The 66,958-nt window shown below is 51.0% G+C and overlaps 8 protein-coding genes across 8 annotated transcripts; 5 read left to right on the forward strand and 3 right to left on the reverse strand.

Moving 5' to 3' along the window:
• The first annotated feature begins 2,417 nt into the window (after positions 1-2,417).
• Positions 2,418-11,976, forward strand: syd (JNK-interacting protein syd). Its single transcript, XM_029113368.1, has 25 exons — positions 2,418-2,498; positions 2,822-2,983; positions 3,083-3,226; positions 3,355-3,587; positions 3,709-3,841; positions 3,964-4,081; positions 4,172-4,207; positions 4,580-4,655; positions 4,787-4,946; positions 5,022-5,260; positions 5,433-5,438; positions 5,595-5,779; positions 5,879-6,024; positions 6,133-6,261; positions 6,350-6,455; positions 6,559-6,887; positions 6,987-7,241; positions 7,348-7,488; positions 7,599-8,210; positions 10,038-10,193; positions 10,280-10,457; positions 10,564-10,636; positions 10,769-11,159; positions 11,404-11,592; positions 11,701-11,976. The coding sequence occupies exons 1-25, from the start codon at positions 2,418-2,420 to the stop codon at positions 11,746-11,748; spliced, it is 4,326 nt and encodes a 1,441-aa protein (XP_028969201.1). The 3' UTR covers positions 11,749-11,976.
• Positions 11,977-12,113: 137 nt separating this feature from the next.
• On the reverse strand, positions 12,114-13,932 carry fl(2)d (Pre-mRNA-splicing regulator female-lethal(2)D). Its single transcript, XM_003739745.1, has 7 exons — positions 13,882-13,932; positions 13,599-13,754; positions 13,277-13,454; positions 13,111-13,183; positions 12,833-13,022; positions 12,502-12,744; positions 12,114-12,408 (listed from the first exon to the last, which is right to left on the reverse strand). Exons 1-7 carry the CDS (start codon positions 13,930-13,932, stop codon positions 12,187-12,189), a joined length of 1,113 nt encoding a protein of 370 aa, XP_003739793.1. The 3' UTR covers positions 12,114-12,186.
• An 838-nt stretch (positions 13,933-14,770) lies between these two features.
• Positions 14,771-17,256, reverse strand: abs (ATP-dependent RNA helicase abstrakt). Its single transcript, XM_003739683.1, has 4 exons — positions 16,870-17,256; positions 16,385-16,682; positions 16,145-16,257; positions 14,771-16,015 (listed from the first exon to the last, which is right to left on the reverse strand). Exons 1-4 carry the CDS (start codon positions 17,041-17,043, stop codon positions 14,771-14,773), a joined length of 1,830 nt encoding a protein of 609 aa, XP_003739731.1. The 5' UTR covers positions 17,044-17,256.
• A 4,681-nt stretch (positions 17,257-21,937) lies between these two features.
• On the forward strand, positions 21,938-28,369 carry LOC100901719 (uncharacterized). The gene is made up of 12 exons (XM_029113370.1): positions 21,938-23,249; positions 23,331-23,547; positions 23,636-23,804; positions 25,065-25,165; positions 25,278-25,946; positions 26,056-26,209; positions 26,294-26,858; positions 26,979-27,206; positions 27,322-27,583; positions 27,699-27,768; positions 27,871-28,106; positions 28,258-28,369. The coding sequence occupies exons 1-12, from the start codon at positions 21,938-21,940 to the stop codon at positions 28,367-28,369; spliced, it is 4,095 nt and encodes a 1,364-aa protein (XP_028969203.1).
• Positions 28,370-33,123: 4,754 nt separating this feature from the next.
• Positions 33,124-36,213, forward strand: LOC100901864 (FERM, ARHGEF and pleckstrin domain-containing protein 1-like). The gene is made up of 2 exons (XM_029113371.1): positions 33,124-35,595; positions 35,725-36,213. Exons 1-2 carry the CDS (start codon positions 33,124-33,126, stop codon positions 36,211-36,213), a joined length of 2,961 nt encoding a protein of 986 aa, XP_028969204.1.
• A 4,594-nt stretch (positions 36,214-40,807) lies between these two features.
• On the forward strand, positions 40,808-42,133 carry LOC100902008 (trypsin-1-like). The gene has a single exon (XM_003739748.1). It carries the CDS (start codon positions 40,808-40,810, stop codon positions 42,131-42,133), a length of 1,326 nt encoding a protein of 441 aa, XP_003739796.1.
• A 9,278-nt stretch (positions 42,134-51,411) lies between these two features.
• Positions 51,412-54,812, reverse strand: LOC100902157 (lens epithelium-derived growth factor). The gene is made up of 9 exons (XM_003739749.2): positions 54,624-54,812; positions 53,941-54,267; positions 53,688-53,847; positions 53,345-53,440; positions 52,617-52,805; positions 52,375-52,527; positions 52,175-52,279; positions 51,964-52,099; positions 51,412-51,828 (listed from the first exon to the last, which is right to left on the reverse strand). The coding sequence occupies exons 1-9, from the start codon at positions 54,725-54,727 to the stop codon at positions 51,611-51,613; spliced, it is 1,488 nt and encodes a 495-aa protein (XP_003739797.1). The 5' UTR covers positions 54,728-54,812; the 3' UTR covers positions 51,412-51,610.
• A 6,886-nt stretch (positions 54,813-61,698) lies between these two features.
• Jwa (PRA1 family protein Jwa) lies at positions 61,699-64,542 on the forward strand. The gene is made up of 5 exons (XM_003739684.2): positions 61,699-61,919; positions 63,233-63,439; positions 63,526-63,656; positions 63,757-63,871; positions 64,279-64,542. The coding sequence occupies exons 2-5, from the start codon at positions 63,242-63,244 to the stop codon at positions 64,372-64,374; spliced, it is 540 nt and encodes a 179-aa protein (XP_003739732.1). The 5' UTR covers positions 61,699-61,919; positions 63,233-63,241; the 3' UTR covers positions 64,375-64,542.
• Positions 64,543-66,958: the final 2,416 nt, after the last annotated feature.

Here is a 66,958-nt window from a genome sequence, read left to right on the forward strand (position 1 = left end):
CAAAGATATGGGGTGCGCCCCATTTTCGGGCATACCAGGGGCGCCGTATCGAGGTATCCCATCGAAAAGAAGTGAGAAAAAGCTGCCAGCCTGGGCGGCGCTCCAGATTGCTACGCCACAGGTCGGACTGTTTCCCTCACCTTAAGGATCTTGCGAAACCTCGAGTCTTCTTGCCTGGAGACGCAGAGGCCATAGCGGTTGAGACCTATTTCCAAGTATACCAGTGCCACGGCATCCTGCGATCAGGTCGGCTTTTTCGAGAGCGCGGAGTGCCCACGCCAAGCCATTGCTTGGGTTAAATGAGAGTTTAGTAACCTTGATCTTGAAGGCATGTCGGTGTCTGTCATGTCATGACGTCATGACTCATAAGAATCGGTGGAGAACTCCAACTTCGGCTGGTCACGGAGGCCCCACGAAGTGATCTTGGACCCGTGTTTTTGGCGGAGCGGAGCGACGCCGGTCCAGCGTCCTAGAGCCTAGACCTTTCTGGACTTCCGGTTGATCAATACTCTCTAGAAGAGGAGAGGCAGAAACTCTACTTCATAGAGAAACTCTATCAATAGGAATCTACGTCTCTAGAGTTCATAGAGTCAGCTCTCGCCGTCCTGCTGTGCCACCACGACTCTGGGAATACGGATACCTTATCTTCTTCTTCGGAGTCCGAGACCGGAATTCCGGTCCCTCAGATGGCTCCCGGGTCTTTCCCCGAACGTGTGACGTTCAAAAAGGAGGCGGCGATGATTAAGGTATCCATGAAACTCTAGCTCAGCGCACTTGTCCATGCTCGGAAAAAGGTGCTCTTCACGGAAAGGAGCTCACTCCATACAATAATTTGGAATTATACGCAAGCTCTCGAATATCGATGGAGAGCTGCGATCCGTTCCCGCCCAGACGAGAGTCAGATTTTCCTGACCAAGTTCTTGAGGGAGCATGAGAGAAACCGAATCCGAATTCATACTTCCAGCACCTTGTAATGGAAGCTATCACCGACATCGTCTCCATCGCGGCAGGAAGTGATCAGCCCATCTCCCCGAGAGCCTCGCGCAGCTAGGAATCAATCGCATTATAAGGAGCGAAAACTTGAACGGAAGCGTATCGGCGGAAAGAAAAGAACAAATTCAGATGAAGGAGCTCGTTTCTGCCAAAAGAGGGCCAACTCGAGGGAAGCCGGAGGCCGAAACCATCAGACTTGAGTGGCAAAGCAGTTTTCAAGCCGACTGTATTGAACCTGGTGTATGCTTGAACATGTTTCTGCGCTCCATCAGAGAGTGGCGTCGCGCGGATTTGGTAACAAATAGAGAGTACGGAGAAATTGTTAAAATCATCCGTAGGAGCCCGTGACGATGAGTTTGAGGGAGCGGCAAAGCTTCGTTCGTCGCCGAGAATTTCCCCGACATAGAATCTATGGCGAACGAACTTCGGAGGGCTGGGAATACCCCCCGTCGGTATCCTATCCCTACTAAAACGAGCGGGATTGATTCGAAATGGCTCAAAAGGCAAGAAGTAGTGGATGTGCTGCCCGATGCTTAGCGTCCGCCTCGGAAGTTTTCCCAGTAGCGCATCTGTTTGTCAAGAAAAAAACTAGGACTCGGTGGAACGAGTCCTGGTCCAGGATTTTGGACACGGGTCTAAGGGTCTGGACTCAGTTTTTGCGAGCCCTACTCGAGGTTGAGTAATCTAAATCGATGGGATGGAAGTCCCGACGAAACTGTGGGATTTTAAAGTCTAATAAATATCGTCAGTGCCCCGGCAAATGTTCTGGAGGCCGGAAGTTTTCCAAAATGTATCCGCGGGCCGGGGCTCGAGCCGAAAGTTCCCCGGCAGGCCGAATTTCTTGCCGGAATTTTCCCTCATGTCCTTGGATCTTCGGAAACTCGCTTTTTCTGGCGTGAAGATGAAAATTCCGAGAATCGACGGAGGCCAAACTAATATTTCTGGATGATTACCAATTTTTCAGTGAATCCTCAGTGACAAACAAAAATAATTTCCATCGAGACATGGGCAGCTACCAGAGACAGTTCTCGTGCATACCCGGAGACACAGAGTCGGATGGATTCTCGATTGCTGATGGGATCTCCAGGACGCGGAGTTTTCAGAGATGTCTAGCGCTCGACGACGACAACCCGCTGCGATGATAATGATGATCCGTGTGTGTATTCTCCACCGCTGACGACGAACAAGAAGGAAGGTGTGCCAACTCCGATGTAAACAACACATTGATGGCCCGAACAGTATCGGGGGAGAAAGTCGAAACTTCTCAGTGAGCATCGCTGTTCTGAAATCGGGGCAGTCAGCGTCTCGGAACGGCCGCAGTCCCGTGAGACGATGTTTCGTGAAGTTTCGCGTTCAGTGTTCAAGAACGTCCTCTGCGGCTAGTCTCGTCGAGATTGAAATTGCGACTTCTCCAATTGTCAAGTATGGAGAGCTCTCAGGAAGAAGTCGTGTATGGAAGCGATGCCGCGGAAACCACGAATGAGGAATCTACGGGAAATCAGGATGTAAGTTCACCTGATCGAGTCCCTCACGCGGGTATTGAGACCGCATCTCTCCCCAGTATGTCGGAGCCGCTCGCAAGCTGTTCGGACCTCTAGGAGCTCATGGTTGAAAACAGCTGACGTCTCGACACCGAGCGTCCTGACCGAGGCTCCATAAGGAACTAATGCTTGTGCTCGTAGCGCAATGAGCCCTTTCCGACGCTCAACCTGAAGCTTCACACGTCTCGAGGACGCAACATACGCTGCACTTGCGCGATGTCATGCCGGAGACGATTCCGAATTCCAGTGATTGCGCTTCCCCGAATACGAGGTTTCTTCCTCCGCAGGTCATGTCCGAAAAAGTGGGGACGTTGGCTCAAGATATCTATGCCGAGTTCCAACGGCTTATGGGACTGCACGGCCAGGATGTTGTAAAAAATTTGATGCCGCTCGTTGTGAATGTCCTGGAGAGTTTGGATCTGTCCAGCATTGAGAATCAAGAACATCAGGTTAGCGACAGCACTGCTCCCGGGGCTTCCTCGTTTCTCATGGAATATAGAATTCTTTCTTCGGTGATAAGTTACGGGAGAACATGGAAATCCCATTAGGTTGAATTGGAATTAGTCAAAGAAGACAACGAGCAATTGGCGACTCAGTACGAACGCGAAAAGTGTCTCCGGAAAGCGTCCGAACAAAAGCTCTTGGAGGTCGAATACACGTCCGAAGAAGACAGGAATGAGCTCCTGTCGAAGGTGAGTTTTCGATTTTCTAGCCGATTCCGGATCGACATCGCGAAAGAGATGTGAACGATTTTGTAGCCGCCCTGCGATCGGTCCTGGGAGAAAAGGCTTGAAGAGAATCCTGTACATATTTCCAACAGGTCGAGAGCCTCGCAAGTATTGTGAGGATGCTCGAGATGAAAGCGAAGAGCTCAGCAGACCACGCAGCCCGTCTTGAAGAGAAGGAGACTGAAATGAAGAAGGAGTACGCGAAACTCCATGATCGCTACACGGAGCTGTTCAAAACGCATTTCGACTACGTCGAGAAGACCAAGATACTATTCGGGGCGAGTCAAAATCAGAAACAAGCAACCACACCGGTGGAGGCCGCCAGGTTTGTGTCTTGAACCTCAACCGTTGGAACTGCGGAGGCTCAAGCTCCGGAACTGTGAACGATGGTACACGTATACTGCTGATCGCGTGGGAACTAAATCATCCCGAATCCGAAATTACAGCAGGTTAGCAGCAGTGACCGCCGACATCAGGTCTCCAGAGGAGCTACAGACTGGCTGGAAGCTCGAGCAGTTTTCCCCGGATAAAGACCTGTCGATGAGTGAAGCGCTCAGTCCGACCAGCAATTCGACTGTGGTGAGTACGAGCTCATTGACTAGCAGCAGCGAACTAGAATTGCTTAGCCTACGAAATTTGAACGAGAAGAAGCGATGCGAATTGTCACCAATTGACGCTCGGGGTGATCTTACGAATTTCAGGTGGAGCCCATGGTTGATAACACCAAAGTTCGTAGACCGAATACCCTCTATCAAGAGTGCAAGTTCACCGAAAACGAGGAGCGTGTCAAGGACGAGGATGCTTACGACGTCGGGGCAGGTGAGCGGTTATTCTATTTCTCTGTTCGAAAAACATTTTTGTACTATTGTCACGACTTCATCGATTGTCTCGTACAAACGCTGCGTATAGGAGGCATGGTGGATCCGGCTGAGTTTGCCTCATCAGGTGAGCCTGCTAGGATCGAACATTCCTTCCTTTCATCGGTCTTCTCTCCTAGAGAGGAATCGAGGTAGCGACACCGCATATCTTCGATCAGAAGCTCGAGTGATGAATTCCTTGATCGCTGATCGTACTCGAACCGGAGGCTGTGACCCCGCTGTCGTTACCAGGCGCTTTTTTTTTCCGTATCGTGCTGTTTTCGGTCGAGTTCAATGATGAACTCGATCCTCTCCTGGATCGCTCCAAGAAGGCCATCCTTCTCGCCTTAATCTCCAACATGAATTATTTATGATGATTAGGATGAGATGATGATTCTCGATGTCCGGCTTGCTTCCCGGGCCACGAACTCATTGAAAAATCTTACCTTCCCTGTTTCAGTCAGCGACAATTTGTTCGGAATGGGGAAAGAGGTCGAGAATATCATCTTGGAGAACATCGAGCTATTGGCCACGAAGTATGTCTCGTGGATCACGGAATTAAGGAAACGCAATCAAAGTATCTCTGGCCACCATCGGGTCTGACACATCCTCTCGGATTTTGGTTGAGTCAGAGTGTCTAATCAGAAGCCTCGAATTTTCCTCCCAGGAACGCCCTCAATATTGTCAAGGATGACTTGATAGCTCGCGTCGACCTTCTGACTTCTGAGAAAGAGATCGTCGAAAGCCAGCTCCACCAATCCGAGCTGCAACGGGAAGCCGGTAGAGAGAAGATCGAGATGTTGGAAGCAGAAATCAAGAAGCTCAAGGCGAGTTGTCCTCTCTTCCGGCTTTTGACTCGACCGCTTCCGACGGAAACTCAACTAATCGGCCTCCCTCCACAGGATAATATGGAACAGCTCCAGTCCGAAAGGGAACAGCAAGACAACGCTATTCCGCTGGCTCACAGGAAACGTTTCACTAGATTTGAAATGGCTAGGGTCATCATGGAGAAGAATCAATACAAAGATCGTTTGTTGGAGCTTCAAGAGGCTGTCAGATGGTCGGAGACCCTCCGAGCCACGAAACTCACAGAATCCTCTTTCGACAAACCCGGAGCTGGCGGAGGCGGTATTTTCAAATTGTGAGTCGATGATGTTGGGAGGTGATTCTAGAGTGGAATAGCCTGGGGCTTCAAACCTCTGGAAGCTAGGAGCGTGCAAAAAAAAGTAGAATCACGATATGAGTGTAGCCAGGTATGATTTTCCGATTCGTAACTGGAGAAACTTTATCCATGCTTCCATTCGGATCTTTAGCCCGAAGTAAGTGAAAAGCTATGAGCAGGAAGAGCTGTATCGAACGCGATTATCTATTGGAGACTTTCGTTCTTCCCCCGACTGTCGCTAACTGAGTATCGTCGGGAATCTGCGCTCGAAGAGATTCGAAGCATTTCGATTGATTCGACTATGGGCTTACAGCTTCAGCAACCTCTTTGCGTCAGACAAGAACAAAGTGCCGTCAACGTCATCGTCAGGTGTCGCCGGTGGAATCCAGAACGAGAAAGAGCCTCAGACCAAAGCCTCTCTACACAATATTCAGCTTCGCGATGGAATCTCCGAGAGGAAAGCCAAGGAACGCAGAGACCAGCTGAAGAAAGTCAAAGGTGAGGAGTCCTTCCTGGTGTGTACTGACTTGAATTCTTCCTCTCGGCCCACTCCCCGGAATTCAGCGCTTTCCATACCGAATATGCACTGCATTCCAGCTCACGTAGCAAAAGATGACATCGGACGCGTTCAAGCCTACGGTTGGTCTTTGCCAACCGCCAACGGTCAGAACTCGCTGCAGAGCGTTCCCGTGCCAGTATTCTGCCGACCCTTGGATCAGTCAGATCCGAATCCTCAGCTCAAGGTGCGTTGCTTCGACCCAGTTCATTCATTTCTTTGCTTTGGCCCAAGAAGAGGATCTTGCAATTCCGAAGGCGAATCCGTCGTTCAATTCTCGACTTCTCTCATGAAGGTTTGGTGCGCTTCGGGGGTTCACTTACCGCCCTACTCCTCAACACGGGAAATCAATGATCCGACGGCGGAGATGGCGATGTCCTCCCTGGTGTGGATTTGCTCCAACGTTCAGAATCGTTTCTCTCAGGTCGGTTCTGCTCGAGACTCGCCGCAGTTTTTCCTGCGTGGTACTCGGCTGATTTCGAAGTGTTGAGACAACTCTCTTTTCGATGTAGGTCTCTGTGATAGATGCCAACAATCCGGCGGAAGTTCTTGACACATTCAAGATCGGATCTAGTCTCATACTCTGCATTCAGAGTGTACCCGGAACGAAAAATGACGGTGAGCCTTACTCTTCTACGCGCAATCTGAAATTTTCGCGTCCATGACATCCCAAACGGAATGCGATCATTGTCTCAGAGCGTTTTCTTCGTCGTCGAATTAGATTTTGTGAGCGACGACGCGTACTTGGCGGCGTGCATCCGGGCCCTAAACCCGTCCGAGACCTCTTCTGGTATCGTCACAAAAGCCGAACCTGGGCTCAACGCTGTATCGGAAATGCTCCCGGAAGAGTTGAAGCCCGAAGACGAGCAAGCCGAAGGCTCGGCTGACGTATCTGCAGATGCAACGGAAAACGTCGAAACGCCAGAAAGTCAGGACACTGATGCTTCAGAGAAAATGTCCACGCAGCTGCCAACTATGTGGCTGGGTGCTCAGAACGGTCAGGTGTTCGTTCACAGCTCAAAAGCCGATTGGAGTTCGTGTATCATGAAGGTACCGTGTACTGGATGAATTATTCCCCTTGAATACATTCTTTTGAACAAAAACATCGGGATACGAATGTCTCACGTTCGTATTGAAATTGCGCTGCAGGTGCGGCTGTCGGACTCCGTCGTCGCGATCGCGCATCATCGCGGTCGGGTATTTTGTTCGTTAGCCAACGGTCGCATGGCGGTTTTCCATCGAGACCCGCAGACGAAGGAATTCTGCGGGAACAAATATCGCGAAATTGTGATCTCACCGAGTCCTGACAGCCATTCCATTCGATGTGTCGCCGTAGTCCTGGAGGAGTTCATCTGGTGCGGTTACAGGAATTGCATGGCTGTGATCAACGCTGAGACTCTCGAGGTCAGTGACATGACGGAAGCCACGGCTACCGATCGGAGTTCGGCAGAATTCCCATACCCCTGCGTAGGTTGATTCATATCTCATCCGAACGAAAAAAAAATTTCAGGTCCAGACGAAATTCAGCGTTCATCCTCGGAAGGAAAGTCAAGTTCGTCAGATGGCCACGGCAGGGGAAGGGGTTTGGATTACCATCCGAACTGACTCCACTTTCCGACTGTACCATGCAAAGACTCATCAACACCTCCAGGTTCGACGAGTCCCGAATCACTCACAAGTGGACCGTGATTTTCCGCAAAACGATTTCTTCTGCGGATACGAATTTCCCGCTCTGACCTGACAACTGACCATTGTTTCCAGGATGTCGACATCGAGCCTCTCATAAGCCGTATGATTGGTACAGGGAAGCTTGGATTCTCCTTCGTGCGCATCACCTGCATCGGCATAACATGCAATCGACTATGGATCGGTACGGGAAACGGAGTGATTCTGAGCCTTCCCTTGTTCTGCACGGGGCGAAACGCAGCCTTGGGATCGTCCCCGCAAGCGACTGTTCAAGCGAAAAAATCCAAGGAGGCCGACGATGGCGTGGCTGTTAATGAAACGACCGATCTTCCGCTATCGCCGGTTGTCGAACAGCCATTGCCCGCACCTCAGACGCCGCTTCCCGTGCCGGGATCCTGTGTTCGAATCGACGATCAAAACATACCATACTGCAACCTTAGCCAGGCTCAGCTCTCTTTCCATGGTCACAAGGACAGCGTCCGATTCATAATCGGAGTGCCTGGCACTGGGGGAATGATATCCACCACATCGCCGGTCGCCCAGACCGAGGGCGGAACAACCCCGCCGGCCAGGTGCATGTTCGTGCTTAGCGGTGGCGAAGGTTACGTGGATTTGCGGATCGGCGACGAGGCAAGCGCGAGTGAAACAACGCATATGACCGATAAATCCGACCTCAGTCACTTAATCGTTTGGGAAGTTGCTCTATAACTTTCAAAGAGTCAATCAGAGTCATTGAGAAGATAAGACTTCGCAGGAGCGGAAAATGCCCCGATGAGGCGATTCGGCGAGCACCGAGTCTGTTTGTTCGAGAGAGGATCCTGCGAAGGAGAAAAGATACATAATATAAAATATATTTATTACGGAGTAGGTTCAATCGAAATAGAGGAAAGCCCTCGCAGATTTTATCAAGCAGACGCACATGAAATCGTGGCGTCGATTGTGGATCAACCGAAAGACCTTTCCCCGAGAAGTCTGGTAGATGAACGGGAGCGAATATCGAATCCCTTTCCGGTGGTCCCGTGAAATTAACCTCCGTTTGTTCAATAGTTCCAATGTCGCGAAGTAGAAGCACGCGATAGAGAATGGCGTGTGGCATTTTTTCTGCTGGGTTCTTAACCTTGAAACTTCCCTTTCCGTACCGTGATCGATGCTGAGGCGAGACATGATAAATAAAAGCTTCCCACGGTAGATTTTGTGAAGGACTCCGGAATTTTTCACTCGCCAGTCCGACGAAGAAGACCAGTAGCGTCGGGGCGTAGAGTGTTGAGCAACTCAAGATAGTGAGAATTTGCACGTCGCGATCTTTTTCGAAGGAGAAAGGCTATAGGAAAGAGTTCGGCGAGAATGGAGCTGAGCACTTCGGGGGTTGCGGAAGTTTCGGGAACCCCGATAGAGGTGCGCAATCAAAGGCAGCTACAATACATCATGGCGAGCTTCCTTAAGGAAAACATGGGCGAGCGAAGATGCCACAGCTTCTCTGTTCTGGTCATTGAAGATAGATGGGCTATCGCGACCCTCGATCTCAGATTCTGGACACGATTTACCCGGCTCAAATGATGATGATTCAGGATATTATCTTGATTACGCGCTTATGTATTAGAGCAATGAGTACTACACACGCAGCTTCCACTTGCGGTTCCCAATAGCGATCCCGGGGGGAGCGACACGTCAGAATCGAGGAGATTCGCGACTGTCAGGCGATGCAAGAAATCCCCTCGAATCCGATGGCGCCTCCCTTCCCTTCGAGAGCTTATTTTGACAACATAGCAGACGCCACTGAAATCCTCCTGAGAGATGTCGAGAAGAAAGCCTAATCAGATCCTTCCGAAGGAACTTCTTCGAGATAGCTTGCTCTCTAAATCTCAGGTACAACAGAGGTCATTTCTACTGGAGGGACGGTTCGATGATGATGAGGGCCGGGATTGATCGCTCTGTTCACAATAACAACACCTCCCCCTCTCCCGAGATCTCCGGTGTTTTGGTGCGGTCAGATGTCGAAGAACTACTCCGATCTCCGATCATAGTGTGAACATTTCAAAAGAATTCTCGTACGAATCCACGTGAGGCTTATCTGAAAAGAAGTGAGTCCAATTTCTGTCTGAGTGTGCACTCAGAGGAATCGGTGGAAGGTGACTCCTCACGATGCCCAACCGTTCGGATGGTTAATCACTTCACGTATTTGTGTTTTGTGTTGCCGGAATGCATATATTGGTATTTATATAGGGGAGTGCTGTATGCTTCATCGCTCCGCGGGCCACGGAAGCCTCAAGGGGGGAGTAAGGATAGGGCGTAGGAAGGATCTTGAACGGATCGAAGCGCCGTCCGGAGCCCTCGAACAGGACCGATAGGCTCCTCGAGGGGACTATGCAGCACCGGGACGAAGATTCATTTCATGGCGCGAGACCTGCGAAGCCGGTAGGTTCGTTCGCGGTCATTTATTCTCTCAAGTTGCATTGTATAGATTCTGGATGAATTGGAGTGATGCAGAAATTCCAGAGCTATTTTTTGCCGCAGAGGAGGCTCAGCAGATCTCAGCTCGAAACTATGGGGAGGGACACCGTCATCGATTTGTATTTCGAAAGCGATGAGTATATCAGACACATGGAGTCGTCCGTATCGCATAGCATCTCTAACGAAGAGAGACAGAAGCTGAAACAGCAAATCACCGACGTATGTTGTCACCTTTCTGCGCCTGTCGTCGCGAGTCATGACTCAATAGCTGGGATGAAATTCTAATTCCTAGGTTTTTCCTTCAGCTGACTCAGCGGGAGAATTTGCTGGTGTTGAAGATGACTCTGAAAGAGCAGCAAGTCCGAGAGCTTCAGTGCGAGGCAGACACTCTGAGGAAAAGGGTGATCCCTCAGAACAGCACCCGTCTCAGAGCGAACTTGATGGATCCCACCGTCGATCTGCTCTTCAAGAAGATGAAGAAAGGTGAGTCTCGTCCGGGACGCCGACCTGATCTCAATCCTGACTAAATACTCTTTCGGATTCCAATCTTCGATGCCTGAATCCCTAAGAATTGTTCTCGCACTTCTAGAACTCGATCAGACGAATAAGAAACTGAAGGAGACGCAGGAAGAACTCTCTGCTTGGAAGTTTACGCCCGAATCGTTAGTAGATCATGGAGCTCCCTCTCCGCCCTTCCTTCCCAGTTTTCCCGGATCATCCAATCAGAGACCGATCAGCTTCCCGGCTGGGTCCTCGAAGACGTTTTCCAGATCAAAAACTTAATTTCCTTGCAGGAACGCCGGTAAGCGTTTGATGGCCCAGTGTCGCCAGTTGTACCAAGAGAACGAAGAACTTGGCAAAAGGGTGGCGTCCGGCAAAGTCGCAAAACTCGAGGGTGATCTTGCTCTGTATCGTAGTTTCGCTCAAGAAATGAAGCAAAACCAGAAAGAGCAAGACGAATTGCTTTTAGAACTAGATGAAGAGGTCGAGGGGATGCAGAGCACCATTTACCTCCTGGAACAACAGCTGAGTGAAGCCAAGGAGCTCATAAAGAATCTTAACGAAGGCACCGACCCGGCTATCGCTAGCAAGGGAGGCGACGTGCAGCCTTCAACCGAACAAAGTTTCCCCTCTGCATCCTCCGTCGCCCACTCGGTCACTAACGGCATAGAACTGCACGAACAGGTAATGATTGAATTTTATGATGTTCCCGCTTGTACTCGAGACATGAGCGGAAGCAATGAAGCGACTCTCGCATCTGAGTCGAAAGGTTCGAGAGGAAGGCTCACGCGGATTGCGAATCGCGATCATTATTCAAGTTTCACAAGGCACTGTGATCCGCGATGGCGTCGTTTGCAAATGAGGTTGACGCGGTGAATGGAAACGTAGGATAGTATCAAGATATAATCTCCTCCACTCTCGTCCTCAGCGCGAATCACAATCGAGGGAGCAAGGCCCGGACAGTCCGAAGAAAGCAAAGATTGTCAGCGAGAGGCACTCCTCAAACGAGTCCGACACCGCTCAGAACACGACTCACACAGAACAGCAAGCGGCGATTCGATGCGACGAGAATCAACCGGAGGATCGAGACGAGAGTCAGATGTCCGAAGTTCCCGAGGTTGGCAGTGACCACGATGACTCAGGCGATCGATTGCTTACCCATTCACCTCCAGAATTCGATTGTTCGGAGATATTGCCATAACTCCTTGTAATATTGTCATTCCAGCCCCCTGTGTTCGAGGATAAGGATTCTGTCGTTCTTTCGGAATCTTGAGGTGGGCATCGCGAGGGGCAAAGAGTCGAGGGCACGAGTCAGCGAATTTCGCTCCCTACATTCGTGTACAAAAAACACCGTTCTCCCAAAGGAGCGATTCATGTCGGTTGTGTGGTTCATTGTATAACTTCATTAGCTCACTGCGGGGTCCGCGTTGTGGCTTGAAATGCTCTCTGAGCGAGACGATGGATCGTCGATGGCAGGCTCCCGTAGAGTTGATAACATTTATAGGAGCTATGATATTTAATTCAGAGAATCGGAATAAACGAATCTGATCTTCTTTCGATGGATCGTCTTCTCGGTGCTTCAGATTCTCCCTGGGTGGGTTGTGTCTTGGGGAATTCAAAGAATCATTGACTCTGCTGTGAATCTTTTTATCATTCCTTTAAGAGATATGATACAGTGAATGATTTCAGCTAGCTCAGAAGGCGCCTAGAGTCAGTTTTCAGCGTCATTCTCGTTTGACTGATCCGTTCCCTTCTCCTGATCCGATGGCTCCTCACCACTGCTGATGTTGTTCTCTCCTTCTTTAATGGCCTCGTCGATTTCCTGGGGCTTCGAGGAATTTGTGGGATCCTCTGAGCCCGTCGCTTTCGAAATTTCCGCTGCGGGTATTTCTGCGGCAACCTCTTCAGGAGAATCGTCTTCCGTGGTTGCTTTCTACAAAGAGTGGAATAACAATCAAATTCAAGAGCTTCCCCCCGATCAAGCAATGCTTTTCGCTTCTGATGAACGAGCTTCCGCGGTCCATACCTCTTCTGCAGACGGGATGTTCGGGGTGGAGATCTTGAGCGCTGATGGCCCGCCACTCACTCTTGAATTTGACCAATATTGATGCCCCCGCGAGGTGGACGGTGTATCTATTTCCATGGTCGAGATCTCATCGTCATCTTGACCTCCAGACGGTGCCGGCTCCCCTCGGAGGTCAGCTATGGCTTTATTCGACTCCTTCAGCTGTTTCTGTAGGCTACACACGATGCCCTGCATGTTTTCCAGCTGGAAAGGGGCGGTCCGAGTCAATCGAAAAGCCATTTGGAGGTCGCTTTTTGCTTATGTAGTGCCGAGCGAGCTTCATGTGACTCACCTCGCTATCAAGTTCAACTAGCATGGCATCCTGCTGCGTCTGACTGTTCTTCATATCTTTGGCGAAGGAACGATGTAGGGCGAGATCGCCTTCCAGTTTCGCGATTTTGCCCGAAGACACCGACTCCCTGAGATCCTCGTTCTCCTGATGTAATTGGCGGCATTTCGAAAGCAGTCGTTTACCGGTGTGCCTGGGAATTTCGAAAATTCGCTTATGGTAGATCAAGCGAGGATTCCTGCACTCTCTGAACCGGGGATGGTGGTCATTCGGGTACTCACGAATCCGGAGTGAACTTATAGGAAGATATTTCATTTTGTGTTTCTTCGAGCTTCTTTTTCGATTCTTCTAGCTCTGAAAACAAGCGTTTGTCACCATCTGGCGCCAAGTCTCGATTTTCTCTCCAATCTTCGACCCATATAGGATCCAAACAACTCCGAAACAAACCTTTCTTCATCTTTAGAAACAGGATGTGCACCGATGGGTCCACGAGGGTCGCCCTGAGTTGAGCACTGTTTTGAGGGATGAGCCTCCGTTTCAGCGTATCGATTTCGCACTCGATGTCACGGATTTGCTGCTCCTTCATGGCCATTTTCAAGACCAACAGATTCTCCCGTCGATTGAGCTTGGATATCAGAAGTGTGTATCAATTTGTTGAATGGGACCACGGCGCTCCGGCGACATTACATCCTCGGAATTCAGTCATCAGTCAATGAATGCACACTTCGGCTCTCTTAGATCATTGAACCAGCGCAATATGACAACTTACATCTAGAATCCTGTTCTTCAACTGTTGCCTCTCCTCGTTCGATATCTTGTTCGACATCGACGATTCCAGATGTCTTATGTACTCATCGCTTTCGAAGTACAGTTCGATGATCGTATCTCGACTCATGGATTCCAGTTGCGATCTGCTCAGGCGTCTCTGCGAAGACAAGATGATCTACACTCGTCAGGAGCAATCTCCGGAAAGACATGGGAACTCCTTCGATTGGATTGCAACACTCGATTCAAAAGATCTTCGCAGGTTCGAATGGACGGATATTACTTACCGGTTTCGATGCGTGTGCGCCTTGTGGAGAGTCGTCGTCCCGGCTCTGCATTTCGCCCGCGGGCGTTCTCGTCAACATGAATTTCTTCATCGGATGTTTTATCAGCGCCGTTCCTCAAAAACTTCCCTCCTCGCTCCTAAACTTTGTTTCTCCGACGTTCGAAGCTCATAGGACACCGGTGTCTCCGCTCCGATCTCTGCACTGACTCGGGAGATGACAATTCTTCGACCCCGGTTCAATAAGTGAATACCCTCAACTCAGTGAATTGGAGGCTCGACAAGTCTTCAGGAATCTCAGGGGTCTCGAACATCGCGCTCCGATTTTTCGCATTAGCACCACTTCTCCGCCTCCGGATCAGCTTGTTGAAATTCGAGTTTACAGCAGATGATGACTGTGATCCCGCTCGGAAGCGACCAATCATCATCTCTCCTTTGCCGGGCCGTCGTCGCTGAAGCAGGAACTATCGAAACTTCTGCCGCTGCTTGTATTCTCTGTGGAGGGTTGAATTTCTCGGCAGGCCCCCTCTGATAGGAATGTTGAGGAGATAAGTCATGAATAAGTTCATCGACGGTACCGGCTCCGACGTTGGAAATTATTGCGCCAGGAGAGAGCGGCGTCCTCGATTCCTCAAGTGGCGCAATTAGCCGCCGAAATTCCATCCCAGCCCGGACGTTCCGCGAGACTCATCAGTGGTGGAAGAGTTTGGTCACAAGGGCTGCTTTGACGAACGGTGCCAGGAACGCCAAGAAATATCATTCTTCTGTGTATCAGATCTTTCGAAATTCGACGGACCCAAGCGGATCCCGGTCATTTCACGATCTCCTGCAGAGACACACTCATCGAGGGGGTCATATATACAATTTATTTCACACACAATTCTTACATCTCTTCACCAGTCTTTCGCGTTGCTGGCCAAGAAGTCTTTTCTCCCGACCGCGGACGCTTGCTTGTTCTGAATAGCTTCTAGTTTGGGACAGTCCGTTATCCTGTGACCCAAACCAGCACAATAACTACAGCCTCTCTCGTCGCCCAGAGATAGATATCTCTCAGTGTCCGACTCCAGTTGAGCGAGGAAATCGGGCAGTTTCTGTTTCGCTTCCAGGAGAAGGTGCTTCAGATCGAGGAGGACTGGCAGTTCTACGCTCCGATTGATGAAGGTCGTTGCGAGACCTTTCTGACTTGATCGACCGGTACGACCGATCCTGTGGACGTAATTCTCGATATCATCCGGCATGTCGAAATTAATGACATGTTGGATGTCTTTGAAGTCTAAACCCTTGGACGCGACGTCTGTGGCCACTAGAACATCTTTCTTTCCTGCGCGGAAAGCCTCTACAGCTTTGCTCCTCTCCTCCTGATCTTTACCGCCGTGGATCGCGACAGCGATGACGCCTCTCTCCAGGAGATATTCGTGTATCGCGTCGACATCTTGTTTTTTCTCAGCGAAAATTAGCGCGGGTGGCGGAGTTTTCTGCAGGGAGTCTAGTATGTAGGCGAACTTCGCCTCCTGTTTCACGTATTCCACTTCTTGGGTGACGTTCATCGAGGCCGCTCCCGCTCGTCCGACGTTCACTGTGACGGGCTTCACAAGTGCCGATCTAGCGAAGTTTTGGATTTTTTTCGGCATTGTCGCCGAAAATAGCAGGGTCTGGCGTTGGCCACTGAAATACGAGAATATTGTTCGGACGTCCTCCTCGAAGCCCATGTCGATCATCCGGTCGGCTTCGTCCAAACATAGATAGCGGCATATGTCCAGCGTGACTTGTTTCTTGTTTAGCATATCCATCAGTCTCCCGGGAGTGGCGATCATGATGTGCACTCCTCTACGAACAGTCTCCAGCTGATCCTTCAGAGCCGTACCTCCGATGCACAAGCATGAGCGTAATTTCGGGAAGCGATTAGGCTCGCGGCCCAATTGGTTGATGAAATGCTCCACGATATCGTGGGTCTGCTTAGCGAGCTCGCGCGACGGGCATACGATCAGGCCGTAGGGGCCCTCTTTTGTACCGAATGGAATTTTCCTCTCCTGCTCGACACAGAACATGATGAGCGGCAGGACGAATACGAGCGTCTTCCCAGATCCGGTGAAAGCGATGCCGATAATATCACGTCCAGAGAGAACTGCAGGCAAGCCCTGGGGTACCGGAAGAAAAATTGTTAGTACATAAGCGGGACCAGAGGCAAAAAGGGCGGCGGATCATCGGGCGCCGAATAGAAAGTCTGCGAGGGTAGCTCTAGCTCGGGGGAATCTCAAAATACAAACCTGTATTTGAATGGGAGACGGCTTGACGATGTCTCGTTTCTTCAAAGCTGAACGGATAATTCGCGGGAACTTCATTTCCTTGAAAGTGCGGATCGGAGGCGGTATGTCTTCGCCTGGAAGAAGGATGAAAGATTCTTGGAATAAGGATCCTTGTTCGACGACTTCGATGACTCGTCAGCTCCGAAAAGCTCGGACAGCATCGGACGCCGACAGCGTTCTTGTCGCAAGGGTGGAACTTACCCTCGACAAGGATTCGATACTTTTCTCGGATCTTATCGCATTTCTTCTCGTCCCAATCGCAGATGTAAGAAGGCGGTTTCCAGGATGTTCGTATGGATTCCGTGTACTGAACTCCCTTTGCCAACTCAGCAACACCCATAAGCGCGCGCTTCTCCGCGACAGCGTCAAGGATGTTCTCCTCTTCTTTCAGCTGCCTCTCCATTGCGCTCTCTTTCCGGAGCTCTGCTTTTTTCTTCAGCTCCTGCGCCTGATCCAGCAAACTCACGTTCGGCCGGTGGGGTATAGGTCCGAGCTCGTTCTGAAAAGGCGTGAAACAAAGTGAAATCGATTCAAGCGCACCCTCGGACTCCAACAATTATCGTCCTTGCCAATTAATCGGACTCCGGGCCTCCCTGCAGAGCTTGTCAATCAGACTCCTGAATATGGGAGGAGAACTTCCTCCGATGCACCTCCTCTCAGAAATGTCTCGGATCACCAGGACTTACCGAGACTTCATCTTCCTCGCTTTCCTTCCTCGCAGCCGTCTGATCCTTCTTGACACCCAACCGTGCAAGCTTCTCTAGACGTCGGTGTTTGAGAGGAACGTAGGGCTGATAATTCTCGTCCTCACCCGAGCTTTTCTCCCCGTCGTCTCGATGATTTCGTTTTTCACCCGTCATGTCAGCTGAGTCTGAAAGTTCCTGCCGCTTGTTCCGTGCCGACGAGGAAGCTATCAGTTGGAGCCTATTCGACCCCGAATCGGCACCTCTTGTAGAGCTATTTGACGAGAACCGTTCACTGGAGTTTCGGATCAAACGAAAGTTCGGGCTATGCTCTTGAATCGCCGGCTTCACCACACTCAGCCGGAATTCGGGCCACAAGGTAGAATTCAAGATGGCGGCACTCCGAGCGCGCGCTCTCTCCAAGACTCAGCTGGTTTAGTTAGCGTGGTGACCCGCCATCTTGAAACCGACCTAATGGCCGGCTTGTCGGGCGGCTGTCGGACTGTCGGAGCTCCTTTGAGGAGGGACGAGCGTTGGTGGCGAGGAAGGGCGCGCGATTTGAAACTGCGACTGATAGCTGTGCAAAAAAAATATATTTCTGCGGGTGAGGGCGCCGCGACTCTGAACTTAGGACCCTGATTCCAGTTGAACCGAATATTTCGAATAAATACGAGATCTTCCGGATAACGTGACACGGTTCGCGCGAAATGATTAGCAGTTCTTGCCTTCTCTATCTGACTCGCGTCATTTTCTATCCGCCAATTTCACAATCCTTATCGTCAGTCCCGCCTACAATCAGAGCCTCCCCGCTCGTAATCCCGCTGAATTTCATTCAAGGAGTCATTTTCTGACGGGTTTGATTGGGGTCTCGATTTGGTGATGAATTAGTGCTCCGAGAGAAAATTCTGAGAGACCCTCGCCTTCTGCCGGCCAATCTCGGGGCACCGCCGCCGGATTGACGTAAAACCCTCTTTATCCGGAAAATGCGGCCGAGAGAGTCTCAACTCTTCCTGTGCTGTAGATACTTCCTATCGGGCTGTCGTTCCTCAACTGATTCTCGGAGAGGCGTACGCCCTTCTCGAATCCTGACTCCCGAACTAGGCCGAATGAGATCTGCCGGGTGACGACGAGGATCGGGAGCAGATTTGCGGCCGCTCTCGTCAGCGTCGTCAATTGACGAGCCCGAAGCCTCGGCACGATCCTCCGGAGCCCGATCGTCCGCATTGGAACTCGAGCCCCAGCGTCCAAGAGCCATCCCGTCCTGCTCGTATGATTCTTCCAGATTCGGCACCATGCCGGCAATCGAATCAGTTCTGATATCCGAGCGGAGACTCGCGAAGATCTCTCCGAGAGAATTAAATTAAAGGGGAGAATTCGGTACCTCTCCAGAACAGTGCCGAGATTTTGACGTCGATGCGATCATATCGGTCACGTCGTCAAGGCACGCACCGCAAATAATCTCGGAAACGTATCCGATTCCATCTCCGGAGCCTTTCCCGGCTCCTACGGAGCTTGACTTCGGCACCATGCTGGACAATTTTGGCTCCGTCACGTGTCCGCCCAATTCTATATAAAAGTTTCGTCTCGAGGGCTTTTCATCATTACACAACAACTGAGGGGTTGACGTATCTTTCAGGAAAGAGTGCTCGCGAGAGGATTCTGAGACTTGTTCTCGACCAAAACACGATATGGGACTATCTTCCAGGGCGAGATCAGTTGAATCGCGATTGAGTCCAGAAAGTCGATGTCTCTTGCAACTCGGAGAGAGACAAGGGGGCTGGGGCTGGGGGGAAGTGGACGCCGAAAAATATCAGTCTAACGTTCGACCTTCACGGAGCCGGCTCCGGGAGATTTCAGCACCTTGAGTCTAACGTTGGGAAATCGAGACCTCTTCTTCCTTCCTCTCTGGGAAAGTCTGCTGGCTCCAGTTCTCTTGTCAGAACACCACGTCTCTGAGGGAAAGGATGACGTCGGACCGTGTCAGAGAGAGAAGAATAGCTCTTTCGCTTCACACACTAATTCTGCAGGCAGACAAACGGAAACGCAGGCTGGCTGGCTGGCGGGCACTCAGACGGACAGATCGACGGGCTATCCGGCGGGCTCAGCATATGTTCGGGGGCAGCGGCGGGCAGTTCCCCGCCCCCCTCCGAGCGTAGAGGGAGACGGCTGGCTGTCTGCCCGGTGTGTGGGAGGCGTACTCTCGGAGGCGCAAGTGTCTCTCTTTCGGTCTATGAGTGTGTGAGTCTCTGTGTGTGTGTGTCGGTGTGTATGTATGTGTGCCCTGGTAGCAGCTCACCATTGAACCCGCCCGCCCGCTCGCTTGCCCGACAGCCTGCCTGTTTGCCTGCCTTCCTACCCAACCGACCGCCCGTCCATCCGCTCTACGAGCCTAACGGTTTGTTGTGCCCTGTGGAACTGAGGGTCCTCATAGACTGGGTGCAATCATTGTTCATTCGTCAGCATGTTGCATAGTTGGCACCGTGCGGCATCAACTGTAGAAACCAAATGCAGGGTTTGCCGTCTGGGTAAGTTCCGGCGCACTTCCAGCTAGGAGCTCGGGTTTTGAACCAGTGAGTCGGGGCCCTTCTCACACTCTCAAAATGGCGGGCCCTCTGTCTTCAATCAGCTGTATTCTCAAACGACCTGTTCCTCGAAGTTACGTTCTTCATTACACGACGGGAGACTATATTCTAATGGGGAGAGACACCTGGCACCCGAACTTCCATCTCAGATCTACGTACTGAGCTCAGTTTCACGTCTATTGTTAATCAGGAGCGCTAAGTCTTTACAACGAAATCGGCGTAGCGATTCGGTCCGCGGTTGGTGTTGGAGAAAAACTCTTGGAGAAAAACGAGACTTCCTCGATCTGAAAAGTTCCACTGAAGACGCTTTCCTTCTCGATTGGCTCTTCAGAGACCCAGATCGGATTTCGACATGGAATTTCCCGTCTGCGAGAAAATTTCCTGAATCTTTTCTGCTTGAGTCGAGAAAAGCTCTTCCGGACGGAATGGCTACGCTCTCCTCGGGATGGAATCGTCCTATTGCTCAGAGGAGCTAGAATCGATGGAAACGCGTCTTTTTTCGAATTATTCTCCCGAGGTCCGCATTGATTCCGATCCGCGGGTAATTGCAAACTCCACCCATATATATTCTTTGTTCCACCAGTTCCTTATCCTCGCTCTGTTGTCTTATAGACCCGTCTCCTCCGTCTTCTTTCCGACTGGCAAACGGATGCTCGAGCCCGAATTCCTCGGGAGGTCTAGGAACGACTGTCTTCAGGGGCGCCGATTTGTCTCCGATTGGAAGAGCAAACTCCAGAATCCTTCCTTCCTCCCGAATTGAGATTCGTTTGGCGTAGAAGACTTCCCACGCTAGAACGCCTATTCGAAAGCTCGCGACCAAAAGGTTGTTATCGATGAAATCAAACTCCGGTTTTCTCTTCTGCAAGTTCATCGGGGAAGCCGGCTGGATTGCATTCAGATTCAGCCCTCTGGGAATACCAGCGTAACCCCGTTTTTGCTGACCTTGCTCCCGGGTGCGTAAGAGTGATCCTTCGGGATTACCCAGCATTGCAATATCAGCTCGGGGAAGAGTGATTTTTGCCGGTGGATAAGTCCGTCAAGCCGGTACCCCGATGCCTTTGCTCCGCCTCTACCTGAGCTAGGGCTAAATCGTGAGTCTCGTCGTGGAGGCGAGGTCGGAGCTGAGCTCGACAAACTCACTCATCGAATCGCCTAGAGGGAAATTCGGTCCGTTCCGTACGGATACGTTTCCTCACTGAGGCCAATGTGGCGAGTCCAGAGCATTGGCCGACTTTCAGGAAGATTACCCCTGAGACTCGGGATGGCAGTCGACGAAACACAGAACGGACGAGTTTCCATGAGCATGTTGCTCGAGATGCGAGGCAATTCAGGAAGGAGTGCTCCGGCACTCCCTTTTCATTCGCTGTCGCGACTCGCTTGTGAATTCGCCGGCTTCCGGCGTTGCTTTCGAATTCCGCTCGGATAAGGACAGAACTCGCCATCAGCAAAGCAGATAGCAATCGTCGAGAGTTTTATTTCTGCTCCTGCTCTCGGGAGGGTATATACCCGAAGGCTGAAGGATTGCGGAGCCGTGGAGTTTTTCCCAGACCATTACGTGATCCCACCGGATCTCCACATCGTCTCACCGTGGATGAAGATCTGCAGGTGGGAAACTTTCCGTCAGATCACGATAGTTTCCCATCACGCAACGAGGAGATTCGCTCCGCGAGCCTGCCAGTTTTCTCGCTGGAAGCGAGTATGAGAATTCCGAGATTTCATGCGCCTGGGAAGATCTTACAACTATGCCTAAAGTGGGACTCTTCCCCTCTAAGGCTCAGGCGATAGTGACCGTTAGAGCTCTTTGGCATATCAAGGGCAACAACTTAGGGAATATTCCAAATCCACAGAAGCCCCGATTGGGAGAGTATGCGAACAACACGATGTATCTCGCTGGGTCGGATCGATACGAGCTCCGTGTCTCGATTCCTATGAGTATCCGCGATAGAGAGCAGCGACTTGTGTTCGCGGGAGCTCGTCTGATAGCTGACTCGATCGACAAAGTGGAGGAAGAAGAGCTTTCCGAGAATGACCTAGAGTCCTAGAAAACTTCGTTGACCAATTGCGATCGGATAGTCCTTGTCAACTCTTGCTCTGGGAATCGCCACTTGGCTGGAAATCTGGCTCCCTCTTCAATTACTGCTCCTTCCACATGCTACGCAAGCGAAGAACTGGCCGTAACTCATTTCCACTATTCCCAGAGGTGCTGGAGTCATCCGGGCAAGTCTCTATATATATATTCTTATTCCCTTCGGATACTCACAGCAAATTCTTGAAGCTCGGAAACCCCTGTCCTGCACGTTTCGATCGCGGAAGAGGACAGGATGGAGACCCCTGCCCCGACAGTCGACGCGAAAGCAATGAGCACGATTTCCTCGATGAGCGTCCGCGGAAACTCGGAACTTACCGGAATTCGCTCTTTCCCAGGGAACTTCCGGCCATTTCCATAACAACTCCACATGCAGTTGGACGCAACGTCATCGATAGCTTGAATGGAGAACATTCATGATCAATTGAGTGTTGTAGAGAACATCTGCACACAAAAACAGCCGTCGCAACAGTCTAATCAGACTGGCGGCGACATTTTCATCTCAACTGACGACCTTGATCCACTCACTCATCAGCAACATGTGACACGAGATACGCGAGCTGGTGAAGCCGATCATAGCGGCACCTTTAGCAAGGATTCGAACCTCGTCGATAAATCACAACAGTCACAGCTCGAATACTGCTTGAAGAAATCCAATGGCAAAACAGTGATGACGGGGGGTAAAATCTCTGTGAGGACTGGCGAGCTGGCGGAAACATCCCAAGTGATAAGGATTCAACAGGTACACTACGTCGGAAAAGTGATAAATTCGGAAAATCAGGATGTCATCAACAACCAGGCCGCAAACAACAGCAACAACAACAATAATCATAGCATCAGCAGCTGCTCCAGCACTTTGGCCGATGGCTGCAGCGGCAGTAACAGCAGCGGCAGCAGCACAAGCATCAACAATATCGGACTAGCTCTCGCCGGGAGCGACGGCAGCACGGCCATCTGTACCACGAATGGAAATGGACACGATAAGCAGCAGAACATAGTCGCAAAAGTGACTATTCTGCCAAGCGCGTTCGATCAACTTCTGATGTCAAGTCCCGAGCCGCAGCAGCAGCAACAACAACAACAGCAGCAGAAACAACCGCACCAGGAGCAGCTCCCCATGGAGAGCCCAACGTCGTCGACAGACCAGATCGAGTCGCAGAACACGGTGTATTTCGAAGGAATTCTCGACGTCGACGCTCTCGGCGGCAACGCGAAGATCTTGCGCGCCGCCGACGGTATGATTCCCGCGAAAATCATCCAAACCAAACCAGCCCGAGTCCGTACTTTCCAGAACGCCTCGGTTCTCCTGGACGCCGAGCCTTCTGAAGCCGGTGTGGGTTCCCAGACTATAAGCAGCATACGACCGGTCTGTATCGTGAATAAGCCCGATCAGCACAGCGGCGACGTTGTTCGCGGAATCGATGCTCTCCGGCCGGGATTCAATTTGCAGCTCCGACCAGACGCAACATTTTCGGTGAAAGTCGCAAACTCAGCCCAACGTCTCGATTTGACGCCTACGATCATCAAACCCGAAGCTGGGCTCGTCGACGTGACCAGCTGTTTGACGTTCGGGTCCGTCTCCGAGGATTCAGCGGCCGCTCACGCGACGGCGACTTCTACAGCAACTCCCAAATCATCGGAGATCGCTGAAAGTGACCTCAAGGAAAAAGCCGCCGTCACTGACGACAACATCGGGAACAACAGCGGAAGCTGCAGTAGCAGCTGCGGCGGCGGCGGCGGCAATAGCAACAATAACAACAACAACAACGGTGACAGTAAAGATTTACCAACGGAAGCCATCCTGAAGGCGGCCAGACAGTTGCTACTCCATAGACCGATTCACAATCCAATCGACAGCAGAGCGACTCGTTCCCCGGACGCGTTACGCTGTGCGGTGTGCAACAAGCAGTTTTCAACAACGTCGGCTTTGACGAAGCACAAACTCACGCACTCAAACGAAAGAAAGTTCGTATGTCAGCTCTGCTCAAAGGCGTTTAAGCGACAAGATCACTTGTGAGTACAGTCGGTTTTTTATTCGTTTTCGCCCCGGGAGTATCATGCTCATTCGATGAGTTTCTTAGTCAGGGTTTGAATCTTTCAGAAATGGACATTTGTTGACTCATAGAGAGAAGAAGCCATTCGCCTGTGATACGGATGGTTGCGACAAGTCGTATTGCGATGCACGCTCACTTCGTCGTCACAAGGATCACCACCACAACCCTTTGACTGTATCGACGAGCCAGGCGAACTCGTTCAATGACAGCTCCAAAGTAAGGTTTCCGTAGGCTCGACCTTACCATTATTTCCTCCTCATCACGGTGAAGTTTTCCGCGGAAGAACCCTTCCTCTTTCGGTAGCTGGCCAATCGAGGCGGAAAGACGGAGAGCAAATAAGTATTTTCCTCCACTGCGACAAGTCACTAAGGGGATTATAATCTTCGGAGCGAGCCTAGAGATTCTATTCCTCCCCTTCTCCTCGTTATGATCGCCAGCAAACAGCGCGGATTAGAGCGAAACCCTTGGCTGCCCCACCAGGCTCGTCGTGGGGACTCGCGACGGATTTGAAGAGAGAAAGAGAGCATCAAAGATACCACTCCATCCAGACGAACGTATCCGAACAAAAGAATTCTTCCGAAGATATTGCTCGGATAGAGCCAGAGACTCTAGTTTATACCGAGAAGTTCAAGCCTTCAATTGCACGCTTACCAGCCGCATTCCCTTGTGCTCTTTGTTTCCTCTCTGCTTGCCTACTGTCCCGCGGCGCAAGGACGAGAGACCGGGATCCGGCGTGGCATCAGAAATCTATCCCGACATCACCCGATAGGAGATGTCAGTTCCTATGGAAATCCGACAGAAAAGCCATTTTCCAACGGAAAATTTTCCAATGGAAACCCGATGAAGTCACTCACCTCGAGCGAGTCGGCTGCCGGGTTCCAACCGATCAACCTCCCGCGTTACACAGCATAGATTCACGGAATGAGAGCGGTCACGGCGAATCTACGTTTGACGTCCAGACCGCTCTGACCACTCCGCCATCCGTCGGTTCCTTGGCAGGACTTCGTTAGTGATCGCCGTCCCACGAGCGAGATGCCGCGCCTTTCCAATCGGGCTCCGATGCTGCTGTGACGCCCTCAAGAGCGTACCCCAAAGGTGGAGACAGCTCCTGAATACGCACAGTAGAACGTCGTTATAGACATCGAGGGACCTGCCGAAAGGGTCGTATCCGAGGTCCGTTACGTCAGAACATGGGCTCGGGGGCGGAATGTATTCGAAGACCCATTATGACTGCTTCGATCAGCTTGGGATCAATGACTTAGGTACATCCTAAGTCCGTCATCGGCCCCGCTTAATCCGAGACTGTGGTACGGGGAGCCCCTTGGGCTCGGCTGGAGCCGAGCCATCGGTCTTCATTTCTTCCGCGTCCGATTTTGCGGGATTTTCTGCTCGGGGTCATTATTTGTGGTCAGGATTTTTATTCTCAATATTATTTACGAGTCGATACTAATGGATGCGATCTGAAAATCTCAGCAGGTCCTCAAGGACAACGCTTCGAAGAAATCCCCGAAACCATGCAGCAACGGAAACAGTGTTCTACTAGATTTACTTCAATCTAAAACTCAGAAGGACAAAAAGTGAGTTCAAAATTCAAACTGAGTCGTGAAACGTGTTCTCTCGCCCGAGGATGTATCGAGTCTGTTCGGCTCATCTATGGATTCGGCTGATTTCAATTGTTCTGATTCGCAGTGAGGATCGCGTAGAATGCACTCTGTGCGATCGATCGTTCAAAAACGTTGCCGCTCTGAACGGACACATGCGATTGCATGGTGGATACTTGAAGAAAAGCGATGACGCGTCGTTTGCTGCTGCCACTAAAGGAGCTCGTACGCAACGGTTACGTTGTGCAATCGTGAAACCAGCCGACACACAAGCTCTGATGCCTCCAACAACTCCGGAGCAAATGTCCAACGGCCAAGTGATTCGTGCACTGCTCGGTGAAGTCATCTCTCAGAGGAGTCGCTCAAAACAGATTGGACAGTTCTCGTTGAAGAATGACAGTGATGTATTTGCGAGCCAGAACGATAACGTCGAATTGCCGCCCACCATCGAGATCCGAAGCCCGCCACCAGGCTTCATCGATTCGGTTCCATCACCGAACATCACGGTCGTGCCCGACGAGCCGGACAACGCCGGCGATTCCATGCTCCGGAGCGAGTCCGCCCTTGCAGAAAGCGAGAACCCTCCCAACGTCAACGTCTCCACGCTGGGATCTGCGGCGCGTGCGAACTCTCCATTCCTACTGTCTCCCGCCGGGGCGAATTCACGTTCGCCCCTAAACAATTTCCGAAGGCATTCCGAGAGCGATTCCATGCCAACGAAGAAAAACCGCGAGTGCCGCATCGCTTCAGACCCGGGGTAGGTCGAAATGACTAGATCCTCGTTCAGTCCGGGACTCTTGGTCCCTCATGGAGGAATTTCCGTAAGGCTCTCCCCTCGAACCACTCTAATTTGCTTCCCCTTCCAGATTCAACCTCGAGCCTCTCTTTGCCGACCTGGGGAGCCTGGCGGCTCACCGCGAGGATGACGAAGACTTCGGTGAACTTTTCGTTGATAATCCAGAGTTTTTCGTCGACTTCGCGGAGGACCCCTTCGAGGATGTTCCATCGACATCAGAAGGCGTTGACCACTCGGGCCAGGACCCCGGGAATTCGTTTGTTTTCGATCCGAAAATCAATTCCGATGATCTGGACTTCGTCGACGAGGATGGCGAGGACTGCGACGACGGCGACGGAGACGAGCAGAAGCCATCGAAGAACGATCTGGATCTGGCGGCCCACGTAATGTCTCTCAAGAACGCAGAGTGCGGGAGCACGATGCTCGAATCGCCGCAGGATCTTCTCTGCCGGGCGGTCAACTTCAAGCCGATCCAGGGTGATCGGAACGAGCCACTCGAGGAAGAAGTGAAGGTGGAGCGAGATGGGGAAGACGAGCGATCGACGTGCGCTCCAGGGGCTAACGAAGAAGACGAAGAGGAAGACGACGAGGAGCACGGATCTCGGCGTAACTCCTGTGCCGAGGACGCTCCACCGAGAAAGAAGCTCAAACCAAAACCTTCACCGCTGTGCATAACACAGTCGTCTTTGGTGGCAGCTCCGGCAATCAACTCACCGACTCCATATCAGTCGTTGCTCCGATCACCTCTTCTGAACACCACGCCGTACTCTCCGCCTCCGTACACCCCACCCCCGATGCTATCTCCCTGCAGGAAAGCAACGGGTCTCTTCTCGAACCTCGAGCACTCGATGTCGGTGGCGTCGACCTCTAAAGGTACACCGAATTCGGAACTTGGCAATGCCCGGGAGAAACAACCACCTCCCAGTGTAGACGGACTAGACGGAGACCAGCGTGCGGATATGTTTTCATCGATTTGTCCGTCTATTTTCGCAGCACCCGCATGGTCGTTCGTACCGGTCGCGGAGTCGATCGCTTCGGATGTGGTTCCGCATGTCAACATCGGGCCCCAATTCCAAGCCGCGATTCCTTCTGCTCAAAGCGGTGCTGTAGAGATACCTAGCACTTCGATCGCAAAACCAACAGAAGACTATGCAGATAGAGATGAAATGGCGGATCTTGTCTGGAAACCAGAGTACGCGCTAAACGTCACCGACGCACAGCGTAAGTTCCTCCTGGGCCTTGATCGTCGATGGCGCGGTTGCTGTCTAGTTTTCCGTCGGTGAATATCGCGATCCTCGAAGAAATAATTGTAATGCGTACGTGTTTCCGATTCTAGTGCAACTGTATCTGCGGATCGCCTCGAGCGGTTTGATCCAGCACGGTGGGGGTCGCAACATTGAATTGGCTTTCCATGTCTTAGCTCTCTGCCGAGGAGATCTAGACGCTGCGGTTCGGGCATTCGTGCAGAGCACACGGGGCTTTGCCTTGCCTCCCGACCACCATCTGCTATCATACAACTATCAAGAAAGTGAGATCTGGAGTCAGAAACAGATCGATGCATTTCATCACGCACTCATCTCTCACGACAAGGATTTCAGGTACGAGATTTTCGGAAGCCCTTTGTCCGGATCAGGAACGCATGTCACCCTATCCGGTGTATGATTACCGAGGAAATTCGCGACTAAAAATCCCATCTTTCCCTTCGGATTTCAGTGCAATAGCTGCGAGGGTTCGCGGAAAGGATATCAAAGCTTGTGTTGAAATGTATTACTTCTGGAAGAAGGTATCCGAGAATTCATGGATCGGCATTCGCCATAGAGCAATAGATCGGGAGAGCGACTGCTCTGCGTCGAGCCCGCATGACGGAGACCGAATTTCTTTGCAGTTTTGTGTTGACGAGTACCGTCGTTTACGTCAGTCCCGAAAGCGCAAAAGTATTCCCACCACGTACGAAGTCACCGCTGATTGCAATGCATGTGCTCGATGCCCGTGCAAAGGAGTCGGATGCTCCATTTGCCAGGATTGTTGCGCCGTGCGAGAGATACCCGGCCGCTCACTCAGCAACTTCAAAGAGGGTTCTTGTTCGTCCGAACAGTATTTCCCGTGCAAAGTTTGCGGCAGGTAATTATCGCCCGGAGGATACTTCAAGGAGACCCTGCTTCGCCTAATCTTTCCGGATATCGGCCCCCGGCTTATTCCCTCTCCACGCCGCGACCCGGGTGGCTCAAAACTCCTTGTGAACGGAGGCCTAATTAGGGAACTTTTTTTGCAGAGTTTTCGAGAAGATCAAGAGCCGCAACGCACACATGAAGCGACATAGCTCTCCAGTTCGCCATACTTTGAATCAATACGACTCAGAATCAGGATTTTCGTTCACGTTTTGAAGTTCAGCTCCAGCGCTTGGGCACAACTTTCTGATAGTCAGAAACTTGTCCCATTACATAACCTGGTGGTTTTCGTAGACATGCCGTTTGTCTTTATCGTAAACACTTCCCTGTTGTCTTTGACAAATCGTTGAGATCCCAGTGTTCGATCCATTATTCGGTGGCGTAGCTCAGCCTGTGGGAGGCGAAATGCCTCTCTCCCGGCGTAGGAACCATTGTTTCAAGAAGATCTCAGAAGTTGTTGAATTTTCAACTTGCCATTATTGTGCAACCATTGATGTTGATACGAGACGCGGCTTCGTTTCATGAACAGCACAATCGATACGATGGAACGCGTGTATTCGAGCTCCTTATACCGCGGGAGTGCAGACATTTTCTCTGCGATAACACGCCGGTACCGTGAAAGACTTATGGCAAGGCGAATCGTTTGAATTACTCTCCGAGGGGAACTTCTCATCATGTGGGGACGCTAGGATACGAGTCCGACGTGCCAAATTCGCCAAGCCAAAAACAATCTAATTGTGAGGAGGAGGGAATGAATTCCATACGCTCATTAGAGGGTTCAGGGTACAACAACTCTGAAAGAGGCTGCTTTCGTGTTGGGAAAAGAGTTGTCGTACACTGCTCCGGCGGGAAGACGACTCTGATTGCGGGGATCAGGCGGGGGCAATCGCGATTCTTCCCTCAGCGTCGGAGGAGCCGTCGTCATTTCAACTGATTTGCGGTGCCAAAAGTCTTGCAGAGCCCACCACATTCTAGGTTCGAAGCTCCGTATCCCCCCCTGTCGGAGGAAAACGCTCCAGTAACCCATTCGTTCTGAAGTGTTGTAGATTGAATATCCATGATCTACCTCATTGAGAGCTGTAAACTTTTGAAGCTCTCCGAAATTCCGGATCCGCTTGGGTCGAAATATGAAACATTCAGAGCCGGAGCGAAACCGCAGCTCTCAAGTCCAGTCGCCGCGCTCGGGCAGGGCGGAGCCAGTTCTCGCTCCCTGGAAGGCTCGGGGAGGAATATAGGTTTTGGTAATCTCCAAGAATGTCATCAGGGTGCTCAAACCGTAATGACCGCGGACGATACGTTGGTGACGGGGCTGGAGCGCGGAACGGTGCCGTTTGTAAACATGTAAACCCTATGCTGCTAGTGTTCGTTCAACTTATAATGGTCGTAGTTTCATTAACGATACTAGTCCCGTACCAGTGTGCGCCGTTCCTACCGTTGTCCGACCAGAAGTTTGCTCCAAGCCATTCACTCGTGCACCAAGTTCTCTTCTTTCGAAACGATTGCGTAACTGGTATACATACACTAACTGGGCAACTGCAAACGTACTCTTAAAAGAAGGGTATATGACGACCCATGATAATTCAACAATGATAATGATCCTGACAACAACAACAATAATAATAATAATGATAATAATATTGATGATAATGATAATATATCGATGTATTGAAACTTATTCTTCAAGATGAGCGAGGCCCGTTTCCGATTCCCAAGATGTGATAGAGTTCAAGACAGATGATTTCTCAATTCGTATCCTTCCTCTTTCATTGTTCACATCGCATCCGAACCCGCAGGATATTAAATCCGTGCCGCTCGAAGCTCGCGAGATCTCTCGATCCCATGGGGAAATTTCCCCGGCGCTGTATGATGGTGGAACAGAAAACACGCAGTTACCGATTCCGAGCCTTCGAGAAGCACGGACAACCTGTCGTCTATCTGATTTGAATCTCAACTATGATCATGTGTCAAACTTAGACGAGGTTGTATCCAGCGAGGGCGAACTGATCAGCCCTTCCCCCGAAGCACCCGAGTTCTTTTATCGATGCACAAGGTTGATAAAGATTTCGACGAGTTTAATATTAGGACCGCGGAGTTCCGCCAAGCAAAACAAGGAGCTCGAAATTACATTTGTATCAAGATTTCTCGTATGTCTTTTACTATATCTTTCAGTATCACGTCCATCAAGACCTTTTTTTCGCACTAAACAGGAACACTAGCGCAGGTCAGATCTCACCAACGTATACATTGATATTTATACGACTGACCTCGAGAACTTTGATTGTAAAGTGGATGATCCCTGTCGAACATTGGAATAAAACGTATTAGCTGTTAACAATCAGATTCAATCAAAAACGATTTCTGCTCGCCTACGCGCTCTTTTGATGATTTGCCGGAGCTCACGAAGCTTCCCGAATCTGCTGGAGACAGATCTCTCTAACTGAACGAAGCAGAAAGAATAGGCATAATACTGTGGCCCCGCACACATATGTGTATTAAATTCCGGGGACTCGTTCTGGTTGTCGATACCCGACACATCTCCGCCAATTTGCGTCATGCAATCTTCGAGAAAGAGAGATGCTGCTCGATCGAAGCGAAACCGTTCCGGGGTTTGGAAGCCGAGAACATCACAGATCATCACATCGTATGCCGTGGCTGTGTTGATTGGACTGGGAGGGATGTGTTGAAGGTGCTGTCGGCAAAGTTCGGAGTAGTAAGTCGCCATCGAGTCATTCCTCGAAGCTTTCCGCGAAGCTCCGGAATTCCTGACCTTCGAGGGACGAAACAGAAGGATGCGCTGTCACTCGATTTATGCATCGAGCCAGTTCTATCGAGAGGGGCTGCTCTCTTATCCATTCGGGGTTCGACTTCGCCGATTTTCAAATTTTCAATGGACTAGGAGCTGTCCAGCTGGACTCTTCAGTATAACCTCGGAATATGCCGGAAAGGGGCCATCGTGTGTCCCTAGATGGTTCTTACAGCGAACTCGCCCTCTCTGGCGGCTGCCGGTTTGATCTCCGAGGAGCCCGTAAACATATTCCAGGGGCTTTGGCACTGAACCCCCCAGAGGAAGTTTCTTCTTGATTTTTCCCCCCTCGAAGGAGCATTCCCCTTTCCTCGCGGGAATTCAAAACGTCACTATGGGGTCCCGAGGGAAGGACCCTTGCATAGCGGTACGTCATTCGGCTCGGAGCTATGTCTGTCTCCACTTTCTCATGTCGGTCAGTTCGCCCGTCAGTTCGTATCTTCCTATCGATTGCACACGCTGCACAAGGACACATCTCGGTGCCTCATCAGAAAACTCGGCGGTATATCAGCGGAGAGCGGAGAGAGACATCCGATGCCCGACAGTCCTCTGCATGTGAATGGAGTCGGCTGGACGCGGCTGAGAGCCTTTGAAAGCAGGAAGTCTTCACGAAGTGATACTGCTGTAGGATTCAATCATTGAATGTTATTCTACGGTTTTATCCGAGGCGACTTACAGGTGAATTCGCAAAATGATGGCTAGAGGAGCACATCATCAGTGGTGAGGTTCAAGGTGGCAGAAGGCGTTTAGATTGGATTCGTTTCGACCCCTCATGCGCACATATGATTCCCCTCATCCCTTCATCCCCGTCACACATAGCTGATTCCCGGGACGTCGATATCGTTGGATTCGAGACTCCCTGAGTCAATAATTTTGATTTTCCGAAGCTCTCTACTGCTGTCGCCTTAGCATCGGTCCTCTCTATGGCAGTCAGGACAAGTTTGGCAGAAGATCCGCTCGGGGCTTGCCGGACTCAATGCTGACCGTGGTGATACTTCTCAACTGCTTCGGTCTTTGGAATGGCTCGAGTGAAGCGGACTCCGAGACGACTAGACGAGCGACTGGGGCGGTTTCGAGGTTAGGCGTGTCCTTAGCACGCCCTCCCTCTTCCGCAACACGAACAAGAAAGGCGAGCTCGGATCGAATCTTAAAATCGGAAGGATTTTCGAACATAACATGTAAGAACATGGCATAGAGAAGTAGCGCCCCGGACTCCGATTCTGATTGTCGCCGTGTGTTGGAAGAGCATCGAATTCTGAAGCTTGAAGACACTGGTTAGCTGAAGCTATCCGTTTACGCTAGAAATATTCTTCCAGCAAAGAATGATCCTTCTGGTATGCATTTCGCGGTCTGCAAGCGACCTTCTCAATTGATTGCCTCCTCCCCATGATATAGGCTAGGTTCCAGAGTTCAGTCTCCACTCTTTCCCTTCCCTGAAAACTTCGAAAATCCATGGGGGATGCGGAGGCGCCCATGGAATGGAGATCGGAGCGCGTATGTGCGTTCTTATCTGTTCATTGTCGGGTCAGTATCTCCGCAGAGCTCGTCTACATAGAAGCCCGAGTGTCGTCGAGATCACTTTCGTGATATCGAGTCTTCGCAGCTCGCAGCAGCTACTTTTCAGGGTTCGACTAGGTGAACTAAGGCTCCGACGCCAGATCTTCATGATCGCCGATTAGCCATCTGGGGGTTCCGATCACCCCCCGAAGTCGAATCGCGCATCATGCGGCGCTCTCGTAAAGTACCAAGATTCTATGCGGTCGTTCCTCCCGAACTAGCGGAGCACGACGAGCAACCATCGCTGCTGCTGCCGCGGTAGTACTGCTCCTGTCGGTGGTGGTGTGTGTTAGTGAGCGGTGGAACGCCGCTCGTAGAGCCGTCGGGTTGTGTGTGGGTTTCTGCAAGAGCCAAACGAAGATGGCGTTCCCCAAAGGATGGCCAATGTTTCGGGAATTCAGCGAAACGACATAGTTCCAAATGTGCTCCAGCTGATTGTGCGCAAGCGAATCATCCCCATGAACTCAAATGGTGGAGTTCGGCAACGTTCTGACGGAAGCCGGTGACAGCGTGCGGCAGCGCCGACAATCTGCAAACACAGGAAGCAACAAGTGACATCAGTTTGTCGGAATCTCTTGTCAAATCTTTAGCTTAAATCTTGCCCGCAACAATGGAGCTCACGGTACCGCCGGAGCCAGAATCGGAAGCAGGCAAACCAGACGGCAAGAATGATTTCGCTGTTGACGTGAAATTCTTGGACGATTCCGTGAAAACGTTCCAATTGTCGCTCAAGGAAGAGGGTCAGATCCTATTCGACCAAGTCTGCCACTACCTCAATTTGGCCGAAAAAGACTATTTCGGCCTCGGCTACCAGGACACGCAAGGAGTCCGCTACTGGCTCGACTACGGTAAACGAATGGGCGATCAGCTCGGACTAGCCAATAGGAATCAGCCCCTGATGGAGTTCGAAGTGAAGTTCTACGTGCCCGATCCCACTCAACTCGAAGAGGAGTACACCCGGTACCTGTTCGCTCTACAAATCAAAAAGGATCTCGCTCTGGGAGATCTCGTCGCGGAATCTGAAAACGTCATCGCTCTCCTCTGTTCGTACGTTGTTCAAGCTACATTCGGTGATTACGTTCACAGCGAATGCGGTGACGGCGAATATCTGTCGAAAACGAAATTCACACCCAAACAAACGCGGCGTTTCGAAGAGCTCGTGATGAGCTATCACAAAAAGCACGTCGGCCAGTCACCGTTCGATGCCGACTTGAACCTTTTGGACCACGTCCGAAAATGTGAGCTCTACGGCGTCAAGATAGTGAGCGCACGAGACAACGGACAGGTCGTTCTCAACCTTGCCGTGGCGCACATGGGCATTCTCGTTCTGCAGAGTTCGACGCGAATCAACACGTTCTCATGGTCGACGATACGGAAATTGAGCTTCAAACGCAAGAGGTTCCTCATCAAGTTCCATCCCACCGAAGGTTACGGCTACTACAAGAAAGTCGAGGAGTTCACGTTCGATTCGAGGAACGCAGCAAAGAGCTTCTGGAAGCGCTGCGTTGAAAACTACTGTTTCTTCAGATTGAGCGAACTGCCGAAGGCTCCCGTCAGACGAAACACAACGAAAATCTTCTCCAAAGGTTCCTCGTTCCGCTACTCGGGTCGCACCCAACAGCAAGTGCTCGAGTTCGCACGCGACGCATGCGAGCCGTCGCGGGGCGCAGCGTTCCGTAGGACTCTGACCCTCCGCCAAGGCTGGCCATCGATCGGGAAGCACTCCGTAGACGCTCCGAGTCGGGGTAGCGCCTACATCACCGCGACCCCACCCCCCGCGTCTACGTCGTCACCGATCGTGGAAGAAAAACGATTAGCTCGAGAAGATCAACACCGGAGATCGCTGACCTCGAGGAGTGACCACGGGAATTCCCGTCCACAGAGCTTGCGGCTAATCGCAGAGACGAACCGAGTCGGGAACTTCTTGGCCGACGACGGCCCGGCCAGGAACCTGTTCCTGGAACTGCACTCGTCGCCAACGCAAACCCCGTCGAACAACAGCAGACCGAATTCATTGCAAGTCGAGGAGACTAGCTACTACGTGTCTAAAGAATTGCTCATGACCGAACGCACGTATAAACGCGACCTGGAGATCATAACTTTTTGGTTCCGTAATCATTTCGACAAGACAATCGGGTGTCAGCAATCGGAGGACGAGAACTCGGTCGCGGACGTAGCTTTCATTCAACAGCTTTTCGCCAATTTAGAACCGATGTTCAAACATCACTGTCATCTCTTGAGGGACTTAGAACATCGGATAGCTGCCATGGAGGGGCGACCAGTGACCGGAGTCAACCCGGTGAGCCTGGAGGATGTCGGGAGTCTTCTCTGGGAATACTGCGACCTTCTCGTTCCGATTTATCAAGAGTACGCGAGCAAACTGCTCAGCTTACTGGAAGCGTACGAGGAAGCGTTCAACTCAAGCGCCAGCTTCCGTTGTAGCATCGAGAGTTTCGAGATGCATAAATCGTGTTACGTGCCCCTCACGCTACTCTTCACCAGACCGCTCCACAGACTGTCTCACTACGCGCGCACTTGCTCGAAATTGGCCAAGTGTTACCACGCCAACCATCCGGACAGCATACACTGTCGGAATGTCATCCAAAAACTGAAACCGGTCATCACGCCGATGAACAGCGAAGCTCAGAAAACGAAGAACCGGGTGAAGCTCATGGAGCTCGAGCGCGATCTCAAGGACGTGGACGGAATTCGCAAGAAGCAGTTCCTGCTCGAAGGCTGCCTACTGAAGCTCTCGAAAAAGGGGTTCCAGCAGCGGATGTTCTTCCTGTTCGACGATTGCCTCGTGTTCGCTGACCGATGTCCCGACAGTCCAGGTTTAAAGTTCAAAGCTCGCGGCCAAGTACAGCTGAGAGGCGTTGTGGTGGAGGCCAGTGAAGCGCGAATGGGAAACGAATACTGCTTCACACTTTACGCCCCTCAGCGCGCACTGACGTTGGCCGCACCTTCGGAAGATCAACGACGCCGCTGGCTGACTGCTATCCAGCGAGCCGTGGACGCGTGCTCTTTCCCTGATGAAGAAATTCACGTGTACAGCACGCTTCGTTCCTGTTCTTCGTCGGATGCATCTCTTGACACGGCTAATAACAACCACATTAACAACGGTAAAACCAACGGCGCTGGTGGCCGCCACGAAGACAATGACGTTGACGCTGAGCTCCGGAACAATGAGCGTAACATAATGAGCGATCAGAACATCGTGGTCAACGGCAGCACCGTCAACAACAACAACAGTATCAACAACAAGAACAATAATAATAATCAATATCTCCATCTTAACAAGAGCAACCAATACCCTCGTTGTAACACAACCCTTCATGTTTGCTGGCTTCGTCAAGTGAGCGCCGCCCGGGACGATTACGAGAAGGCCGGTCTCACCCAGTGCATGTCCGGATACCTTCTGCGTAAATTCAAGCATTCGACCGGCTGGCAGAAATTGTGGATAGTTTTCAGCGACTTCAGCTTGTTCTTCTATAAGTCATACCAGGACACGACGCCGCTCGCTTGCTTGCCACTGCTTGGTTATAGTGTTGGTTTTCCGGATGCGGCAGATAACATTGACAAGTCCTTTGTAATTAAGCTACAGTTCAAGTCGCACACGTATTTCTTCCGAGCCGAGAGCGAGTACACTTTCCAGCGATGGCTCGAAACCATTAGGACGGTCATACACGATCCTAACTGAAGATTTAGATCTGTTAGGCTCATCGGGTAACCCTTGGAATATGACACGATAGGCTCGGAACTCGCGGCGAACGAGTGACATTAGTGCCGATGTGTATGAGAAGCAAGGTGTCGTACAGCCAGCTCTGCTCTTATGCTGCCCAGTCTGCTCATGAAGCTTTTTTACAATTTTGTACCAATCCACGTATCACGTTATGATATGGCTGCATCATTTTCGAATTTCTACAGAGTATGTCCTTCCTTCAGAGTATGGGACTTGAGGGTATAACCCCGTATCGATGACGCTCCCACATCTCAAACGGGGCAGAGCGGCCGTTCGCTGTTCAGTCAAGAAGCAACTTCATTATTGAAGCCTTTTTACACAAGCAGATCTAATGGAAGGTGGAGCACAATGGGAATCGGTGGACTATAGATAAGGCTCCACTGACCTCAGTGTCGAAAGGTTTATATTGAGCGTCATATGCTTTGCCCTATCACGGTATGGATCGTTGAATAAACAGAATTTCTATGCAAACCTTCATTTTCCCAGAATCGATTCCGCAGCAAATGGATGAGGACGCGGACGATAGGTCCCGGGGCGCATGGATAAGAAAGCGGGCGGACGAGGGGACAGCGAGATCGAACAGATAGAGGTAGCATTTTTGGGGCGAGAAAAACGTGACACATTTCCGGAATTTCTTGTACGATTCAGTCTTCGATTCATGAAAAATTACCGAGCTCTGCTGTCGATTGGACAACATTCCTGCATGCGGCTGAAGCCCTGTCCGCAGTTTCCCATTTTCGCCACGAGCCACTATTTCCGAGCGAGTACGAGCTTACTCCCACACCACGGTGTCGATACCGGTCGAATAAATCGAAAGAGTCCCTTGTTCGAATGCGCCTTGCTGTTGTTTAGGCGATTACGGCGACGGCCACACATCTTGCCGCTTTCGGATCACAGAGGACAGAACAGCATCACGTCTTGTCTAACAATGCATAGAAGTGATAGAAATTTCATCGGCTACGTCAGAATGTTCCCGCAAGTCACCATCGACTCCAAAAGAGGAACAGAAAATCGGATGCAGCCGGACGAAGCTTTCGAAGCGGACATTAATTTAGAAACAGAGCGGAACTGGTCATAGGAACAACGAACCGATCGAGTGGGAGCAGCAGTTTTCAAGGAAGTCGAGTGTTCGGCGATCACTTCATTAGCAGCCCTGACATGAGAACTAAGTAAGCTAAAGTTAGGAATGCACTGGAAATGTTTTTGTCCGAATCCTAAATAGCCGTCAAATAAATTGGACGCGGCTTTCGAAATACACTGCTTCTATTTTCGAATTAGAAATCGCTTAACGGTTTGCAAATCTTTCTAGAACGTGGACCGAACGACAGCGAGTAATTCTCACGAGTCGTTTGGCTGTTACGGGGGAACTGGGGAGGCACTTCCACATTGACCGTGCAAAAACTCGTACTGTGGGATACCAATCGGAAGCGGCTGGTCGATCCATTGATTGAAACAATGGCAGTCACTTCCCCCTGCCTCGTTCCGACAACTCCCGGCCCGACCAACGGAACCGATGTGGAATTGCCGCTCTTCAAACATCGTCTGGCGAAGCGCGCTTCGCAGTTTGCCCCGCCCGGGATGTTCACCTGCGAACGCCCGCGTATGTACGAAGCGACGCCACAATGGATATCATGGGAAATTTCTTGATTCTCCTCGGGAACAATGAAACCCGGAAAGCCCAGTTGACCACTTATTTCATTCACCGTAAGGATCTCCCGAGTGTGTTTGTCATTATGAAACCCGATGATTCGGCCGGTGAGGACTCGGAGGGCGCGGAAGACAGCGTCGTCCTGATCTACTGCGCCTTGACTCTCACCTCGGTGCGCTCACCGCTCACTCATATGAGCGACGCGCGATGGATATGGCTCCGATCAGTAGACTCCAAACCCTCTCGCCGCTCATTGAGTTCTCGCGTTTGTTGAGAAGTCGCTCCGCGGACGATTATCCCGGAAGCGGCTGGCTCGCGACGGGCTTTCCGGAGCTGATTGATCGTTTGCGGTTCCGACAATTAAACGGGGTGGTCTTAAGGATACGGGAGGATCTCGTTCGAGTTGCTTAAAGGGAGCCCCCGAGGTTATTCACTTCGTGTTTGCATCCGAGGGGACTGAACTTGCAGAATATTCCCAAATCGGTTCGGAAGGACGCTGTACCGTCCGTGGACGGAGCCTCCCGTGAAGTCACGAGGAGTCACGGATTTTCAAATCTCGGCTGTCTTCACGGAGCCTCGATGTCGATTCGGCGTTGGGATCACGATCACCTGTACAACTAATGGTTTATTCGAACTCTCGGTCAGCCCGTCCCCTACGCACCTCTGGGAGCTCCTACAGAACGGGTCGCAGAAAATTGCTACTCCTTCGTTTCTCCCGATCGCGTTGCATTGAGGTACTCCTGGCGAACTCGAGGACGCTGGGGGAAACTCATATTGACGCAGTGCAGAGACTTTTGTTTGTGAGTCGATTAGTGAAGATGTGTACGTGGAAAAAATGAGACCTCACCCGTAGCCGGAACCGACCGCCCATGAGTACCGCTCGAAATCACGCCAGACTGAGAATGAGTCACATCTGCATGACAATGCCCGCACTCCCAAAGAGCGTTTTAGGTGGATCGAATCTCCCGTAGAATTGGTTCGGAGCCTGCCCTATCAAATGGGATGGACTTTCCCAGCATTCCGGAGTCGTCATGAAACAGCGCGGCGCCTCTCAAGGACAAGCGGATACAACCCTCTTCTCGAAAGAAGCAGAATCGATTCGGGGAAGTAACGGGATATTCCCGATCCGTGCGCGTTGACGCAAGCCTAGTCGACAGGAATTGGAATCAGATGAGTCCACCGGACGGGAGAGCAGCATCTGAGCACGACCGTAGGCCGCACGGAATCGAGCAGTTCCGGACGAATGAGAGCCGGAACCTCCCAGATGATCCGACGGGCTGAATGAACTTGTCGGAAGCTCACTTTCATGTCGATCCGGAGAGCTAATGTTTGATTTGCGGTGGCTGCGGCTCGCTCTTTCACCGAGTGCGACCCAGTCAGCCACGCGTCGCTCTCGCGCGCGACCTCCACCCGCATTCTGGATGATTTCTGACTTGTGACTTCTAGAGCTTCTCGTGTCGGAATATATTTCCTCTGCTCTTCACAGTGTGACGATAAAGATTTCTTGTGAGGGGGAACCTCGACCGACCATGGATTCGCTTCCGACTCACAGAAACAGGAGGTCGGCAGTGTTTATTCTGGTGCGATCGCTTTCCATCGAATGCGACCGCGCAGATTGATTCCGATCCGCAGTTGCAGCCAGCCACTTCAATGTCCAAATAAACCGAATTCGTCGTGAGACCGATCGAGTATCGTTCCGTCCGTACTGATTCGCTGTGGTAGTAGCCAAAACTACGGCGTGCAGTCTCTCGCCAATCACTGTTTCTGCTCAATTGGCGGCCAGATAGTCGGTGGGCTCGCCGCAGTTTTTATTCAATATTATTTTTATTCATTTCAATCGACGGATTCGTTCTTGAGCGTTCGGCGGTGGCGAGCTGGTCGAAGGTGACAGAGCGGCGCCTGCATCATGACTCGGCTGTTTCTCTTTTCTCTTAATTTCGTAACTAGCGTCTGAACGATGAAGTCTGTCGATGCAGCTGAACACTCGTCAGGCGACGATCGGAAAGAGGCTTGAGGAAAGGATCGATGGACAAACGGACTGACAGGCGAGCAGACAGGCAGCCTGATGAAGAAGCGACTAGGGCCCAACTAGGTCCTGGTAGTCTTCTAGACAGACAGTGGATCTAGCAGGGCGTCAGGAAAATCAAACAAGCGAGAAAGAAGCTGACGAAGAAGCGGTTTCGCGCTATCTGCAAGCCCTCACCCCTCGCGGTGAGACGCGCTGCTGGGCGGCAAAGCTCACAGCCACCAGTTGGTGGGATCGGACGACGGGACTCACACCACCACCACCGTCACTTACGGCAGTATAAGAACCCCGCTTGTTGAGGGCGACGAGCGAAGGCTGCAAACGTCGTTGTGCACTTGATAAGGCATGGATTGCCGAGCGGGTCTACGGGAGTATTCGAGATACTTTCCCATGTGAATTCGGTGCGCGATCCCGACTCGGTCAGACGTTGACGGGGTGGACCATAGGCGTGTTCTGTGCGTGTGTGATCGTTTTTGAATCGTCGTTGAAAATTTACCGTGTTCGACAAACTGGCGGATTTTCCCCATCGAGCGATCGAGCGTTTATGTTGTCGCCGTGCGTGTCGTCGTTGTCGTCTCCGCCGCCGCCGCCTCGATCACCGTCACTGTGCTCCTTCGGCAGCTGATTCTTCGAGCGCTTCTTACGGTTGTGGTCATACGAGTGAGAATAGTGGTAGTTTTGCTTGTTGGTGCTGTCCTACAACTTCCGTTTTCACCTCTTCTTTCGTAATAATCGCCGCCGCCGCCGCCACCGCGTCAGCCGGTGCTGGAACTGCTGAAAATCGAGTTCGATGAGACAGCTGTGGCGAATTCCAGCCTGATGTGATAACAAGTGCGTGCGTTCGTGGGAAAATACTGTTACTCCTACAACGATACGCGATGAAAAGTTCCAGTCGCTGTTGGCTAATTCCCGACACCCGCGTCCTAGTCATCCTCTTCTTCTTTGCCAACAGTCATCTCGGACCCGCAGCGGTCGGGGGCTCGAAACTCGCAGCAGGTGCCGTTGCTCATGCACCGTTCGAAATGCTAACGGGTAACATCTACGCACCGTCGTCGCTGTTAACGTCGCCGTCGCATTCGATAGCCGGAAATCTCAGCTACGAAAATCCGACGTTTCGGCGGGCCAGATCCGTGCTGCAACGCCGACAGTACGGTGGGGAAGATGTCGGAAGATCTTCGGCGGCTGCCTGCGCACGCACAGATGGGGAATGCATGTCTGTACTGCATTGCTATATTTCGGGAGGACAGACTACCCGTCGTTGCGGCGGTTCGATATTCTACGCGTGCTGCTACAAGCCGGTAATGACTCGCAGTTCACCCAATTTCGACCTTGGCTCCGTGCTCGGCTCGGCTAATGCGCTACCAGTTAGTTTCGGAGCTCCCGGTATTGAAACTGAAAAAGCCATTGAAAGCGGCTTCGACGATAACGCTGTTTGCGGCCAGACAAGCAATCACAAAAAACTACAAAGAAGAATTATTGGCGGGGACGACGCGAACTTTGGCGAATTTCCTTGGCAAGCTCACATAAAGATCGGACGCCAGCAATGCGGAGGGGCATTGGTCAGTCATAATTACGTACTCACGGCGGCGCATTGCGTTCATCTCAACCCGCTGCGTCGAATCACCGTCGTGCTCGGTGCGTTCGACATCCAGTCGACTCGGTACGCGCGGAGCTCGTCCGCCCGAACGTACCGGATCGTCGAGAAGAAGATCCATCCGAATTTCGCGTTTTCTGCCTCGCAACCGGACCGCTTCGATGTCGCGCTGCTCCGATTGGATCAGCATGTTCAGTATCAAGAGAACATTTTGCCCGTTTGTTTGCCGCCGCGCGGATGGACATTCGAAGGTTGGCGAGCGACTGTCACCGGGTGGGGGAAAACCGATGCGTCGCTGAACAACCGTTACGGAACGCGAGTTCTTCAAAAAGTGCAAGTGCCCATCATTACGCGACAGGAATGTGAGAAGTGGCATCAGCTCCGCGGCATCCACATCAAGATCTTCCCAGAAATGATGTGCGCCGGCTACAAGGAGGGGAAACGCGATGCATGCGTAGGCGATTCAGGAGGCCCGATGACTTTATTCCTGAACGGTCGATGGACTATCGTGGGAATAACCTCGGCCGGTTTCGGATGTGCGCAGTCTCATCAGCCCGGAATATATCACCAAGTCTCAGTGTCGGTGGATTGGATACTCGCGAACCTCTAGGAACCTGAACGTTCGGCAGTGACATCCCGAACGAGGGCATGACTTATTTCAGAGGAAGCGGCCGCACAGCTTCCATCCGAGATATTATAATTCGCCAGAAAACAGAAATCGTTGTCGTACGATTTTTCAAAGAGGCATCACCTTGAGCTCTGATGTTGGTTTCCGTGGGGCTGTAGTGTTGCCTGTGTTGTTGCGACATGCTAGTCACATGCAGAAGAAAACCGAGAGAGACAAATGAGCTGAAGAGCAAACGAGACGGAGGGGCAAACTTCGTCGAGGAACGACAAGGGAAATTGACGACAACCACGACGATGATGATGATTATTATGCCAGCAGCCAAAGACGAGTCGGGAGCTACACAATTCGCGACAGAAAGCACGGTGAAGGAGAACTTGGAAACGATAGGAACTTCTCTCCTGCCCCGCAGGCTCCCAAGCGGACTATTGTTTCGCGCGTACAGGCTCTTGCCTTGCCGTGCTGAGTGCTCTTTGACCTGTGAATGTTTTGCTCATAATTGTCCCTGAAAGATACCAACTCAGTCCTTCATTAACTTCCCCGCGACGGCAACAACAACAACAACAACAGCGATGACAGAATTCCAGCTGTTTGGAATACCGACGTTTTTTTCCCAAGGGATCATACATACATATATCACTGTCGCTGACCGGCATTGTCTTCAGGCCCGAGCAGCTGGTGTCATGGCGTGTGAAATTGTCGTCGTTCCGGACAGACCCGGCTGATCGAGAGTAATATATCGCAAATTAGATAAGCAAGATTGCCATCTTCGACTGATCGAACGGAACCCGGCATCGGAATCTGGATTGTGAGCACGGGGCTGGAATATGTAGGTGCAAGCGTGAATCCACGCAGTCGGAAGGTTCGATCGTGGCGATGCAAAAAAAATCTGGATCTGACTCCGAATCTGATCGTAAGGCCTCATCATACGAAGTGGAACACAATCAAAGGCAGCCTTATCAGCAACGCACAGTGCCTCAACATTGGATTGGCGGAGAGTTTGAGTCGAAACTGGCCGACGGCAAATGGTCTGCGCTGCCCTCAGCAAACTTCGATTCATCGATCCGCGTTGAGACGTCGGGCTTTCTCAGAGCCTTCCGCCGCCTTCATTAGAATATTTTCTCTCACAGAAGTCACGTGAAACACTCAGGATACAAGATGTCAAGTGACTCATAGCCATCATACCATTCGACCGTTTGAATTTCCACTTTGCTGTGATAGTCAGTTGCAGGTGTTTTTCTTCAACTCATACCATCGAAGACTTTTGTCATGAAAAGTTGTTTTTTGTTAGTGAGTGTCAACTCTGGCGGGCGGCCTATAAGCCTGACCACTATCAGATTGTTGTTTGTATCAAGCCGGCAATTTGACTTGAGAAATGAATGCCTCCGCGAACTCTTGGACGTGCGAAGAATGCGGCGGGACTTTTTTGTCGTGTCGAGGCTCTACGCGCGTCATGGCCATTGCCCCCCTATAGGACCTTCATGTAGCCTTTTACTTAGGTTCATCCCTATAAGGGCGATCCCCGAGAATGTCTGCATAGTCGCCTGTCGCCATCGGAGCTGTAAGAAGGTAGAGGATATGTGCTGCACGAGTGGGAACACGCGAGAGAGCGTACGTTGAAGGATTCTACCGCGGGAATGATGGGGGACGAAAGAATGTATTCAGACGGAGTGTTTGATGATGCTTGTCCGTACCTTGATGCCAGATTATCGAATACGCGAATATTCGCCCTCGGATTGTAGATAGAGATATAAATATATACATAGGAAACTAGGAACCAAGCTAGATGTGTTTGTTGAGATGAATAAATCGTTGACGAGATTCTCAATCATGGCCTTCCTCTTTCTGGATGGATAAGTCCGATGTTTATAATCGCTTAGATGCCTCCTCAGCTCGGCCCGACTCGCTTTTTGTGAATAAGAACATCTATTTAGGGTCGGGGAAGCGACTTCTGCTTATTTGTTCGTTCAATGTTTTTCAGATACGTCGCTGACCGAAACGAGTTTTCACCCCACTGATTCCGTCGATTGACCCTGATTCCTAGAATGCGAATACTTGTCCGGAAAGATCCGAAACCGACAAGCGAGTTCTCCTGATTTGGGGGGACGATTCTTGAGAATAGGAAGAGTTTTATTAGCTCAATTCCACTCCACGAGGTTCTCTATTGCGATTGTTGCTGACTAACTGCAGGCGTTGAAGACTGCGGACTTCACCAGAATTCGTTGCTTTCCCGGGACCAAGCCGCTGATCAAGTGAATTAGTGCTTCTTGTTTTCGGAATTTGACGCATGTCCTGATATCAATTGACAATTGACGTCCGGCAGTACCTAAACGAGAAACGTTCGTTTCCTTTTTCCGGTGTTACTGGTGAATCATTCAGTGGTTTTTTGAAGATCACGTTCGGTTACGACGGCATCGGATTATTTGAGCGGAGCCGATTCGTGATTCCAGCCAAGGCGCTGCTATACGAGGGCTCCGTTCGATGTCGGACCGACTTCGACGTCGTACGGCAAAGCCGAGTACTTGGAGGGATCTCGCGCCTCGGAAAAGTCTTCGAGCCATATGAGAAATATAGAGAATGCATCACTAGTCAAGCGAGAATTATTCACTCTGAATTCGTCCGCGGGAAGGTTCTCCCGCGAGCCATAATCACGGTGCGATCATTGACGCGCGTTTCGGGAAGGATATGGATATTTCTCCTGTCGCGCGCTGTTCGACCACATGCGATCCGTGAGGTGTCTTCCGAAGCTCGTGCATCGCCACCGTGAGCGTACGGCAACAATTCGCTGCAAAAATAGCGCTCATCGCTATTAGCCACTTTCAGGAAATTCTTGCGTATACGCAAAAAAAAGAAGAAGGGAAAGTGTTAATAATCCAAGGTTGCGTAAATGGCAAGTGAAGCAGACCGAGAAAACACGACAAGGCTGCTCGAGTCGGAAATAGAAGAAAGTCGTTCCAGGCACTAACTATAGAGTGATGAGATCCACAAGGACTCGATCACCGAGCTGAATCCTCGCATGCAAACCGCACAAACGAGATGATCCCCTAAGAGTTGTCCAAGCGAGACGCATGATCAAATCTGAAAAGGTCGATGCTCCTCTTCATTTGACACATCACCGCTAGTCCCCGAGAGGAAACGCCATCCGAGACGAGCCAAGATCCTCATTCGGGGAATCACAGGCTTTCGTATGGGAATCACAGCTGTTCAGGGCTGACTTGATCCCGGAGAACGTTTGTTCGAATCGAAGTCTGTGTTTTTGGCATAACTCATCTCCATTCACCCTTCACATCATCGCAGTTTTTGATATTCCGCTCCGTGACTTCAGATCGCCCCAGCGGATACAGACTCATCTTTTAACCTTCTTTCGAAAAATTGCTTCTAGCGCGCATTGCGAAATCCTCCGCGGTGGATGCAGTGAAGTGTTCAGTTTAACCATTTGAATGCTTCAGTCGACTGCGCGTTTTTGGTAGCCGCATGATACCTTCGCAAGTCAGAGCGCAGAAGTACAAATAACAACAACGCACGGTTCGAATTCATCGAGCGTCACTCCATCGCCGGCTCTTCTTCTTATTGATCGAAGGATTCAGTGAGAAAAACGTCTCGGCTCGCTATGTTTGCCGATTCATATGCGAGCGTGAGAATATGCCTTCCTCATGGTCGCGCATATGTTGGTCAGACGAAAGACGTCCAAGTGCAGCTGTAAATCAGAACATTAATCTATTCCAATGGCTGAATGCACTCCCTTCCGAGCAGATCCCGCGACTCCGTTACACAGGTCCCATTTGAGCGAACACTACCATCAGATCACACGAGTGATTATGAATTATATCACAATCATCATTTATGGACATGTTTCCGAGCTCGTCTTGCGGCCGCTCACCGCTCAGATGGGAGGCTTTCCAAAACGATGCTTTATGCTGATAAATGAAGCACACAATGGGGAATTCGGAAGAATGAACACGGTATAAAAATGTTGCCCAATGTTTTTCCACGTTTCCCGCGATTGAGTTGCGCGCTCCCTCGGAGCGTCTTCATGCTGTGAGAGTCGCTCCTGTTGACCATCAGACGCCCGGAGTTTCATCCCAACATACATAGTGCTCACATCTTAGAAGCTTCCTAAACCAATCGAGCCAAGACAGGGAAGTCGATCAGATGAAGTATCCAATCATCGTTTCGAGGAGATACGCCAAGTTGGACTTCGGACAAGGCCGCTGAAAAATAATCCGATGTCCCATCGGAGCGTCCTCTCGCGTAACTGTTACCGCATACACAGCGTTCCTAGTCTAGACGCATCGATGATGCTTCTGGTCAATATTCGCGAATAGTTTGTCCGAGAAATGGAAGAACATCAACGACAGATAAAATACACAGGCGTCCTGTTTCCTATTTGTGTCTGTGTATGCCAGGGACCCTGCTGCCCGGTGGAGACAAATTTGCGGCGACCGGCGCGACGGTAGAAGACCGAACTGCCGAAAGTGAACTAAGCCGGAAGCGAAATGAAAGAGAAAGAGGAGGAGGAATAGAAAAGAAGCTGGTGTCTTGAAGACATGCTTGTCGCTATAGCAACCAACGGCGACGATGGAAAACTGACCAGCAGCGGCGGCTTTGGCGACCAGCCCCGGGGCTTGAAACAGGCATACACTTCAAACTAGATGAATTCTCGCTCCATATCGTTGCTATCATCGGACAATGCTGTTGGAAACAATCCGTCCCGAGAGATATCCGAATCGCTGGGAATGATGGAAAAAACAATGACGAAGATATAAGAGGAGAGATTAGAATTCCAACGCATGGGAGTTCCCTTTTCAGGATATGACGCCAAACGACAGCTGAAATAGCCGTCATTCTAAGAAATTTTGACACTTCCAGACATCTGAATCACGCTTCTGAAAACACCATACGAAGGAGATCTGGTGAAGTGTAGTTGTTCGCGAATTTCGGGCTACTCCTCGTTTCCTGATTTCGCAGGATGTGCCATCCATGTCTAGCTCCTTCTCAGAATGGAAAAAGAGAGGAGTCAAATCCAGTGCATCATCACGTCGCGTTCGTCGCCTTGCGGAAGCGACCTCCTGATAGAGATCACTCCTGTCCTTGGTCTCGAGTCTCGACGGACCTCAACGTTCTTACGTAAGCGAGGAAATTACAGAATATTAGATACGAAGCGATCGCTGACACCTTACCCACGATCTGAAGGCAGCCATCGAAAGCAAACGTGTTACGGTTATTCGTTTGCCTTCACGAACACTGCGTGAATTACCCTCCTCGCCCCGGGTTCTGAACGCATAAGCTCAGAGGGCTATTGATCCTCCTTCAAATATCAAGACAAGCAGAAGCAACTTCGGGAAATTGATATTTCCAGCGCGCCGCGCGAATGCCGAATTTCGGGATTATGGAAGCTTGTCTCTTCAGCAGATACACAACCGCGACTGGAAGCGCCGCGAAAGTGTTCGACGGGAAGCTGTTTTCTCGCTCCAAATCGATATTTGCGAAAACCCACCCGCATTATATCATTTTTCTCGAGATGTAGAAAAAGCCCGCTCCACGGTGGGCGGTGCTCGTATCCCCGAACATTTCCTGTCGACGCCCTGATCAAGTTGTCAGAAATGCTTCGCGGAGCACCTCCCCGGAATATGTGAACATTTCAACCTACCGGAACTCTCTCTGCCTCGCTTGGGAGCAGCATTCTACCGAGATGTCTGAGGATATGATCTTCATTTCACCGACGAGTAGTGTCCATCAGATTTTATTTAAGGCGCGCTTCCAGCTCAACATTTGACGTCTATGGGGAGCCGCATGGAATCGCAGCTACGAAGCGCGTCCTATTTTTTGCCATGCCTGATACCCCCTTCACCACACGAGCTCCCGCGGATTCCGAAATAACGGTACTCGGCGTGTGGGATTCCCGAATGATGTATATTGACTCGGTCGATACATGTGAGAGTAAACTCCCCAGAGAGTTTGAGTCGTCAGTTTTCGGGAAAGTTTTGACGATATCAAATCGATGAACTGCGGTTCTTATATCGGCAGCGACCCCTTTCTGATTTCACACAGTATTGCCTGGAGGTATTAGAACAACTCCGCTAATCACAAGCTGAACTTTCAACGACTCGTTCTGAGATCAAGATCATTAAGTCATATGTCGCCCCATTGAATTGATTAGATAAGCTCCGAACATTCGCTTGCAATTATCATAGCTTTCGAAGGAACATTGAAACCTTATTACTTGTTGCATAATAGACCCACCCAAGTCATCTGCTCATTGCGATTCAAATGGCGAATTACCCCTTGATCAAAAATAAGCCATAATGTTCTCATGCTCAGCCCGCTGAAGCGCGTTCTACCAGGCTGGAAAGATTGCTGTATGCCCCGCTTGAATCCGAACGCCCAATTTCAAGAGCAGCTAATGGATACGTCGATTCGTATGCGCATCTCCACTCCCATTCGGAAACATGGGACTGCTCCGTGAAAAACAAATTGAGAAAGCTACCCCGTCTCGGAGCTTGAATCAGGGAGGCCGACAACGGCTCCTGATATCAGACGCTTAGCGTGTCATGAATTCAGCGTCCTTCGATCAACTAACGGTGTTTTGTCCAAAGTTTCCGGCGCCAGTCAACTCTGCCAAAAATCGAGCCTCAGGGTGATAGCTTTCGGACTTCGCGAACGATCGCGTGGTCCTCAAAATGAGCGGAATACTTATTAGGATAGATCTGGGGACACCCGTTTTTATCGAGATGGGGAGGTGGGCATTTTTGGGATAGTGTGCGGCTGGTAATGGGAGCTGTCATTCCTTTTGAGGTACAGCGTTCCGGAGGAGTCGGAGGAAGATTGCTTATTGAGATGGATGATTATCGCGAGAAAAGGCCATGGAGGTATGAACGTCACACCTCGCCTTCGTCGCTAAATAGAATGATTCTCAACATGTGCTCGAAAGACAGACCTCGCTCGTGGGTCGCTTTTTGGAATACACCCATGAACCTTGCTGCTATCTTTCTGGGCGCGAGCTCCCTTACGGAGAACGTTTGTTGTGTTTGTTTTGCGAGGTGCCTCAAGCGCGGGATCGTCAAATCGGTATCGCTTTATGAAAAAGAAACACTAGAACGAAGCGCAGGCTGGGAGCGAGGGAGCCATATCTGAGGTCGGAAAGTCTCGTTCGGCAGCCGCGACGACGCTCCACGTATTCGTCGGTCGCCTGAAATTGTCGAGATCCATCATTCCTCACACTTCGCATAGCTCCATCGAAACCGAGATTCCCGGCAGCGAGAGACCCTCGTAAATGCCAAAGTTCGGATCCATACCCGACGGAGTCGCGGTAAAGATCGCCCATTAGAATGATGAGTGATGAGTTACGGGATGCTCGAAAAGACGACTGTCGCGTTGTGAGAGTCTCTATCCTCGGGGCATGCACTCCCACAGCGGGAACATTTATGCTTGAAACTGACACTGCGTCGCCTCGGAGAGAGCGAATATGCTGATCGGGCGCCGGACAGTGAAACTCTTACTTACTTTCCAACAACTCCCGCTGTCGCACGGTCTCTAGGAGCCAGGCGCTCGCTATACGAGATTCGTAGCTTCGGGAGGAATCCCCGACCACTTTCTTAAGGAGCAGAAGCATCGAGCGTTCCTGGAAAACTACTTATCGCATAGATCAACTCTGACGGGAAAAGTCTCACCTCCCATACGTTCATCGTTCGGCGCAAAGTTCCCGGGATATTTTATTCCACGAACGGTGTTTCACTCTGTTCGCATCGAAAACCGGCGGCTCGTATATGGATCGCCCTTCATCCTTTTACTCTGGGAGCCAATTCTGTTTGAACGAGGCTCGGGATTAACTTGGTCACCATCACTGGCGGGACGTAACATCAATTCTCAGAAATGCGTCGGGCGGTGAAGGTTTCTGTAGGTTCCACGCTCCACTGGCGGAACCGTCAAAGGTCACGGAGTTGGCTGATCATTCTACATGACAAAGACGATAGACGGTCCGTTGAAAAAGACGAAAAGTGCTCGGCCGGCCAGGCTCGGAAACTTCTGACCGAATCGCTCGAAATATGCGACGTGACAGCTCACGTGAGCCGCGAATTGATAGTGATTGGAGCTGTGGAGCAGAGCGCCCCCGAACTAGGAGTGAGCTCCAGGTTAGCCATGACTTACGGGCAGCCCGTGTTCCGCCGAGGACTTCAAAGGTTTTCTGGGAACGAGGAGTGCCCCGCTGCATACGCTGGACTGACGGCGACCCATACCAATGTGGGCATTTGATGTTTCTGAAGAGTCCACCTTGGCAGCAATACCAAATCTTGATGATGCATATTGCCATTTTCATGATGATGCACGAGAAGTAGTGCGGACGGGAATTCAAAAAAAGGAGGCGATGAGACTTCAGTCAGGCATTATCGTGGTAGAATTCCCCTCCTCCTCGCATACCAAATGTATTCGATATTGACCTGTGGTGCTCTACAGAGATCGAGGGGCCCTAAGAAGGTCCCTAGAGCCCTCTATAAGAACTTGCAGCATCTAGTGTAGCAGTCGGTCAAGTTCTGAGGGGTACTTCAAGGTAAGAGGACATCTTCCGAATATCGTGCTATTCTGGATGAAGAGCATTTTTTGATAGTGAAGCCGGCTTGGAGGTCTTCAAAGAAATTAGGGGCAGTTCCGAGCACACGGGTAGCCTCCACTAAATGGCCTTCTTAATAGTAAGACTCATTCCGTGGTGGGAGAACTCAGAAAAAACTTGCTCGATTCTTATCCTAGGGAATGTTGGTATGCGTGAAAAGGCAGCCTCGAACATCCGAGCAGTCCTTAGGGCAGGCTTAAGGGGCTCGAAGAACATGCTCTCCAGCCAGAATATTCACGGTTCATGTAGGTACCGGCCGTCGAACGCGACCGAAGGCCGCGATCACCGGACTCCAGTAAAGAGAACGATATCCGCCCTACAGAATTAAATCCGCGCCTTTCGGACCACAATCGAAGTACAGCTTGCCTTAGAACCACATAGTACCACGTGAGTTTTGAGGTGAGTTTCGACAATCACTGGGAGCAAGGGTAGAAGGAGAGAAAAAAAACATGAACTTGCACACCGGGGGATCATCCGGCAACCGCCGGATCACCTGTGCGCCGAAATTGGTGGGAAGAATGAGCCGAAAAACGGATCAAAAAGGTTCAAGTTCCAGAACGAGGCGTATCGCGCATGTTTGCGGACAAGGATTTTATTCGCGTCAAATGAGCCTAAATCAGAATTATGAAGCTTCTGAATGTGCACGAAGGAAAGCCCAACGTCAGGTATTCGTCATGTAGAAGGAGAACATCAGTGGCAGTGAGGTAAATCACGACACATCGTGATGAGACTTGATGACTGTAGATCATGGAGAACTTGTTCTTGCATTTCCGCACCGGTAACCTCGTCGTGGATCGGCGATTCTCGTTGAGGCAACCTTTGGAGTTTGGTTGAATGCATGGGATGAGCAATCTTCAACTTTTCTCCTCCTCATTGATGAAGACTGTCATCATGAAATGCTTGATTTTGTTGTACATGTAGTCGGCTTTCTTGGCGAGCCGCTCGTCTTTCGGGTATCTACGGACTAGTCGCAAGGTACTCAGCAGTTTCGGAAATCGTTTGATGGCGGGCGCCGTGATAAATTTGTTCTCCAGAGCGACGATCGCTTCGAAAGCTTTCCCCGGGTCCATGCCTGCGGACAAGCCGCAATTATTTCTCTTGATCCTCGACGATGATTCAGGCGACTTGGGTAATATCATGGTTCAATCCCGAAAAACTCAATCGGAGAGTCCGTTCCCTCGATAAAACCAATGTCGAGGCTACTCACGTTCGACGCCCATATTAGCTCTGATGCTCGCGTCGGTCATTTCTAGGAAGGCTACTTGTTTGCGGAACTCCTCGGCGTTGAGTTTCCCTGTTAGATTCGCCGCCGCGCTCCCCTGGGCTTTGTTTAGCTCTTCGGTCTATGGAAGAAAGAAAACCTAGACAAGGTCGGGAATCGACTGATTAGGTCTCCGAGAGTGATTCCGATCTCCTACCTTGCCAAGAGTTTCAGGCAGGGATGTGGATTTCTTCGTGGATTTCCTAGAGCTGTCCTCAGAACTCTTCTGATCATCGCGTCTCTCCGACAGCGCTTCCGACTCCTGCTCGGTGTGGCAAAAATGGCTTGAAAGGGATTCTGAGAGGCTTCGTGGGAGGAAAAAACGCGATCGAGTATAGGCCCCTCATCTGCACTCACGCTGGGAACTTGTTGTTTGACAGCTGCTTTTGTCGGTATCGGACAACCAGACATCGGTGATGCTGCTGGTCGATGACCTGTTTGACTCGTGCTAGCGGAAGCTGCCGATAAACATGTCTTCTTCGGGGAGCCCGGCTCTTCAAATAGAGTCTCCTGGAAGGTCCCGATCGAATGAGGATTTTGCGACAACTAGCGAGGAAGAAAGAAATCAGAGAAAATTCACAAAACAGAAAAAAAATTACTGTTCCAGCTTTCGAGCTCGTCCTCTGACTGTGCTTTGTCTGTTTAATCTCTAATCTAGGTTCAACAACCGAAGTTCTCCCTCGGCGTCCTCGTTTCACATCTGGCGAGCCGCATGCAGGAGCACTGGTTGTCGTGATTTCGGGTGACGATGAATGCCGTTCAGCTTCGACCGTGCCAACTTCCTTTGGCTGTGGAAATCAAAATTTCAGAACAAAACTGCTTATCCATTCCAATGAAAGTGAAGACGGAAATCGGCGAGGAGAATCCCGCTCACAGGCATTCACAAATCACGTTGATGACTGATTGCGCTAGTCTTTCAAACGAAATAGAAAATCGAGGGTGAATCACGGAACAGGGCGTAGAAACAGGGGGTTCCGTGCGGTCTCATGAACGAGAACAGGTCCCTCCTTCCCCGTGTATGATCGACAACATACATTGGCAATCTCCCGCGCAGGGATCGAGAGAGATACTATTCCGCCATCAAACGTTCGAAGGGTCGGTCTCGAATCAGCGGAGCTTCAGCTAATACTCAACTTACAAATCGTTTTCCCCGCATATTGCTTCACGAATGCTAGCCGCATTTTAAAGGGGCATCACTGCAAGCACTCATCAGTACAGAATCATACAACCTCCGATTCATCGGCACATGTTCACCAAGCACTCTTGTCGTTGATAATTAATGCTTCATATCCGGAAAGCTCGGGCAATATAACCCACGATAACTCACTTTGATTGTACGACCGGAGCGGCTCTGATGAACGTTGACATTTAGACCTTTCTTCAAGACCGACGCAGCTTGCTCGGATTTTGTGCCACCTTTCTCCTGGAATCACGGAAATATCCTCCGATATAAGCGTCGTTCGAGCTCCGGGGCAATAAAGTCTCTCCTTGGATGGTATTATTATCGGCGCGATTACTCTGGGTTTTTAATGAACGAAAAAACGGAATAATTGATGGAAATTGTTTCCCCGATGTTCCCAGGCCACCATCTCTAAATGCACAAAAAACAGGGAGAGAGAAAAGGATGAATGAGGAGTCGCTTAAGTGGAATCCGGAGTCAGGCAACCTACTTTGTTCGCACTCAGACAGGCGCGCTTGGGCGGATTTTTCGGAATCTCTGCATCGTCGAGTTCGGCTTTCTCTTTCTCTTCGGTCAATCTCTTTTTCTTCGAATTCGCTGCAGTTGACTTCTCGCCACCCACCTCTGATTTCTCCCCGGGTTTTGCACGGCTGGAAATTTTCGGTTCGGTACTTCTCACAGGATCGATATTATCGATTTCAATCTCATCTCGTGAAGATAATTCTCCTCGAGGTTTGACGAACCTATTCCTCTCCGGAAGTTCAGCGATCTCGTCGTTAATTTTCTTTTTCCTCACTCCGTTCGGAACTGATTTAGCCTCTTCAGATTCGACTGACTTCGGCGCCGGAACCGCTGCTTCAGTTTGCGGTTTCTTCTCCCTGCCAAAGCGGCCCATGACGTGGGTGACCGGCGGTGACATATGCGGTCGTTTCTCAATTTCTTCCAGAGCCTCAACAAAAAACCTCTTTTTGTTGGGCTTGGCGAAGCGATCCTTATTCTCGCCATATAGAAAAAGGTTCTTCACGTCTAGTGTTCCGATCTCGTAGGTCCCGAAGAAAAGCACAACGTATCTGAAAAATCGAAAGGTTTTCGAGATCATGGAGGAAACGGGCACGGACCCGGAGGTTTCTTGGTGACCGTCGTCTACACCGGGTAGTCTTGAAAACGAGTCGTCGCGGTAAAGTGACTTTCTCCCTCTACAGCTCCTGATCGATGCATTCATACATGGGGTTTCTCCACCCTCGATGAGCAGATGAGGGGTTCGAGCGGATACGAGAAATTTTTTCTGACAGCTCCGGAGGAACCCATGAAGTGGAATGTGGTATGATGGGATTAGAGCGAATCAGAGGAAGGGCCGACTTCTCTCCGAAGACGGGTGTACACCATCATTCCTTATGCCGCTCTGAGCCTCCGAGAAGTAACTCACTTGTCTCCTGGTTTCACTTCTTCCACACGGGCTGGCCAATGGGGGTAGCCTTTCACTTTTGCGAAGACTAGAGAACCCTTTTCCAGAGACTGCTTCGCTACCATGATTACGGTGTGCCTCTCGGGAAACGAGCAAGATTTCAGCTGTTCTCGAATAATGGCATTGGTCGGAGCAGCTGAGCACCTTATCTGCCGTGGACCACCCCACTTCGGCTCCGGAGCTCCGCGAATTTCAATATGTATCTGGTCGTATGGAATCAGTCACGGGGAAGTCTTTACCTGCGGCAGCCGGCTTAGAAGTCAGAAGTCAATGTAGGAGTATTCTCCCTGAGTAGGGCTCGATTCCGAACGCGGAGAGAGAGCTGCTAATATTCATCGCTTTCTATTCATCCTGGATTTGAGCCCGGAAGAATACCGAATGTCTCGGATGACCTGCGCTATGGATTCATCGAATTCATGCCCCGAAGTTGATGAGAAATTCTTCTTCGGGTCACGTCATTCTTTCTCTCGTAAAGGGGGCAGCTCCCACAGCAGGGAGCATCGGTGTTATTTCGGCTTCGTCGGGCATTGAGCTCCTCGGGACACCTCGAATCTCGATCCCCCGATCGACTTCAACCTCCCTAAATGCGTCATCTCATCAAGCAGAATCATCTCATCACTCTTCGAGGGTTTTTGGTTTCTCTCTCCTCTGCATCATCGGATGCGTCGTCTGCTCTGTGTTCATATAATGTAAACAAAGAGAGACAGCATTCTCCTCTGCTTGCTGCTGCAGCAGCAAAGTGATCGTGAGCGAGAGTGAGAGGTGCAACAAAGCTATATCCAACAACAAACGACACTCCATCGAATTCACTGTGTTCTCAGTGTTCTAAATCCGAGTTTCTGTTCCCTGACGAAAGCTTGACGTCGATTCCCCTGGTGGATGGTCCGATTGTGGGCTGTCTTGGCCAACGCCGTCGTAGACTACATCATCTCACCAATTGATCCTCTCAAAGAAGCCGTCGAAAGACTTGAGGACTCAGGAACCCTCTCAATCGGGAAAGAAGTGATGCGTTTTATCGTTCGTCCGCAAAATCCCAGCGCTCGAAGCAACGACTGTCTTGCTTGATGTGAGTATCAACCCTTTGAAGCGCCCATTCGATCATGAGCAGCGCGAGACTATGAGCGTGGCTCCTGGGCGTTCCAGAGCTAGTAAGCGCAGGATTCAATGAGACTTCATCGGCAGAGCTCTGAGTGGCACCCCCCTCATTTTCCCTGGAGAACGAGAGCGATGCGAGGTTGAATTCGTAAAGGGCGCCAAACGCCATCATTTGGGTGATTTTTCTCTGACAACTCGAGGCGGGGACAACGGTTTTGGCGGATTCACAGCATCCCCTCTCGCTCGACACTGTCCGAAGTCGTCCGTGTGCATTGTCCTCGATTGATTTCCGCTCATTTCATCGGGGGCTTCGTCTATCGACGAGCGCGCCCAAATTTCGCGATCGAGGAAGTCTTCGATTAATACGTTTCATTCAGTCCGGGTTTCCGCTGTATCCCCCACCAGTCTGGTGGACTTCTCTTCGATTCCCGCGATCTTAACGAAGTTTCCCTGAACCTTTTCGATTTGCCACTACTTGACCGGCCGTATATCGTCGGAGGGAGAAATGTCGGGTGGTGATGTCTTGGCTTTGCGCCGCCTGGTTCCTGGAGGCTTCAACGAATGGGAACCTCCGCTCCTTAGTCGGTTTTGGAGATTCGTGCCTCGTGAGCAGAGCCGTTAGAGGGGGTGACTCTAGGCCTCACGGAAAGATAGGTCTTGGATCCCGACTCCTTCGATCGTCGTATCGTGTTTCCTCGAGTTTTCCGAGCAAATCTTGTTCCAGACCCTCGAAAATCGCTTCCCGTTCTCGGTGAGGCGGTAATACCTGTTTCTTGTCCTCAACAATTATAGGATTTAGGCTCCGTCAAGTGATCCTCGAAATTTTCGAACTCGACTAGAGAGGAATACTTTCGCCTATATCCGACGATATGGCTGTCGTTGCTCGGACTGAGTCTCCAAGAGATGCTGACGATCGCTCGGGGGGAAATTCGCTAGACGCTGCCAACTCTTGGGCTGGGGTACATGGATCTCTCTATATTTCGCTCAAGGAGCGTAGATAGACAGTTTCCAAAGGCGACACCGTTTGCGAGACATCCGAGGATCATGTCTCGGTACCAGGGAAAGTCCCCAATGTACTGTTTGGAGGAATTATCCATTCTCTTGGAGAATGACGAGGCGGTCGTTGCCCGAATCACCTTCGGTCAGGAAGGAATCATAATGGGATCGCCCCGAAAAGAAGATCCGGTCGAATCCCCGCATGCCCGGGTCAACCCGCGTATCCCACTGCACGTACAATACCGCAATGCTCTGTTAATGCTCTGACGAAAACCAGCGCCGTCGCGTCGTATCAGCTTCGGCTGCTGGACTGTCACGAACAAAGCGACTTTCTCACCCACTCAGGGCAACCATCGTCTCCATGGATACGATAGAAGCGAAGAAGGGCTCTTAGATCTTGCAATGGAATTTCTTCGGAGATCTTACTCAAATTTTACCCGAATCCGGTCGGGATCGAGCTCGTGGCGGGACGGAACAGATGTCGCTGAAGCGGGAGCGTTCACTCTGCCCGGAGCGCCTTGTTGCTGAAAAACATCATAGTATTCGTATGAGCGAGACCTTGCGCGGCAGGGGCGAAGGGCCGCATTCAATATCAGGCGTCCCCGTCAAACGGCCCCGTATGTCTGACGGCCTTGCCCGTCGCTGTGTCATATTCTCTCATTGTCGGTCGCTGATCAGATGAAGTGCGAGGGGACATAGTTAAGGAAAACTCACGGAAATGATTTCCAGCTCCTCTGACACGGCTACGTTTCTTTCCAGCATGAAGTTCGTCTTCATTGGCAACACCTCTGACGAAACGTGCATTTACCTCCGACAAAGGACTCTTCTGCTGCTCTGTCCGTCTCAACGACTGCGGCATGACGGAACGTTGCCCGAAATCCCCACTCATGGCAGCGAAGGACGAATCATCACGTGAAATATCCAATCTAGTGGGCCAAGAGCCGTCCCGACCGGAGCGCGCAGCCGCTCAGCTATGTCAATTGAAAATAAGATTCGAGTTCTCTCAACAATCTAATTCCGCATCCCAATCGATGCCGTCTGTCAACCCCAAACGACGAATCGAGGCATCGGCATCATCGCTCTCGGCGGGACCATGCTCGCCGTCTGTCGAGGCGTTGCTCGCGGCCACCGTCAGTCGCGTCGAGTCTGTCGTTGCGGCGGCAGCAGCGGTCGTGGATTCGGAAACGGTATCCGCCAATCCGGGGAAAGTATCCGAAAAGAAAAGCTCGACGACGACATCGATCGTCACGACACCGGTCTCCTCGAAGTTCCGTCCGAGGGACGCCGCGGTTTCCGCGTCGACGCTACGGAGACAGCTCCAGGACGCCAGGACAGCCTCGCCAGCGTCTGCTGATTCTCCGGTCGTTCTCCCGCAAGATGTGGGGGGAACAAGTTCATCCAATGGCATCTCGAGCAGGTCGTCGGCTCCCGCCGCCAGTTGCCTTTTGACGGCGTCTTCAACTGTGATATGTGAATCGACTCCGGATCCCGATACAGCGTCTCCGAATCTCCCAGAGACACCCGCCAAGCAAGCGGTGTCCCAGATCCTCGATTCCCCGAATCCCAAGTCTTCTCAGAATGGAGGCAAGCCCGCTCAGGGCAGCCTCCTTAGAATGCCAATAGTGTATGTCAATGACTGCATGAATCTCAGTAAGGCTATCGAAGCGAAGTGCGAAGCCCACAAATTAACTTCGTCGCCGGCTGCGGGTAAGACGAGATCAGCCGCTGGCGGTGACGAAGATCGCCCCGACGACCCGAACGAACTTGACATCCAAATATCCCATGAGCCCGAAACCACTCCGAGTGCGATCCGGAATCTGAAAAGACTGTCGGACGACGATTTCATCGAGAGCACTCCGAAGAAACAACCCGCTCTGATGGCTCGAAGGAAAGAACTCGAAATTCCGGTTCTCAGTCCAGTGATGAGAGATTCAATCGATAGTCCCGGCTCTCCGATGACGCGAAGTATGAGCCGACGCATCGAAGAGGGCACGACCGCTACGGGTGACAACTCCTCCGCTTGCAAATCTGTGATAGCTATTAATTCGTTCGGGAGTTCTTCACCCAGCGAAAATGAAGAGTCTACCTTATCGTTGCATGCCAAATCATTCCTCAACAAGAAGGTCCAATTCAGTAAGGTCAGTCTGTACCTTTTCGAGAGGGAACAAGGTTTCACCAGTGTTCCCTCGGAAGGCGGATCAACTCTCGGTGAGTCTCAGTGATGCTGATTTCTGCCCGCCGTTGATCGCGAAATCCCGCTCGACAGTTTCGTTGATCCGGTCCGATTCTTCGGATTGCAGGTATGGGTGCCCAGCATCTAGAACTCCAAGAGTATTCGATCGAAGAGTACGCTGAGATACGAAGAGCGCAAATGTCAAACACCCTGGGGGCTACTCTTTCGCAAGGCCAAGACGTGGAAGGACTCATAGTTCAACCGCTGCCCACGAGACGTCGAAGAGAACTTTTGAGGCAATCTGGCGTACGGAACATCGATGCCCTGGAGAAAGTGAGTTCATGGTTTCATAAAGCCTCCGACTCGGAGAAGGCGCGCGGCTACCAGCTCAGCACTGAGCTTCGTGCGATCCATTGCAGGAGGAATTGCAGATGATAAGAGTGTCGCGGCAACAGTGCGGTTGCAGCTGCATCGGCCAATGTCTTCCCGGTTCCTGCATGTGTCTGGAGCTGGGGATCGAGTGTCAGGTAGGCTGAGTTGGATAAGCTCGATTCGTTCGACTTCTCTGATCGTGTCCCGGTCTCAATGAACGGCTCTCTGTCTCAAGGTCGATCATGGCTTCTACCCCTGCGGTTGCACGGTTGAGGGCTGCTCGAATCCTCTCGGCCGTCACGAATTCAACAGGAGCAAAGTCAAAGTGCATGTGAAGGCTGCTTGCGCAAGAGCGAATCGAGAACTTGGGGTGAGTCTGATTAGATAGAGAATATCGATCGCATCCTATAGAGCATTCGATGATTCGCTCGTGAAGATAACGAAACCGTCAATCACGTGTGCTCGAATCTGGCTCGTCAAATCTGTGATCGTGTCCGAGCTAAGCTTATGGCAGAAAAAAAAATAACTCATATAACGTCGTCGCCCGCAGCTCCCCGAAGTTCTTGAGGACATAATGACATCAGCTGATTCTCCGGATAACTTTGGATCTCAAGAAGGTGAGCTCCCCGAATGGGAAGAGGATTGTCCAAGAGTTGTATTCCCTCGGTGGCATCAACTCTCAACATGGCTTCAATTGACGTGTCAATTCGATCTTCCAGAAGTTTACACAAGCTCCGAGTGCTCCGAAAACAGCGACTATTCGTCACCCGAGGACACCATTATCGAGGAGTCGGATGCTACCATGGACCCCGACGCTGTGCTCTCGCCTAAGCACGCTCCGTCTGTGGCTCCGATCTCAGAGGGAAGCGAGGGAGCGACCATGGATTCGGGGGCGAAGTCCGTGAGCTAGCAGTGCCGGATCACCGGTTGCGAAAACGACGTTGTCTATACAGTCCGGCCGGCTGAGTACCAGACGCTGAACATACACACCAGTTGCGGACATGGACGAGTAATCCTCGTATCTCAGTTCCCAAAATTCGACTCAGTGGTATGAGTCGAGTCAGTTGTTCATACCTGTAATTAAGGGATAGCGTCGTGACCCACATGTGTATTCTACGGCTTGTAACAAAGACCTAAGATTATTGTTGCTTCTGGAGGGTTGTGAGGGCGACCGTTTTGTACAGCCCGGGGAACTGATATTCAACCCTCGCTGCCTTCGAGAATCGCCTAGTGCACTGAGAAATTATCCGAGAACACTTCACTGACCCAAAGAGGGGATTCCCTGCATATCCGAGTAAGGAGAGTAATTGACGCATGCATGGACACTAATAAATTCAGCGAGCCGCCTTCTGGGCGCATGACTGCCCGAACCCAATCATTTTCAAGAGCCTCCTAGTTCATAGCCATCGATCCCTGTCTTCTCGGTATGTGTTCGAGGCCCCCGCTTAGAAACACCGACGTTTCATCAATGACCGTTAGGATAGACCTCGTCCAGCGACTGTCAATTCGCCATTAAGTTTTTCATCTAAAGCGATATTGTGAATTATTCTCTTGAGCGGGCTCTGTCATCACGTACGGAGACTTGCTGCTCCGAGACGAGACAATAAAACGTGTTGAAATTGAGACCATTCGCGTATTATTTTCTGAATTTGCGTCTCTATGTAGATGAAAACATCCCAGGGCGACTCGAGGAACGGGAATATGGTCAAGAATATGGTGCTACATGAGGCGACGCGATTCACTGGTGAGCATTCACATTTCATGATAGGAAGCAGCTCAAACCAATGATCAACCGCCGCTCTCTGAGTCATCGGGTACGGCTCCCGAAGGGCTCATCCTAAAAATGGTGCTGAGGAAAGTCCCCCGCTGACCTCTGGGACGGTAAAGGCCCCGACTTGGCCGTTTAGAGCTGAGGCTACGATGAGGTCCGGGAACCAGCCTCAAGCTTCGATGAGCAATCGTGAGCTCGCGGGTTTTCGCCGCGACTCTCGCATGGGGATCCCGAGCGTCCACTGGCTGCTGTCGACTCCATTTGGAGGATCGCCCCAGAGTATTGCGGGATTCCGCTGACTCTTTGACCGGTGTGACGAACGTCAGTCCTTTATCAAGGGGATCATCGCGGCTTAAGACTGAGCAGAAGCCTGAGTTTCGAAGCTTTGGCAAAGACTGGGCAGCGTCCCTCGATGAGCATTGATCGCCGAACGAGTTTGCATGATGAGATGATGAACCATCATTCGGGGCCAGAGCGGTGACAGGATTCGCCAACGCAAGAAAAAGCCCGAAGTTGAGCATGTAAAGGCGGCCCTAATTCGCCCATACGGAATGCTTGAGCCCTGAGCTTTTGAATTTCGGCGCGGTGGCCGAGTGTGGGGAATCACCGCGCTGGTCGAGAACTGCAACACCTACAGCCACAATACAACGGACCCTCATCCCTCTCGAAACTGCGCACTCAGTGTTCTTGAAGTTCTTCGACATTCGGTGAATCAGAGACTTCGGGACCGCTTTGTTTTCCATCCGTCGTCTAAGCTCTGTTCGTTAAGATCGGAGAAGGCGAATCAGAGCAAAACAGTCTTTGGCAGCGGTTCGAAGCTTTGCAATCTAGTCGAGTTGCAATTTCACAGGTGAGTAGATCAAGAGAGTCCTAATTCGGTCGGATACATGCTCTCCGTCTTCTGATAGATCTAAGAGCGATATTTGCTTCGGAATATTTGGCTGTGTTTTCCGCCGTAGGATGAGATATTCCAACGTCTCTCGATGAAGAGTTGCTCTGAGTAGGGAGTGCCACTCGTTTTGTGAGTCTTGGCTCATCAGAATTTCCGATAGCCCAGCTCTGCTTGAAGCTATTCGAATATACCGGTCATGGTACGCGTGGATCAAGAGTCCTCATTCCCACCAGGGAGATCATCGGATCACCAATGGGATCTTATTCGCCAGAATCGGGCTGCGCCAAAACGAGCTGTGGACCCTGCCGCCGTTCATCGAGTTGATTTCAGATCACGAGCATTGTTCCACAAGCTGATCAGAAATCTTCAACAATGAGTCGCTCTCGAGCGGGCGCGGAATTCCACTTTTATCCTTGTTGGTCGGGATGGAGGCAATGAATCTTTCTGGCTCAAGACGGCGATCGCAGGTATGGAGACCCGGAATTCGGGGATCTTCCGGCTGCTCGGGTAATCAGTGATAGGCTATCACTGATAGCTGATCCGTAGCTCCGTTCCCTCCTCGAAACTCTGAAGACACTCGCAGGAGGCGCGCAACTATGTTGTTGTTGTCGAAGCCCACATAAGATAGAGCCATCTTCAATGCGATCCATCCAAAACTTCATCACCCATCCGTAAAAGGGGTCCGGATCATGGTTGGCCAAGGTTTCGAGGAAAGATAGTAGAAGTTGTGGGAGTTTCTTGTCTCCTTCTAAGGAATGTGGCGCTATTTGTTCTTGGAAAAGTTTCTCACAATCGGTCGGATCGATTCCGACCGAGACGAGGGCCAGACCGAGTGGAACGCAGCTGCTTTCCTGCAGACATATGATTACGTCTAGACTAGGACGAAAAGGGACTTTGGAACTAAGTCCGTAGCTCCGGAAATGAGCTCGAATCCGCGCCTCAGGTCCTGCGAGAAAGTCGGATCTTGAACCTTCTCATTCTCCAGACCCCAGGAAACTAAAGCCGCCTGCTGAAAATTATGAGTCTTGTGATCCGATTCGGGGAGAACGTTACGCTGGTGAAAAAACTCATCGTGTAATCTAATGGAGTGCTTTTTAACGGGATTGATGTCGAAACTGTAGACATGGACGCGCTTCTTGTAGCGGAGGTCGTAAAATCCGAATGTGCGGTATCAGAAATGTACACTGTGTTCCAAATTTGGTAGTTGATCCGCTTCAACCCTCGAGAACGCGAAGGGGATCATAAGGAATTATTTTCGGCTTCAATTGCAGGGATCAGCTATGCCGGTGGAAGGACGGGCGCCCCTGAGGAGTATCGATGATTTCATCGGAGCAGAATCTCGATTCGAGATCCCGAATATTGCCAACCTCGACAGATGGTCCAATCGAGTCCTCAACAATCTTCTATACTACCAGACAAACTACTTCATCGTGTTCGCCCTGGTATTCATCCTCGTCGGCATGGTGAACCCGACCCAGGTGCGTGTCACATTATAATCGAGTCCGCCATGTTCCCGGGAGTTCTCATCGATACGGTGATCTGATATCCTCCGAAAAATTTTCAGATCCTCGTGGGCATGGCTGCGACGGTGTCAACCCTAGAGCTGCTCAATTACCTTAGTCGACATCAGGCGGCGTTCGCCGGACTTCGTCGACGTCATCCAGGCATTTGCATGACCATCATGCTCGTCGGCGGGTAAGTCAGTCAGTCAAGGACGAGGTTCCCTCATGGATTTGGTACTCCGCGGTCCTCTTTTTCGCACTCCGAATCGGATTGAATCTTGATTCATCCGCAGATATCTAATCATGTCGATGATCGGCTCTGTGATGATCTTCCTATTCGGGATCGCTCTGCCAATTCTGCTGATATTCATTCATGCATCTCTCCGACTCCGGAATCTCAAAAGCAAGGTGAGACGCTTCGGGCACCACTGTATCGTGTGCCTAAAACGGAGGCGATGTGAGTCTCGAGGAAAGTCCGCCTCCGAAATTCGCCTACGTCCCCAATCAGTGTACCGCCTCTCGATGGAACACGATCTAGCAATCTAGGAGATTTCATGGTCCAACCACGGTTCATGATTAAAATCCCGGAAGCATGATAGAAAGATGAGATGTGCTCGATCCGCGATCGATTTCGCATTCGGAATCACGCGGAAGTGAGTCATCAAGCTGATTAATCGAACACGCGACCGCTATTCGGTCGCAACGATACGATCCGTCCCGCTCATATTGGGAGAATATTCAAGGGGAGCCTCAGGAGATTTCCGGTTCTGGGATATTTGCTATGCCGTCCTTCATTTGAACATTACTCTTTGCAGATCTGGAATCGCGGCGAATCCCTCGGCTTGATAAGCACACCGATGGGTATCATCCTTGATCACTTCGGGGAGACGTTTGAAACATTGTCGAATTGAGCCAAAACTTAGTTCCTGCGCAACAAGCATCTATATTTACGCCGAGTATCGAACCTGCATTATTTATACGAAAATATTCGGTATCGAGGCTAAGGATTGTTCGCCACTGTGAGGCATCAGCGTTTGGAAGGAGAAAGCATAATTTGGAGCAATAAACATTTTCGAAAACCCGAAGCCTAGCGCGTCCTCGAATCCCTATTCGGGTTTATTTAGATACGTTTCTCGTGCATCTCTTATGGAAGACTCTTCACCCGACAAAGCACCAAATACAAATAGTCCTCAGGCGCTCCCGATTGCGCAAGGTTGGACGCTCCCGACGGCGCTCAGATGAATGACAACGAATCCTTGGATAGTTCTCAGGGCTGTGAATGCTTTCGACCCGCCATGCCGCCTTGATGCTCGATCGTGGCACGTACGTAAAATGCGAGGACGCTCTGTGAGAAGGGGGATCTCTACTATCCCTGCCAGTTGTATCCTCCGTCCTGGCATAGATCGTGACGGAGCGTCACGAGCATTGAGAATAACGAAGCAGTGGTTTCGGCGCATCACGTCAAGTGGTCTCTTTCTCCACAGATGGAAAATACGGGCCAAGACGCGACACGAGACGGCCGAGGATGCCGGAGCGACGTGGACCCGGTTTTGAGGGGTAGTCTCTTCATGCATTCGGTTCCTCATCGCGCCATACCGCACATGCCGCACATGATTCTCATGGGAAGTTTTTCCAATATCAATCTAGACTCAAGAAATCCGGTGATCATTGATGAGAATATCCAGAGCGTCCCTCCGACACATCCCGGGACGCAGGGACCGAGGTCGAATCTCCTAGCTCGGCCAAGCCTATCCAGCAAAAAAGAAGATTCCCTCCTTTTATCGGCGTCTCATCCGGAGAAATCCTTGAAAGCGGGAGCGACGGGAGGATATAGGATCTCTATTCCGGCGTCAGCACTTACAACACTCGTATTCTGCTGCCTCGCTTACTCGATCCTGGGCAAATTCCGATCCGGGCTATTGGGAAGGAGTACAGGTATGAGTTATGGGGTCTTCTCAGACTGTTGAGGATTAGGACATCCAATCTCATTCCCCTCCATGAATCGTTAATCAGCTCATCGATCCCCCGATATTTGTCGTGACGAGGAAGCAAAACTTGGCTTCCTGCTGGGTGAAAGCTTGAGTGAGCCCATTCAATCGTCTCTCCGAAAATTACCCTGAAGTTGCAGAAGCCTCGCAGAGCACCGAGGGACGAACGACCGCCGGTGAGTTTGAAACGAAGCCGCATCCGGTTTTCTTCTAGATCATGGTGGGACAGAGTTTGCGCGATGCGATTCGTTGGCCCACTTCTGACCAGTCCAAGAAGGCACCGTCGAACACGGATTATTAATCGAAACCCCTCTATTTTATTCCAGCCCGACCGGTCACGGTGGAGTTCATGAACAAGTATCTGGATGAAGTTGTTAATCTGACTAAGGAACACTTCCGCGATTTCAAGTATAAAATTCCGGGTATCCAGGATGGCGCCAGGAAACGACTCGGTGTATACAGTATGGCTCTAGAAAGATTTCACACAATGGAAAGATCTGGAGACGTGAACATCGACCATGGAAGTACGAGTCATTCTCGTTCTCCGAAGTTTGAGGTGATCACTTTGCTGAAGATCCCAAACAGCGCTTAACTTTCACCTCACACTAAAGGTGATCCTCCAAGAGCCTTTGTCCGGATCAGTTTCCAGAAATTGATGCTCGTGAGCCTAATGACCCATTATACCTTCTGGTCGGAGCCAATAGAGTGCCGGACCTTGGGGCATGGCACGTTAGTGATGTTGAAGGTTCCTGCGACCAGGCGAGAAAAAGCAGTTTTCGTAAAAGCCTACGTCAGTGAACGAAATCGAAATTTTCTCTGCATCTCGGTTGACTCTGCGGGATTCCGTCATCTTAAACCTCCAATATAACTTACAGAGTTCGTTCCAAAATGAAGTCGAGTGCGACTTATACCATATATCGTCGGGTCTGCGGCGCGATGCGGAGCTCCTTTTCTTATTCTTCGTTAATACCTATGTTAACGAATTCATCGATCGTGAATTGACGCCCACCCTGAAGACTGCATTCAACTTGAACGACGAGTGGTTCGATAAACAATGAACAGTTCGATTTCCCGTTTTTGGTCTCGTCTCCGACTTCTGAATGCTCGGACTGCGGCGGGCGCGCATAGAGATAAGTTTTTATGTCTGACCTGATCCGAGGAATAAGCGCGACTGTTGATGAAGGGAATTCGAGCACGGCTCGTCCCGTTTTGCCTCAATCGAGCTATCTACCCGAAGAATCACAAGGATAGTTATCTTACGCGGAGCAGAGGAATTATTCAAATAAGGAAAGCCGTATACGATTCCCTACAGGGAGTCACGCCGAGTGACGGCCTGCCTCGGAATAGATTTGCGGCAGGAACCAGTTGAATATCGCTGCGCATAAGCTGCTAGGTCTTTGCATTGTTTCAACACTGATCCTGAAAACCTGCCAGTCACAAGAGTGCACTGCTTGAGGAGCACTCGGAGCAGGAGCGGATCCAGTTTTTTTTCTTGGGGGGGGGGTCA

This window comes from Galendromus occidentalis, unplaced genomic scaffold (genome assembly GCF_000255335.2).
Source record: "Galendromus occidentalis unplaced genomic scaffold, Mocc_1.1 scf7180000076583, whole genome shotgun sequence".
NCBI lineage: Eukaryota > Metazoa > Arthropoda > Arachnida > Mesostigmata > Phytoseiidae > Galendromus > Galendromus occidentalis.

What these genes read in the sequence shown, in the direction of transcription:
- LOC100902008 (XM_003739748.1), top strand. Translation starts at nt 40,808, where the DNA reads ATGAAAAGTTCCAGTCGCTGTTGGCTAATTCCCGACACCCGCGTCCTA.
- LOC100902157 (XM_003739749.2), bottom strand. Translation starts at nt 54,727, where the DNA reads ATGGTAGCGAAGCAGTCTCTGGAAAAGGGTTCTCTAGTCTTCGCAAAA. An exon ending in CCTGTCTGAGTGCGAACAAA is followed by an intron (nt 53,441 to 53,687) that starts GTAGGTTGCCTG and finishes CCGTGATTCCAG; the next exon opens with GAGAAAGGTGGCACAAAATC. An exon ending in CGAGCTCGAAAGCTGGAACA is followed by an intron (nt 52,528 to 52,616) that starts GTAATTTTTTTT and finishes GGGACCTTCCAG; the next exon opens with GAGACTCTATTTGAAGAGCC.
- Jwa (XM_003739684.2), top strand. Translation starts at nt 63,242, where the DNA reads ATGCCGGTGGAAGGACGGGCGCCCCTGAGGAGTATCGATGATTTCATC. An exon ending in GCATGGTGAACCCGACCCAG is followed by an intron (nt 63,440 to 63,525) that starts GTGCGTGTCACA and finishes AAAAATTTTCAG; the next exon opens with ATCCTCGTGGGCATGGCTGC. An exon ending in TCCGGAATCTCAAAAGCAAG is followed by an intron (nt 63,872 to 64,278) that starts GTGAGACGCTTC and finishes TACTCTTTGCAG; the next exon opens with ATCTGGAATCGCGGCGAATC.
- syd (XM_029113368.1), top strand. Translation starts at nt 2,418, where the DNA reads ATGGAGAGCTCTCAGGAAGAAGTCGTGTATGGAAGCGATGCCGCGGAA. An exon ending in ACACCGGTGGAGGCCGCCAG is followed by an intron (nt 3,588 to 3,708) that starts GTTTGTGTCTTG and finishes CCGAAATTACAG; the next exon opens with CAGGTTAGCAGCAGTGACCG. An exon ending in ATCGAGCTATTGGCCACGAA is followed by an intron (nt 4,656 to 4,786) that starts GTATGTCTCGTG and finishes TTTTCCTCCCAG; the next exon opens with GAACGCCCTCAATATTGTCA.
- LOC100901719 (XM_029113370.1), top strand. Translation starts at nt 21,938, where the DNA reads ATGGAGAACATTCATGATCAATTGAGTGTTGTAGAGAACATCTGCACA. An exon ending in TTCCATCGACATCAGAAGGC is followed by an intron (nt 26,210 to 26,293) that starts GTTGACCACTCG and finishes TTCGTCGACGAG; the next exon opens with GATGGCGAGGACTGCGACGA. An exon ending in TCTCACGACAAGGATTTCAG is followed by an intron (nt 27,584 to 27,698) that starts GTACGAGATTTT and finishes TTCGGATTTCAG; the next exon opens with TGCAATAGCTGCGAGGGTTC.
- abs (XM_003739683.1), bottom strand. Translation starts at nt 17,043, where the DNA reads ATGACGGGTGAAAAACGAAATCATCGAGACGACGGGGAGAAAAGCTCG. An exon ending in GTATCGAATCCTTGTCGAGG is followed by an intron (nt 16,258 to 16,384) that starts GTAAGTTCCACC and finishes TCCTTCTTCCAG; the next exon opens with GCGAAGACATACCGCCTCCG. An exon ending in CGTCTCCCATTCAAATACAG is followed by an intron (nt 16,016 to 16,144) that starts GTTTGTATTTTG and finishes CCGGTACCCCAG; the next exon opens with GGCTTGCCTGCAGTTCTCTC.
- LOC100901864 (XM_029113371.1), top strand. Translation starts at nt 33,124, where the DNA reads ATGGAGCTCACGGTACCGCCGGAGCCAGAATCGGAAGCAGGCAAACCA. An exon ending in GTTCCTGTTCTTCGTCGGAT is followed by an intron (nt 35,596 to 35,724) that starts GCATCTCTTGAC and finishes ATGAGCGATCAG; the next exon opens with AACATCGTGGTCAACGGCAG.